Genomic DNA, 72,089 nt, shown 5'->3' with positions numbered 1-72,089 from the left:
GTGAGTCCTTGAGTTCAAACCCCAGTACCATAAACTAAAAAAAATAGAGCCAAGAAAAAAAATCAATTTGCAGAGGTACAAGATGATAAAGACCTAGTTTGAAAAGGCTTTGCATTGAAGATGAGTCCACAGTGTGAAATAATGAATAAAATAGAGCCTGGATTCTTAGGGTCATTAAAAGCAGTGAAATTGTCCAGAGCAGGGGAAATGATAGCTACACAGTGTTGGGCATATCAGGTCTAAAAATCGTATTAATTATATATAAATTGACATTGAGAGCCAGAGGAATATGGACAAAGTGAGTAGGATTGTGGGTGTTGAGAAAACTGAAAAATGAAGAATAATTTGGGAAACTTGAGGTAGTTGGAGAAGGGCCCAGATAAGAGAAACCTTGATCACAGCTAAGTTGCAGGTTCACCCTTGTGTATCCCTGGAAATTCTGAGTGTCTCACCTAGCAGCAGGAATTGGTGGAGAATCCTGGAGTTAAGGAAATAGTCCACCTGACTCTTTCTTTCTTTTTTTTTTTTTGTTTTCATCCCTAGTAATCTTTTTAAAAATTTTTTTCTTTTATTCATATGGGCATATAATGTTTGGGTCATTTCTCCCCCCTTCCCCCCAACCCTTCCCTTACCCCCCTGCCCCCTCTCTCTCCCCCTCACCCCCTTATCAGAAACTATTTTGCCCTTATCTCTAATTTTGTTGAAGAGATAGTATAAGCAATACTAGGAAGGACCAAGGGTATTTGCTAGTTGAGATAAAGACAGCTATACAGGGAGTTGACTCGCATTGCTTAAGTGAACATGGCATGCTGCCTGCCATTTCAACTCTGTTGGAAGCACCCACAAATCTTGGGATAGTGAAGCATTCACACCCCTGGGTTCAAATGAGAAGGGACACCCAAGCTCCTTTTGCTTTCAGATTCCCCCTTAGTCCATCCAGCGTTTGAATTCTCTTCCCATATGTCTGCTCCAATCTGAGGTTAAGGCTTGGATAGGCCCTGGATTCCTAAGGTCTTGTAGCAGACTGTCCAGATGCTTCTGTGGCCTGCCCACAAAGACTTCTTGTGATCCTCTATGATCTGAGATGATCACATGTGGAGCTTTCAGAATTTAGAGATGTTCTTTTGTCTTTCAACAGTCTATTGTCCAGTTGAAAACCCAAGAAAGTCATGTTTGATATTCATTGTTGAAAACAGCAACTTTGTTTGGTTGGATACCTGACAACTGCTGGTTTTATAGCTGGAAAAGTTAAGAGTAGCAAGAATATATCGAGCAAACAATTACAGGGAAATGACTGGCTTCAGAGTCTCTAAAGGGTCCCCATTGCTATGGTTTAGATGTGGTCCTGAGTGTGGCAGAGCTGGGAGGTGCTATGGACCTTTAAGAGTGAGGCCTAGTGGGAGGTTCTTAGGAGAGTGAAGGAACTGCCCTCAGAAGGCATTAATGAGACCTTTGGTTAGTTTTCTTTTTTCTAATTTAGAGGCATTCAGTCATCATCCCACAGATGATAGCTTTGCTCCTCTGGCTCCTCAGCCAAGCACCTGCACCAGATGTCTGAAATTGTGGTCTTTGGTTAGTTCTTGAGAGGGGGTTGTTATGGAAGGAGCAACCTCCCTTCTTCTACTTCTACTGGCTTCCTCTCTGGCAATGTGATTTCTTTCCTCTCTGGCAATGTGATTTCTTTCCTCTCTGGCAATGTAATTTCTTGCTCCTGCATCTGTGTTCTCACCATGACGTCATCTACCATTAGGCCTTCATCAATGGCCTAACCAATAGGACTGCTTGACATCTGACTTTCAGCTCTAAAATGTGAACTAAATAAACCTCTTTTCTTTGTAAAGTTATCTAGTTTCAGGTGTTTTGTTATAGTAGCAAAAGTGGACACATATACCAATCATCAATCTATCTTATTCAGGTCTTTTTTTATACAATGTTACTGAGTATTTACTACCTTGGCTACACTGTCTTTTTACACACTAATAAATCCCTAGCATGATTGGGGCATACATGATTCTTCTTTGGCACTGTGAACACTATGCAGTCTCCATTTCTTGTTTATAGGAATTTGTAGAGAGCTTTTGATGTACAAATCCACTCTCCCAAACTTTTGCACTCAGCACAGTGCCTGGCAGACACTGGCAATTACAATATATACAGTGGTATCTTCCTTATTGATCACCATGTGGGGACACTGATGTGTAGGGCTGAGACAAGGAATTCCTCATGAAGTTCAGACAAACCTTTAGGTGTGTCTTTGCCCACTTCCTTCCTGGTTATCTTGGCTTTGTGTTTTTAGAATATTTTTTCTTGCTCCTTTTATCTCTAATTTCTACCTCCTTCATTTTGCCTTGAGAGCCCCCTCTGCACTCTGTCTCCCCCCAATCCCAGCCACCCACAAATCTCTCTTTTCCTTTTATTGACTTAAAATAAGAAAGTGGTCTGTATTCACAGACCGTCAGTCTGCACAGTTTATGTGTTCTTCACGCACCTCTGCCCTGCACCCGTGTATTCTGCTGAAATTGTCCTGGTCTGCCACTGATTGACTTCTATACACTTAACTCAGTTCAGGATTCTTTTTGGTACCAGTTTTCCTGGAATTCTGATGTGTGTATCCTCTCTACCCCTTCCTTTCCAAAGTTTCCATTCTTTTGTCTTTTGTCCCATACGTCTGATCATCCCTTCTCCTCCCTGACACGTTGTCCTCTGACTTTCCCTTCCATATCGGTGCTTCTTGGGTTCTCTTCCTGGACCAGCTTGTCTTTTCAAGAAACACTCTCCCCAGGTGACTTTGTCCAGCTGTAATGTCTTTCTTTATTTTTGTATTTTTTGAGGTACTGGGGACTGAACCCTGTAGCTTATATCTGCTAGACAAGCACTCTACCATTGAGCTAAACCCCCAGCCATCTTTCTTAGACAAAGTCTCACTAAGTTTCCTGTGCTGGCTTGGAACTCATTATTCTCCTGACTGAGCCTCCTGAGTAGCTGGAATTACAGGTGTGCACTGCCACATTGGCTTTTCTATAAGGTCTTAACTATACCTTGTATGTGGGTGACTCTCAAGTCTAAATTTCCAGTCCATGCTTCTCTTCTGAGCTTCAAACTCTGCATATCCTAAAGGGGTTTTCTCTTCCTCTTCTAAAATACACCTGGAACTCTCCATTTCTTTTGATGGAACAACCATCCCTATAGTTTCCCAAAATAGCAGTCTTGTGTTCTTTTTGGCTATTTCTCCCTCTGACTTAGTTTTCTTACTGAATTTCTACTGTTTTTTTCTTTTCCTGGTATTTCTTGAATAATCCACTCTTGTTCATCCCTACAGCTATAGTTTTATTTCAGATAATTATTTTTTTCTCTTCTTTGCCCAGATGATAGAAACAGACTTGGGGTTAAGACTTGTGCTTCCTGCCTTCCCCACCTTTGCACTTCATTGTCTCCAAGCCATCAGTGATCTCTCTTAACTTAAATCAAGCACATCACTTCCTATCTCCCTGTGATTTCTCCTTTGACACAGCTCCAAACTGGCCAATGTGTCTCTCCATTACCAACCTCTCAACTCTCATCCAGAAAGTCAATTATAGAAACATTAATAGTGGAAATACCATGTCATACCCTTTCTATGTGTGTATATGCATACACATTTTTATATAATGTAGTATCATAAATCATTATTTTAAAATATATTGAATATTTAACATATGCTTAACATGAGTCCTTCCTTCATTTAGCTACAGTCAGACATAAATCAAGACTCACACAGATAATTTCTTTTTTAAAAAATTATTTTATTAGCATATAATAGTTGTATAGGAGATACATTGTGATATTTACATATGTGCTTAAATATATATCAGATCTACCCCCCCATTGTTCTCCCTCTTCTCTTCTTTCTCCCTTCTTAGAATAATTTCAACAGGTTCCACTCTTTTATTTTCATATGTGGATACGAAATACACCCACCATATACACCTTCCTTCCCCCTTTCTTTGTGCCCTCCCTCCTCCCACTCGTACCCACCCCGCAGAAAAGATCTATTTTTCCCTCCTGACCTGCATTTTTTTTAAAGTGTATATCAATAGTCCAAGGGGGGTTTGCCTTGGTACTTCAGGCCTGTATTTATTGTACTTTAATATACTCCCCCCATTACTTGCTCATTCTCTAATGCCTGTTCCTCTCTACTGTAAGTAGTTGAATATTACAGTTCAGTGCCTTATGTTATATTCATACATCGATAGGTTGTTTCAATATTTTTCATTCTCCAAACTTCCCTCTTCCATTTCCTGTAATCCCCTCAGACAGACTCATAATACAATTTTGTCTACTCTCTCACTATATATATGTGTGTGTACCTACACAAATATATGATCATATATGTATCTACATATATACATTCAACTTACAGGTCTATCTTCCACATATGAGGGAAAACGTGACGTGTGACTTTTTTGAGCCTGGTTTACTTGGCTTAACATGAAGTTCTCCAGTTCCATTCATTTACCTGCAAACAACGTAATTTCATTTTTCTTTATGGCTGAATAAAACTCTATCATGTATATATACCACATTTTCTTAATTCATTCATCAGTTGTGAGACATCTGAGTGCTTTCACAGCTTTGCTATTGTAAATAGTGCTGCAATAAACATGGGTGTGCAAATGGCTGTCATATCCCTGAACACATTCCTTAGGATATATGCCTAGGAACACACAGATAACTTTATAGAGTTGACAAGTGACAAGAAGGAGAGGCACATGGAGCTATGCAGTGTAAAATAAAGGGAACTGACTGCTCAGGAGATGAAGATTAATTAGTTAAGATCTAAAAGAAGCTAGGAATTAACTAGCTGAGTATTGTTGAGTTACCACATTGAAAGCCTTTGTTCTTAAGTTTTTGCACTGAGCAATAAACCGAAAACATTTTTCTTATAAAAATTTGTTGATGGCATAGAGGTACTGCAGGTGTAGCATTCAATCATATGGATCTTTTGCAGTCTGATAAATTCCCCCACATAAGATACTTAAATGTTTCCTACTTTTTGTTTTGAACTATGCCACAATGAATATTTTTGAATAAATATCTTTGTATATGTTCTAATAGTTTCTTGAAGATGTGTTTCTTCAAGTGGGAGGGCTACGTCAAAGGGTATATATATTAAAGTTTTTGCAGTTGGCTGACAAATTGCTCTCTGGAAAGGTTCCATTGCTCTGTTTTTCCTTTTGACAGCCACACAGGAGAAACACGACTCTATGATGGCTGGCACTGCATCCTGGCTTCCTTTGAATCTTCACAAATTGTAATTGTTCAAAAAATGATATCTCACTGAAGTTCTAGTTTTCATGTCTTTACTTATCATTGAACTTATAAATAAATTTTTGACCATGCATGTTTTTCTTGCTAGTTGTCTATGTTGTAACCATACCATTTTGAAATTGTTGTTTCAATTCTAATTTTCAAATATCAAATCTGTTTGTTTCACATTGCCTCATTGTAGGCAGAAGCTCTTTTAGCCTTGTAAGCATATTATGTAAAATATAGTAGGGACTAGTAAAAGGATTTTTTTCCAGGTGATCAGTTTCTAGAGCTTCACTAATTCCCTGACCACAGTGAAAGGGACACAGTCAAAAATCTCTCATCTTCTTATGTTAGACAATCACCATGATCAGAGAATCAAAAATCTCCCATCTGAATCATGATAGGGTCAAATGTATGGTTCTCACTTCTACTATTACACAGCCCTGAGTACTTAACCCTAAAGACCCTTTAAATGCAAGGAAAAATTAAGCTTACTGTTCTGAAATTCCTCTTTAATGCAGATGGTCCTGACTTAATGATTGTTTAACTTTTGAGCTTTTGGCTTCATGGTGGTGCAAAAGTGACACATATTCATTAAAATCTATAATTTGAATTTGTACCCACAAATTCTTGTTGTTTACTTTCAGTGCACTCTTCAATAAATTACATGTTATTCAACATCTATTCTGAGTGATGCTTTTGCACACTTACAGGTTAATGTGAGTGTCCTGAGCTTGTAAGGTACATGAAGCAGAGTTATCTCTGTAGGTCAGGTGTAGTGACTCAATATTTATGTGCAGCTCATGATGGATTTATCAGAATGCTACCCACATTAAGTGGAGAAGCAACTATATTATTTTCTATTTTAAATTTCTGACTCTCAAAAGGTGAGACTGGAACCTCCAACTCAGAACCCACTGGCTTCTCCAGAGAAGAATGGCAGTGGGAAGACACTGGCTGGCTGGCTAAGGATTCAAACCAAGGACCTCAAATCCGCATACCAGAAAACATCAATCTTCAATATCTAGAATAGAAGAATGAGAATGGATGAAAGGATGTAAAGGAAGATAATAAAAGGAATGACTTAAAGATGTGGGTGTTTGTTCAATAAAAATAAGTGGCTTCAGGAACAAGAAAATATAAAATTTGTCCTCAAATGCATTTATAAGGCAAATTTTTACAATTTAATTGTATATTACTTTATGGATTAATAAAGGACAAAGATTTACTTTGTACAAGTTACTATTACTTAGAAGTTCATTCATTAATTTGTTATTCACCTTCCTTCATTTAACAAGTATCTATTAAGTTCCTAGCAGGACCCTAGACCCTGTGGTAGGTGCTGGAACTCAAAGGAGAATAAGACAGCCATTGTCCCTGCCCTGTGGAGTTTACAACTAGAGGGTCAGGAACAGAAACTAGCTCTGCTCTGGGAAGACATAAACTGTCATGTGTAACACACTGACTTTGAGTGGCTTCCTTTATCATAAGAGTGCGAGATAAGGGGTTGGAAGAATTTGTAAAAAACACTGCGTTACTGATAGTGTTGGTAGTAATAGGAACCACTGGCAAAAATCTTTTGGGTAAAAGCTAAACGTATCTGGGCCCTGGATTTGTTCAGTGATGTTTAAGTTTTAAAGTCATTCATTTAAAGCTATAAACAAAGACCTTATTGTAAAAATGTCTTTCTGAAACAAACACACAAAGAACTCACTTTGCTTTCTTAAGTTAAAGCTATCTAGTTTTAATTTTCCTTTTCCCTTAGAAAGATTGCTCCTATAATGCATTATTTTGGAGTGCAGCTTTTACTGGTGTGCTATTATTGAATGATGGGACAGATTGCATTTGAACTCTACCTCTTGCTCTGCCTGATCAAGTGTCATTGAAGACCAATGATTGGAAGCTGTGGAGAGCAGATTTAGGTCATGCTGTGTAGCCCAGGCTGTCCTCAAACTTGTGATCCTCCTGTTTCAGCCTCCCTCAGTACTGGGAGAAAGTATTTTTTTCATAATAGCAATGAGCTGTCTTCAATGATAATGATAGTGATGAATATGGTGATGAGATGATGGCCATAGCAATGACTATTGTGTTGTACTATATCACTTGTGCCATGCTAAGAAGTTTGCATACATTATTTCATTCGATCTTCTTAAAAATACCTAAGGGATATTATAACCCATACATAGAGAGGATGAACCTAAGAATGAGAAAGACTTTAATACTGGCCCAAAGTCATACAGTTAGTGGCAGGACCAGGGTTCAAGTATACCTGCTCCAAGTCCTCTGTTTTCAATTATTGGGTTATTCTGTCAGGCTTTCATCCCTGAGAGTGTTCAAACATAAACTGGATTATTGCATGGATGAAACCATAAAGAAAGAATTCAAACTTCATCTGAGAATGGGGATCATAGAGCTGGTTAGCAGCTAAGTCAGTAATTCCAGGCATTTTTGGTAACAGGGCTTGTTGAGAATTTGACAACAATCTGTGGACTTTCTCCCTGGAAAAATACATGTGTGCACATAGATGTGCTCCAATTTGTGGGATACTCATACAGTCTTGGGACTCTCTGTTGAGAGAACTTGCTCAAAAGACATTTCTGCTCTAAGAGTCTGTGTTCAGGTACATACATGCCTATGGAGGTGAATGTCCCTCCAAATTATGACTACAGGTGTTGAGATGATGCCACTAGCATATGGCACTTATAGTAAGAAACTAAATACTGAAGTATTTTGTCTGTCCCAGAGGAAAAAGATGCCCTCCTTCCACATTTCTCAAAGCAGCCTTTGTGTACCATTGACAATCTCTCCAGTGGTTGTTACAACTTCAGGTGCAAGCAGAATGACTCAGAAATAGAGACACAAACCATATGCACAGCCTCCACTCATATTATTATTTATGGGTCGCAAGAGCCTGTCCCTCCACAGCAAGCCCCATGGCCAATAAAGAAGTGAAGGGAGACTGGGGAGGAGGGCGAGATCATGGAGGGAAAGTGTCTGTGCAAGGCAGTATTTTTATATGTTGTTGATTTCTGGTTCCTGCCTTGCCTGACAGCGCATGTGTTTCCAATCCAAAAAGAGCACATGAGCTCAGTATCTAGAGAGTGACTTATCTGGCCAACAACACACCTCTCTCTGCCTGCCTCCCACTCCTGCCTGCACTCTTGCACCTGGGAGCTTGGGTACTGTGGTTCTGGAGAACATTCCACAGCTGGCCTGGCCCTCAGTCTGGCACCCATCTCAGAAAAATGTATGAATACATCTGTGAGCACATATGCACTGTATGGGGTTTTATTCTTATTTAAACTTTCTCATTTGGACATTTGGGTTGCAGAAGTTTTAGGACATTATGATGCATGTTAGGGTTTTCTGGGTCCCCCAGGAAGGCTGCAGTGCTTTTCTTTCCTCCAGCCTGCCCTTCCATTTTAATGCATTGTTACATGCTGAATTGCGTTGGCTCTGGTCCTTGGAGCAGGGCTCTCTGAACAGGTTCCTGGCCATTCCTGTGGAGAGGCTCTGTGGGGAGATGGGTTTCAGAGTACCAGCTAGAAGCCAAAGGAAGCACAGAACGTCGCTTTCCACTCCACAGCCATTGCTTCTGCTCTACTCTAGGCTCTCACATCTGTCACCTAGAGCCCTTGCTAATAAATAGTCTCCCAATTCTTTTTTCTGCCTCTGCTCACTTCATTTTCCACGGCTCTGCCAGAGTAATCTTTCTGCAATGCAAAGCTAACTTAAGAAGTTTAATGTGCTCCCCGGATATCTCGTTATGAACAATAGTCGTGATAACTTCGGCCAGTTTTGGAACCTTACTCTGTCAGGCACCTCGCAAAGTGCCTTTCATGCATTATTGCCGCTCTGCCAAGTACCTCTACAGTTGCAGTTTATTTTTCTCTGCACTCTACTGATGAAAAAGCTAAGGCTGAGAATATTTAACTTGACCAAGGTCACACAGTTAGAGAGCAAAGATACCACCTAATGTTGTGCAATCTGTACTCTGCACAGGAGCATCCAGTTGAGGAGCAGATGAGAGCTTAAATCCAGCCAGGTCTCCACTGCTAAGCCATTTATCTATGAGAGAGTCCCCTTCCTCTAATTTGCTCTGAGTTCAGGGGGAAACACTAATTCTTTGCGTCTTAAGTTTCTGAGCTAGTCCACTTGGTTCAGGTAGTTGCTGCTAGGAATACAGAGATAAAAAATATGGCTCTAACCTCAGAAACCTCAGATGGTCAATGGATAGCACTGCTTCTGTGGATTATGTTTAACCCATTACATGCATGGAGTATGGGAGCACAGAGACAAACCATTGCTCACATAGGATGCCGAGTAGAAAAATGAGCAGGGGCCCAGGAAGGCTTCGTGGAGGAAAATGATGTCTGGCAAGTCTTAATAATGAGGCCTAGATGGTCAGATGAAAATGGAGGTAGGCAACAAAGGGAGTGTCTAAGCCGTAAGAATGACAAGAAAGAGGCATGAGGGCCTGAAGAGCATGGATGGCCAAGGCCCCATTTTGAAAAAAAACATCTCTTTGAAAGTAAAATTGCAGTGGGGAAAATTTTAGTCTTATGACAAAATTTACTAAACCTAGGAAGCCCCATTATTCAAATTTCACATTCACTAAAGACAGGTTGCTGAAGGCCAATGACATTTGTAGGACTTACCTCTGAGTAGCAATCACCGCTATGCAGCTTGAGGATCTCTATTGTGGTCTTAACGGAATATGTGAATTCACTTTGCTATGTGAAAAATGAGGCACACATTCACAGATTATTGTCTGTGTTTGCTCTTCCATCCAATGTTTTCTGCTTCTCTCCTTTAAAAAACCTGGTCCCTGTGATGTGGAGAGAGTTGGATGCTTCAGATGAAAGCATCTTGTGGCCACTTGTGTTAAACAGTGCATCATTTCTGGACAAGTATTTCTTAGATTTCTTCTTCAGTGCTAACTAAAATTTGTGGGAGGTCATGGATTTGGACTGGGCATCTGTACTAGGACAACAGACCAAGTTAAATTATAATAATCAGTTTTGGTTGATTTCTGGGCACTGTTTTCAACTAAGTACTAACCAATTGGCTGATGGACTAAATAGCAAGTAGCCAATTAACTTGTTTTCTATGCTTCATTTCAATTTTTCTGTACATGTTGTCAGAATACATTGTTGGCTGTAGTTCTCAGAACAAGCTCTGGTTCTTAGAGCTGTCTGGTTCTCAAATCATGTTTTGGTTTTTGCTCAAATAAACACTACTTGACGTAATTAGAATTTTCCTTTTTAAATTTTGGCATAATCAGCAGGATTTGAAGCAGAGTCCCAGCAACCTCCCTTCCCCACTGGGCCATCAGGTAACTAGACATAGATACCTACTGAGACGATGGTGCTATTATCTTGCACCATGGGGGTCATGGGTAAGTTCTCTCTGAAGCTGCATGGATTTGTATTTTGAACTGAGTTTGTTTGAGACAATTTTTTATTCAGATTGGGTTAAGAAGTTTTGACATATAGGACTGGGTCCTGTAGGGAAATCTTAGGTGTTGACTGAGTCCGACAGAAACAGAGCCAGGTTCAGTAGGTAGGTAAGGTTACTAGAAGACAGAGAGTCATGGATTTGCCTGGATTGGAGTCTTAAATTTGGCTTTCTGGAATTCCATCCAGAGTTAGTTTATACTGTGAGAAAGTACATAATCTTAGGGTGGTACCAAGGTCAACTTGTGCTAGGAGAGGGCTTATGCCCTTCTTGGGCTTTGTGGTGGTAAAGTGAGCAGATAGTGATTGAACTCTTCCCCTTGGAACTTCAGCATCGTGCTAAGAATTTCAGAATCTGCACTTTTTTAAAAAAGAGAAATGAGTGAAGCTTAGCAGAAGTGATTTAGAATTAATGGCTATACTGAGGGGGTTATCATTTGGATAAAATTGTTCTTTGTAGGGTACATTTAAAAATGGAGGAATGTGTTTAAAAAATTACCACACCAGGCTTTTCAAAAAACTAAACTGAGAAAAAAAAAAACCAAGTTGAGTTCTTAGATCACTATATTAATTGAATCTTCTCTTTATGTACCTTTATTTCTTGGTGAAAATCTTAAGCTTTGACTAATAATGAAAGGTATCTCAGTCATAGTCACAGAAAATGCTTTGTCTACTCTGCTCATTAAAGCACTGAACTCAGTGCTGTAGGTAAAGGACACAAGCTGGTTTAGAAGCTGCCTATTTTTAATTATTTAATTATTTTGAGACCTAAAGGAAATTTATATCTATAGAAGAAATTTCCATTTGCTCTCTTTGCCCCTGGAGGAGAGGGAAGGCTGAACCACTTTTTGCAATGGAGGGAGGCAAAGATTTAAATCTGTTTTGTCTTAACTAAGCTTCCTACTTATAGTTTTCTTTTTTTTTGGTAAGTAATAGTATTTAGGCTCCAGATTGGATTTAAAGCAATCAACCAAAAAAAGGCAAGATCAATCAAGAAAAGGGCAAGAGTACCTTGACTCAGTTCCCTTTCTGAAATAAGTAAAATGGATATGGGGTAGAAAATATTCTCAGAGTGAATGGTTTTGAAGAGAGATGAATGAGCCCTTAGAAGAATAAACCATCGTTTGCAGCAGGGCTGTCTGGGTACAGAGAAATCTTTTTGGAGGAGACAGTTAGTCTTCAGAGGGTTGATAGCAATTAAGTTCCTTTGAAGGATCCCAACTCAGAAAGCCTTGTGTTTTGCAAGTGCCTTCAACTTAAAGTAATTGACATACTAAGGCAGAATATTTTGGGGCGGTCTTTCCTAAAGGCCTTCAATGGCTAACTATGTTTAGTGAACAGTTCAAGCATTTTGTTGAGAACTGTCGCTGTGACCAAGGTGGGCCAAAGAGGTCTCCAGAGGGGGAGGACCTCAATTTGTGGTTACTGGATTTGTGCCCAGGACATGAGATAGTAAAGCAAAACAAAGCAAAGGAAAGGACAGTACACACCCAGACATGGGTGCAGGAACTTGAAAAATGGCTTGCCTAGTGTTTTAACATTAGGGGGTATTTATAGCAGGTAAAATAGGGCAGGGATGAGAGGTGTGCATAATTAAGCAGTCCCTGGTGAAGTGTGGCCTGGTGATGATCATTTCACTTCTGGTTCTGCTAGGGATTCTGGAGAAATTGTTAGGGCTGTCATCACTTGAAGGGAGGAGTCTGCTCCCCATGAGATGATTATTTTTGCTTCAGCCTTCTCATTATAGGTGATTACTTTCATTTTTTTTTTTTTTGGAGGTTGGAGGGGTGTCTGTCCTGTGAGACTCCTCTGCTGTTCCTTTAGGGTAGTTTTGGTCCCTTGTCATAGAGATGTTATTGGCCAGTCTTCTTGTTCCTGGTATCCAAGGTAACTGGAAGAGAAAGAGAGACTCAAAGCAAAAGAGACAGATGCAAAAGGGAAGCAAGCATGTCAGGTGTTTATACTGTTTTAGTTAACTCATGGGCCCAAGTGAGGAGTCAGTGCTTTTTAGCAAAAGCAGTTTCTAAGTACCTGTTACAGAATGAGTAAACTAAATGAAGAGACTGGGTTGGAAACTTGTAAATGGGCTTGTCATAGTTCCAGAACCTCTTTCAAAACTTGAAGAGTTTTCAACTTAATGTTGAATTAAGTGGTAAATGTTTATGAAATGTTTGTGTCATTTTTAAGTAAGTTAATATACTAAAACTACTCCCTTAATATTCTGACATTATTGTGTGTTGGAAGAGGAGTAGAGCCTGAGGTCAGAGCAAATATGATTCTGACCAGTGAGAAACTTTCCAATTACTTATGTTGATTAGAGTAGGTTACTAGAAATTGTTTTGAGAGAAGATAGCTGTTCACTGCTTTCATTGAGAAAATCAGTGGACTGTCTTGAGTAATTAGAGAACACTGAGCAATGAAATGACAAGTTGGTTGTGGCTGGTCATTATGTGTTTATGTAACAAGTACTTGTCCATCCACTATGTGTGACACATTTTCCTAGGGCCAGGAAATAAAGTAGATGGAGTTCCTTACTGTGTGTATGACATGGACTGTCATAGGAGAAAGAGATGCCTACACACAGTACAAGTAAGAAAGTGCAGAAAATTAGCATTAAGTACTCTGAGGAAAAAAAGGATTTTTGGCATATGGTTATTTGAGTTACTATCCACAAATGGATAAATGGTTGAATTGACTCCTCATTCAGCTATTTTGTTGCCATTTATTTAATAGTGAATATACTGCATACTTTAATGTTTGATATAAATACATTCTGCTATTGGACCATCTTTTCTTTATGTGATGTAGGTGTATTTGGGTCTGTTATTAGACACAAAAAATGTTATATTATAAGGAAAAATGTTTCTAAAAATTATGAAATGGTATTCAACTGTAAAATGCTAATATATTGGGCTGGAGGTGTGGCTCAAGTGATAGAACACTTGCCCAGCAAGTGCAAGGCCCTGAGTTCAAACGCAAGTACCACCACAAAAATAAATAAATAAATAAATAAATAAAACGCTAATGTAAAAGAGTTCAATATTGCTGTCTTCCTAGGTTGTCACTAGATTAAGATTATTAGGAGTTTGAAAGCATCTAATTAGTAAATGGTAACTAAAACCAGAAATACTTTCTAAAGGTGAGGAATATAAGCTACATTTTTGATAAGTGAAACTAAAGTATAACTATGCAAATGTGGAATTTGGTTCCCGCTGTTAAAGTAAGGTTTTCCTAGAGAAATTAATCTACCCTTAAAAGGACATAAAGATTATATCCCCCCTGCTTTGCAATGTTCTGGATCAAACCTAGGGCCTTATGCATGCAAGGCAAGCACTCTATCGCTAAGCTACATCCTAGCTCTTGTTTTTTTTGAGACAGTCTTACTATGTAGATTGGACTGGCTTTGAACTCACTATGTAGCTCAGGCTAGCCTCAAACTCAAGATCCTCCTCCCTTCATTTCCCATGTGCTGTTACTACAGGTGTGCACCACCATACTTGACTTTATTAAGTCTTTTCATTTCTTATGAAAAGTGAGTTCTCTCTATTGAAGAGCTGTGGTTTTCCTATGGATGTGTGACTTTTGTATTTGCTTTTTTGCAGTTTGAAAGTGGAACCAAATAAAATGGCCTTTGTTTGCCTGTTTAGTGGACAGTGCTATACAGCTAAGTTGGAGAGACAAAACTGGTATTTGAAAGGAAGTAAATTCAGCTGGACTCACAGAAGTCCTTGGCAGCCACCTGGTCTTTCCTGAGTCTGTTTCCTTTCCATGTTGACAATTCTACATGACATAAGTCAAGAAGTAGACAAAAATGATACAAATTACAGGAAAATAATGGTGTGGTGACAGTTCTAAAATTCCTAAAATGGCTTATGGTCGATACCTGGTCTGTCAAATCCATAATCCTGGGATGGCATTGAGAACTTTTAGTGGACATTACTGTTGTCTGAGGGAATCATTCAAATATTTACAGGGGTATTTCACTCAATTGCTATCTTTAATGTGATATATACATGCTCATGTACTAATCTATGTTCTGTGGTTGAATAGAAAATTTCTAAGCAGGGAGATCAATGTTGTAACAGTACTTGGAAAGTCACTGTAAACTGTGTTTTCCTTACATTGGTCATCTTTAGAAAGACATTCAGCAACTGAGAAAGCATTTTATTGCACAAATGATGAGATAGTTAAATGGGGTATTCCAAACACAGTAGTATTGTTGTTGCAACTGTTATACATAGTCTTTTAGAAAGGCTGAGAGAATAAATGGCATTTGAAAATAGATATTCATGGAATCAATCGGATTGCCTTAACCAAAAGTACTATCATTGGTTTTAACGGATGAAATAATTGCTGGAAGGTGGTAATAGAACTGTATCTAGCTTCTAGTCTCCTAAATTCTAATGTGACTAAATATTGGAGGGCTTTAATGTATTGTGTCACGGCATGTTTCCATTTGGTAAAGGAAGCTCTTTGTGACCCATGAACTGACGGCAACTAGATCTTTTTCACAGTCAAGAACTGTAAGACTAGCAGAATATGGTGGCTTATACCTGCAACCCTACTTACTTGGAGGCAGAGATCAGGAAGATCAAGCTTGGAGAACAATTAGGGCAAAAAGTTCATGAGATTCCATCTTTTTTTTAATGATATTCCATCTTAACCAATAAAAGCTGGGTGTGGTGGTGTGTGCCTGTCATCCCAGCTATACAAGAAGCAAAAATAGGAAGATTAAGGTCCAGGTCATTCTGGGAATAAACAGTGAGACCCTATTCAAAAAATAATTAAAGCAAAATGGCGTGAGGGTGAGGCTTAAGTGGTAGAGCACCTGCTTAGCAAGAGCAAGGCCCTAAACTCAAACCCCAATACTATTAAAACCCACAACAACAACAAAAGAACTGAAAGGCTGAGTCTTCTGGAAATGAAATCACAGACTGCTCTTGAATACCACTGGAAGAGACAATACCAAGTTCTTCTTACCTCCATACCACAGGAGAGCTTCAGGGCCTTGGGGTGTGGTATCTAACAACTTAAGGGAGCACTTCTGGACTCCTACAACTGTATATCTGTTGGAGACTTTCAGGTAAAGCTGACCAGAAATAAATAAAATTTTACCTGTGGATGGCCTATTCCCCATAATTATGTTTTTCTTATTTATGCCTATCTCTTTTGCTTGGCAGAATAATGCTGTAACCAGATTTCTAGATCCTTTTAGACACTTGTTCTCACTCTTAGTTCTAATTTAACCTCCCTGTAGGGTGCTAGATTACTTATGAGCTGAATAGGGAGGAGTTTGTGCAGTTGTTGATAATTTTTATTGCATATGAACAAATACTTTGGGTAATGTAGGAACTTAGTTACAAGAAAATGAATATATAGATTATTAGATTAAAATGGATAAAGTCCTCATCCTGTCATTTCTTTGATCATTCAATTTTAGTTGGTTTTGTTCATGGGTCCCTGGCTGAGGAACATATTCCAAAGCCTTGGTATTGTCCTCATAATAGTCATAATAGAAGTTTCTCTGGTATGCTGTATTCTTGCAAAGTCTTAAATGTCTACATGCAATCATCTGCAGAATGGTAGATGGTCTGCCTTTGGCTGGGATGATAAGAACTTAAGGAAATATGTGATCACAAGGATAATGTAGTCAATAGGTGATGGATCAAGACTGGAATCCCAGGATGATGGTGATGGAGAATGGTACCAGTGCTCTAACTTTTGGTCAAACTCTTACTCAGTGAAACCCAACCAAAAAGGGAAAGTGTTAAATAAAATTGGTGGGAGTCTATGAATTTGGACTGCACTGGTCCCAGAAAAACACACCAAGGTAGTGTTTAATCATTTAATATACAGAAATCAACTTTAGTTGGTTTCTATATATCCTGTGGCCTATTAACTAATCATGCTGTAGCCAGTTGACTGGCTGGTGGACTAAGCTATAGCCAATTAAATTGTTTTCTATGCTTTTCTTCTGGTTTTCTACAAATATCTGCAGATCAGCTTGTTGGTTGGAGTTCTCAGAACCTGTTCTGAGAGCTGCTGGATTACTGAGTCGTGTTTTGTTTCACTCTTCTTTGATTGAATAAACAACTTGACATAATTGGTCTCAGGGATTTTTTTCCTTTAAACACCAATATTTTGGACTTTATAGTCTTCACTGTACTCACTGTACTCACTATCCACTTGGGGCCAAAACCTACCCTTTCTTAGCTGTTTCACTAGCTGATAATCCTATTGAAAGAATGTCTCATTTCTGATTTTATGCTTTTTATTTCTAACATTTTGAATGGAATGGACTCTATGAATGCTTCACATTTCTCTGCTGAAGTTTTCCATCTGTTCATACATATTCACTTTTTCTCCTAGAGCTTTTAACATATTAATCATAGGTATATTAAAGTTACTATCTGATATCTGGGTTATCTCTGTGTCTGGTTCTGGTGGCTGCTTTATCTTGTGAAAATGAATTTTTTTATCTTTGTGATTTTAATATTTTTTAACCAAATGAATGATGGATATTGTGTTAGAAGAAGAGTAGAAATTGAAGTAAATAGATTTTGTGCTGCAAGTGGTTATACTTTTTCTGTTAGGCCTCTCATGTTGAAAGGTAGAGACAATTTAGTCAAAAGTTGAGCTGAATTTGTGGGTGTTTCCTTTTGTTGTTGTTATTGTTGCTATTTTTACCTTCGGTATGCCACAGACCTCAAAGCCTTTAGCAATGGGCTTCTGCTACATGGAACTTAATATAGTCTGGGTTGCCACAAGGTTTTTCTTGGCTGTCTTCCTTTACATTTCAGCAGGTCCTGCACACCTGTGCTATTGGAGGTCTCTCCATGCTGTTGTAGACTGCTGGTTGCTTGTTACTGGGTGTCTGCTCATGGTGTCAGAATGGGGAGCAGGGTCTCAGCTTTTCCAGTCTGGTCTCAGTCCTGCGTAGACTGATGCACATGGGCTTCTCCAGCACTTTTGCCACTCCTCCTGTGACAGCAAACTGCCATGTAATTGTGGGCATCTTGGATGTTGCAAAGTTCCTTTTCTCCAGTGGTAACAGACCTTCAGTTTGTTACCAGTTTAAATGCATCCAGAAAAAGATCATTTTTGCTTCTACCCTTCCTTCAGTGGCAGGATGCTTTCACTTATGACTGGAGCTGGAAGTGGTTCCTGTCCCTCATTCTGAGGTTGAATGCCATTGCTCCTACTCGATGCCAGGCTCATGGTAGAGGGAGGGAGTTTCCTGCCTCCTTTTTGCTTCTCTACCTCCGTTAGTGGCCATTTCCCTTTGCTGGATCTGAGAGCAAGAAGATTTCCAACCCCTTCCCATCAGAAGATGGCTTTTGCTTCTTATGAGAGAGTGTTCTAGCAGTTTTGTGCCTGGGCACCACAGAAGGGTTCTTCTAGGTTTCTTGTCAGCATCCAGTAGAGACCATGGTAAAGAGAAGCTTGTCAGATCCCCTGTGGTGATGGTTCTAAATTATTACCGCGGCCAGACTCAGCTTTTAAGAATTCCTTGAACTTTTAGCTCTTCTCTGTTACTTTTATAGCAAATGCCTATTCTTCTGATGTTCCAAAGAAGGTGGAACAGTTTATGTGTCTTGAAATTCAGTCCACATGGTTGCCTCATTGTCTGAAGGGTTATTGTTTTATAAATTACCTACCTTTCCTAATCTTTAGAGTGAAAGCAATTTTGGGTTTTTCTGCATTCTGAATAGAAACTTAACGCCTAGGAGAACTGCTTTCTCTTACATATATCACAGAGTGAAAGTCACAGACCAGCTCCATTTCTACTGCACATTCTGCTTTGGTTTCTCAAGAAGTCACTTTTCTTTCAAGTTTAGCTACCATGACTCCTATTTTTAGCTCTCACTTTCCCATGTACTCTCAGTGGATCCCTTTCTTAGTGTGCTTAAGTAATTTTGGAGCCATTCAAATAGACAAATCTGTGTTGCTGCTCAGCCTGGAGTAGACCACAGAGTTGCCTTTGTAAGAAGCAGCTCAACTGCAAATCATGTCTATACTCAGAGCCTCTGTCTTCACCAGCAATGTTTGGGGGCTCAAATTTGAACTCATTGTTTTTTCTTCCATGTCTTAAAATTCACAATATGTATCACAGGATGCCACCAATCTTCTATCACACCCATTTCGGAGGGTAAATGTTGATTCTGTGCATTACTCCTGGGGGCCTCCTACCCTCCCTTCAAATTAGCACTTGTATGTCAGAAGTCTATTATCAAACATACTCTTTGTATTTGGTGACAGTTGAGCATCTTATATGTATGTGACACATCAATAGGCATTGACAAGGACACAGAGTTAAACTGTATTCATATAGATTATATATATATGTATATCTCAAGATGGGAAGCAGACACAGAGAATCTAAGTCATTTGGCCAAGATCACTCAGTTTGTAAGAGGTGAATCAGGATCCAAACTCAGGCTGACTAACTCCAGAGCCTATGTGTTCTGGGAGATGTCATTAATTGTAGTCACTCAGCTAGAAGGTTGAGAAAAACGTGACCCTTCAGTTCTGAGGTGTTTTCTATCTTGTTAGACTGGAAATTTCAGCCTGGATGAGGGAGAACTCAGGAGGATCTGTGGTGCTTTTTGGTCATGGGGCTGGGTTGTGAAAGGATACTTTTCCAGTCTCACTGGCCACTGCTAGATTCTACTGAGCAGTGCTTACTGGCATGGATATGTGGCTTATTTGAGTGTTCCCTTGTAGAGGTCTCTTTATGGGAGCAAAAGTCTCTTCCTTAGCTATTTTACTAGCCTCAACTGGGTGAAGGGAGTATAACTGGCTGAAAGCCCCTGTGACTTTAATATCCCCTTCCTGAGAAAAGACACAAGTCCTTGCCACATGTGCAGGTCATGAAGGTTTGTTCAACCCTTAGAGTGCTGACAAAGGCAGATGATTCTGAAAGGCAACATTTTTTTAGAGGCAGATGTTTCTAGGGAAGAGGAGCCCAAGAAAAACAACTGGGGTGTCTCATGGCTCTGTATTGACTCACTCTCAAGATCAGGGGGTCTTGAATCCATAGACACTGCTGGTCTTTGGAATCTTTGGTAAGTAGTATTCTTAAAGGTTTAAACTCTTCAAATCCCAGGAAATGAAGACGAGAAAGAATCACAAATGTATAGGTTGTCCTTGGCATAACATACTAAGCTGTTGGGGGGGAAATAGAGGAAATTCTAGGGTAGAAATGGGCTCCAGTAATTCAGTTCAACTGTCTAGCCACATTTCTACTAGGACAGGTGTGAATATAAGAGAACCATAAAGTTGAATAAATGTAATTAAAAAATAATATAATGTACAGAACATATTTTGTCACAGACATATTTACCAAGTACTTACTATAGAAAAGATCTGATTATAGTCATTTTGTTAGCTAAGAGATATGTTAGTTATCATCGTTGGTTCTAATATATTTGGGTCTAACTGGTAGGAAAAGCTAGTTATATGGGATGGTGTATGGGAGAGGCAGCATGAGGCAGTTAACTTAGCAGGGCATGCTTTGTTTCAAATCTTTTAGTCATCTTGAGATCTTAATTAACCACACAAGCCACATTCTCCTTACCTGTAAAGTCTGTTAAGTAATAAATGAGAGGGGGAGGAGTCATGTAAAGCACCAAGATCCATGTTAGGACACAATAAGACCCAGCCAGGCTCGTGCCTTTCCCAGTTACTTGGGAAGCAGAGAGTTGACTGATCATGGTTTGAGGCCAGCCCAGGCAAAAAAGTTCATGAGACACCATTTCAACCAATGGCTTGGTGTGGTGGAATAAGCTTGTCATCCTAGCTACCAGGAGAAACACAAACAGGAGGATTGTAGTCTAAACTGGCTAGGACATAAAGTAAGATCCAACCTCAAACATAACCAGTGCAAAAAGTTCTGGGGGTATAGTTCAAGTGGTAGCGCATCTGCCTACAAAGTGCAGGGCTCTGAGTTCAACCCTCTGTTCTGCCAAAAAAAAGGTTGCAATTGTTGTGTTAGTCACTATTCCATATTTGTAACAGAATACCTGAGGCAATCAACTTATAAAAAGTTTATTTTGGTTCACAGTTTTTAGAGGTCACAGTCTGAAATTGGGTGGAGTCAGTGCTTTTAGACCTCTATTGAGGATGCCAGTGGCAATGGCAGACAGCATGTGTCAGAGTGAGTTGTTCATCTTATGGCTAGGAATCAAAAGAGGAAGAAGGGGTCAGTGACCCACAATCTTCTTCAAAGGCATGCTCTTTATGAACTAAAAACCTCCCACTAGGCCCCTTCTAAAGATTCAACCATTTTCCAATCGCACCAATCTGGGTTCTATTTTGAGCCCTTTAACACATGGGCCTATAGGAGACATTCAATATTCAAACTGTAACAATGGTCATTGAACCTAAATTTAATAAATAACAAGGGGCTGTATTCATTTCCTAGGGCTCCCATTACAAATTACAAACTGGGTGACTTAAAACACAGAACTTACTGTCTCATAGTTCTGGAGCTACAAGTCTGAGGACAAGGTATCAGTAGGGCTGCTTCCTTGGGAGGGCTGTGACAGAGAGTCTTTTCTGTGCTTGCCTCCTAGTTTCTCATAGTTTGTTGACAGTCTTTGATATTCCTTGGTTTCTGATGCATTGCCTTAATCTCTGCCTTTGTCTTCATATGGTGTTCCCCCTGTGTGTGTATTTGTGTTCTAATTTCCTGTTTTTATAAGGACATCAGTTATATTGGATTAGGGGCCCACCCAACTCCAATATGACCTCGTCTTATTTACATTTGCAATGACCTATTTCCAAATAAGGTTATATTTAGAGGTATGGGAGGGTGACTAGGAATTCAACATATGAATTTTGAGGCACACAAACCAAGTGGTAATGGTTACCACTAAGGAAGAAAAACCTAGAAAAAGACATGGCACTGATCACTGGTACTTAGGGTAATCAATGAAACTTTCTTAGATCTCAGGACACTTGATCTAGGACTGGCAGGTGGTGGGAACTTGGTGGTGGTGAGGCATGGGGCCTCATAGTGGGAGGATGTGACAAGCAAAGATATGGATTGTGTTGAAGGGCCATGAGGAAACCAGCCAACTGGGTTTGAGGGGATCCGGCCCGGAGGCTTCTAAGGCCCTTGATGGCTGGAGGAAGGAGTTTGCACTTCATACTCTTGGCAGGAAGAAGCCATTGAAGGATTATGACTCATACCACTGAGACAAATAAGCAGTTCAAATAAGAAGTGAAGTATGTAAACATTTGCTCCAGTTATTGAAAATGACACTAGAGACTCACTCTGGTGCATTCCGCCTAAATCACTTTGCAGTAGTGAATGGATGGAGTGGACTCATTTTTCTAACCACTCTGGTGCTCTTTGCATGCCTTTGGCCTCTTGGCAGGCTGGACAAAGGGCTACAGTCTATAATCACATGCAAGCTTGTCTTTGGGCCAAGTGATCTTTATTTATGGGGATCAGACCAAATTAGCGGAACACACAATGTTCTCATGACTGAAGGGATACACAACAGATCTGGCAGACTGTGTGTCGGGAATGGGGAGGCTGAGAGGAACAGGTGGCCCATGGAATGGAGACATGATAGAAAACAAACAGTAGTTTCAAGAAACTCAAGTTTTGGGAGTTGTCAGAGCTCACTGCCCAGAGTGTTCATCCTTGATCCAGTAGGATCTCAACACCCAGTTCACAAAAGAACCAAAACTTCATGGAAAAGTAGAAACTTATTCAACCAATAAAATTGTTTGGTCTATGTGATGCCAGCCAATTTCAAAGGAAACCACTGTTTAATCTTAGAGGTTGGTTGCTGTGGCAGCAGTTCAGCACCGTCCGGTGTCTGACACTTCTGGCATGTCACTCAGTGCAGCAGCAACATCTGGCACCATGCAATTTGTGTGGGCAACCCCACAGTCACCGCAGACCTTGCAGTCTTATAATTAACTTGTCAACACCCCCACCAGAAATTTCCACCAGTCCTGGAGGGCTTAGCTCAGGGTGGGAGCCACAGTACAGAAAGGGTTTCTGCTTCTCACTCCTGCTACCAACCCTGGCTTTTCAAGTGGGTGAGTTTGGTGAGACCAGAACTGTGTGTCCTCTGCTTGTCTGTGTACTTCCAATTCTGCTGATTTCTGCTGAGAAAATCTCTAAACTGTTGTTTAGAGGGTGGTACTATGGCCCTACTAAATACATAGCAAATGCAAGTCAACAGCACCCATCTAAGATATACCAAGTGTGCTGGTATGCAACTAAAATGCTATTCACTGCCTGTTGAAGTATACTGGGCTCTTCCCACCTGGACGTCTTTCTCTAAGATCTTCTTCCCACTTGTGAACTGCGTAAACCAATTTATTTTCTACAATGCCTTGATCATCCTCCAGCATTGAGATAATACATGAAAGTACATTTACTACTTAGCACTTGATATAGGAAGTTCTGAGTAAATGATGAATAAAAACAATTATGACTACTCCTACAATGTGGCAATGACTGTATCTAGGCTTCCCCAGTCTAGAAATCACCTTCTATTGGATTTCTTATAAACAGTCATGTCCAAACTGCAGCACTGACCAGAGTTAACAGGGAAAGAAGAGGTGTTGGCTGCTGTGATGTGACCAGTAGTCATGATACCATCTTTCAGATAGTTTTCCAGGAAGGGAGTCTGTGCTCCTAGATGGTACAAGGCCCCCTGTGTTCTTTGTTGATTCTAAGTAATGCAATTGAAAAATCAATGATAGAAGAGTTGGGAGTAGTAATTGATTATCTCTACTTTTTACTATTTAAAGAAACCTCTAGTTAGAGAAATAATCATTCAGACTTTTTTGATGGCTAGTGCCTTCAGTATTGTCCGATGAGAGAATGGAAAAGTAGAAGACATAGCTGCTATGGTCAGAAGTTTATAATTTAGTTGAATAAGGAAGGAATTCATATATAGAAAAATAGTAAGCCGTGCTATAGTTTGGATCTAAAATGTCCCCCGAAGGCTTGGTTGGGCTTTTGGGAAGTGATTGGATCATGAAGGCTCTGAAATCATCAATTAATCTGACTTCATCATTAATCCATTGATGGATCCATAATTTTATGGGCCATTGTAAGGTGAAAGAATCTTAGGAGGTGGGACCTAGTTGAGGGGAGTAGGTCTTTGGGACTGTGCCGTTGGGGGCTATATCTTGTCCCCAGCCCTCCCTATCCCTTCTCTGAGCTGCCATACCCTCACTGCAATGATGCCCTGCCTTGTCACAGACCCATAGCAATGGGGCCAAGTAGCCAGGGACCAAAATCTCTGAAGCCTTGACCAAAATAAATCTCTAGTACTTTTCTATCATTTCTGTCAAGTGCTTTGTTACAGTGACTGGAAACTGACTAACACAGTAGCCTTAGGGAAAGGTTCTTAAAACTTCCCAGGCATTTCTCAATGTGATCTACATATGTAATGTTGTTCTTATCGAAAGGCCAATCATGCCTTTTGCAGAAATAGAAAAAAATCCACCCTAAAGTTCACATGGAATCTCTAGGGATACTGAATAGCTAAAATAATATTGAAAAAGAATGAAGTTGGAGGACTCACACTTTCTGATTTCAAAACTTACTATACAGCTACATTAAACAAAACAATGTGCTATTGGCATAAGTACAGATGTAGAAAATGGAAGAGAGAGTCTAGAAATAAAGAATTTCCCAGGGTGAATGATTTCAAACAAGGGTGCCAAGGCCACGTAACGGGGAAGGGTCAAGTTTTTCAACAAATAGAGCTGGGAAACCTGGATATCTACATGCAGAATAATGTTGCACCCTTGCCTTACATTATAGATAAAAGGTAACTCGAAATGGATCAAAGACTTAAAGTGAGATCTGTAACTATAAAACTTTTAGAAGACATAAAGGCTGAAAGCTTCATGACATGACTTTTTGGAATATCATACCAAAAGCACAGGCAACAAAGGAAATCAATAAATAGGATATAGTCAAAATTTAAAACTTTTGTGCATCAGAGCTGGGGGTGTAGCTCAGTGGGTATAGCACTTGATTAACAAGTGCAAAGTCCCTGAGTACAAGTCTTAACTGCAAACGTGACAAAACAAAACCAAAAAACAGTTTTTGCCTCAAAGAACACTATCAGCAGAGAATATCTGATAAAGGATCATCATCTAGAATATATAAAGAATATGATATGTATATATATAATATATATGTACAGTAGTTGTACAACTCAATGTGTAAGAGCAGAGTTTATATAGGTCATGACTATTGTTGCAGCAAAATAAAGGTAGCAATGAATCGCCAAGCAAAGAGATTTATTTGGGAGTAATACCAAAAAAGAGATTTATTTGGGAGCACAGAATTGTAATCTGGGACACATGTGGAGACCAGGAAACTCTGGTATATCTGAAGAACAAAGGAAAGCTGGAGAACTTGTTGGGATGGGGAAACTGTACAAGAAAGAAAGCTTATCAGCACTGGTGGTGCTTTGCGTCACTTGGCGTGTGGGCAGCATTGATTGGCTGTGGTGACTACTGAGTATGGCACATAGCGGGTGGTTTCATTGTCATTTGCTGGGTCAAGACAGTTTTCTTAAAAGTTGTAGCAGGCCATTTTGTGGGAATGTCCTAGTGAGGCAGTTCCTAGAAAAAATATTTGTGACCTGAGTTTTTCCCCTGGACCTCTAGGCTCAATTTTAGATTGGTATGACAAAAATTTTCCTTCCTCCCTTCATCCCTTCCTCCATTCCTTCCTTCCTTCCTTCCCTCCCTTCCTCCCTCTCTTTCTTCCTCCCTTTTTCTTCCACACTGCTGATTAGCAGATATGAGACTGAAGCATGCTTGCAAAGCCACCGTTGCATTTGGGTCTAGTTTGGCTGTGTACGGGAGGTGCAAAGAGACCTGGCAGGGACAGTAGGCAGCAAAGTCACTGTGGAAGCTGGGGCTGGATGAGCATGGGTAGTGGGGGTAAGCCTCTACTAGGAGAGCTGGTTGGTGTCTGGAAAACAGCCCAAGCAGGCTCTTGGAAAGGAGCTATGAGCCAAAAAGAGGACTGCTGCTGCTATGTCTTCAGAATGTCTGAGAGAGAAACCACAGGAGAAAGAAGCAGGGAGAACAGCTAGGATCCTGCTGAAGCAACCCAGGCCCAGGTCTCAGCACAGGGAGTGGTGGGAACGAGAAGCTCTGGCAAATCTCTGCAGTCAGACATGATTCCCACCTTCTCTTCTTGGCCACTGGTGGAAGTTTGAGTCCTCTGCAGTGGGAAGGAGAGACTTGGAACGTTCCCACCTTCCTCTATGTGCAACTTTTCTGGGTGAGTCTGGTGGGCTCCTTTTAAAACATGAATCAGACACTTATGAGGGGTAGACAGAGTATGTTTATCTTTGAGAATTTCTCCAAATGATCTTCATGTGTTGTAAATCAGAGAGCTGGGCTAGATGATAGCTGCACCTCTTTCCTGCTCTTAAACATAGTAATTCATAGAGTTCACTTCTCACCATGTGCCAGGCATTAGGTAAGGTGAACTCGATAGTGAACAGGATGACAGTCATCTGCTCTCATGTAGCTGCCGCTCCTTAATGTATGTCATTCCTGTATAAACAAACTTGTGGATGCCAAAGCACCTGACCTAATACCTGGCACAGAACCGATGCTAAAATTGGTACCTATTGTTGTTATTTCTCATGACTCTAGGTCCCCATTAATGTCATCCATCATCACAATATCTCTTCTCATGTGTGCTGTTTGTGCCCCCACCTTTTTTCTCCTCCTCTTTTTTTGGTTGTTATAGACCTAATCCAGATCACCCACAGACAGCGCCACAGCACAGCCATGAGCTCACCAGGCGTGAAGCACGATTGACATTGCTTAGCAACCGTGGAAACAGCTCAGCAGGCCCCACGGTGGGGCTGGAGAACCTCATCTCTGGGGCATGTGGGAACGGAAGAGCTTCATTTGAAATACAGATACAAACAAATTGAATTGGTCCCCAAACATCACGCTTCTTGTTTCCCAACACTCAAGGGAATTATTGTATTTGCATCCTGCTTCCTCACTCTCTCAAGCACCAGCATGTATCTAGAAGGGTCAGATAAGGGAGAAGAAGTAATCAGGGCTGGAAGAGCTATAATCCCTCTCTTAGAAGATACACACAAAGGTTTACACAGACACACAGTGATGTACAAACCCAGATGCACACGCACAGGCAGTTTTAGAGAACTTCTTGTTCTATCATTTTGCATTGAATTAGAGTTGCTGTTTGCATGCCAGAGCCCATCGGGGCCATCCTGGGTGTTTAGAATGAGGACAAAAGTTGCTCTGGTCAGATATGTTATGCAACCAATGTGATGGATGCCTGCTCTTTTTCCTTGTCCTCCTCCATCCCCCACTTTGTAATAAGAGGAAGGTTCAATTAAAAAAGTGCTGCTGCCTAGAGAGATGATTCAGGTGCTTAGTTCCTGCAGAGGATGATTTCTGAGGTAGTGGAAAGAGAGTTTTTAGTAGGAGAGCTCTGAGGAAGCATTTTCTGCTAGATCCAGTGTAGGGGTAGGGATAGGGGTAAGGGCTGAGTGACTCAGTAACTATACTTATCTTGCCCATACTCCAAATTGTGGGTGATGATATGATCAGAAGAGTAGAACACTGCACGACTTAGGGGCCTTGGGAGATCAAATCTCTCATGATAGTCTGTCACACCAGGAAGGGAGTAAGATTGTGCTCACATATTGTAGAATAACATCATGGACCCTAAATCACATAGCCTGGGGCAGACTGTGACCCAAAGAAAGATGTCTTATGGAAGATGAGAATAACAATACTTCCTAAGGGTGGTTCAGAAATATTGAGGCTGTGTGCCCATGCGCAAAAGCTTAGAATTCACTCACTGTGGCTTCTCTCACTATTATATTGGATTCCTGGCAGTTTCTTTAATTTATCATCCTTACTTCCCCTTGGTTGTTCCCCAGATCTCTTGGCATCAAAAAAAATCTCTATTTTATGACCCAGTAGTCAACTTCTAGCATGTTAGAAAATTATTATTCCCCAAGCTTACATACAATACTCATAACTTAATATTGCAAGTTTTTTTTTTTTAAGTCCTAACCCAATTCCCAAAATCTTAGCCATAGGGCTTTGTTGACTTCTTCATTCATTATTGTAGTCTTGGGACTGAATTAGAGCCAGAATTTTTTGGTTCTGATATTTCCTCCCAGGGTATAGAGGTAAGAATAAGGGTGACCCTCAATGGACCATGAACCAAAGCCATGCCAGGATAAGTCTGCAATGAAAAGGGGTGTGTATAAATGGTTATCTCCACATCCTTATCTCCAGTTCACTGCGTATGTCACTCCAGTTTGGTACCCACTCTCACCATTTTATTGAAATGGCTTTTGCTGAAGTCAGTAATATGCTGCTCTAGCTATCTTTTTTTGCTGTTTTATTTTTAATACAAATGTATGTTTTCAAAATAGAGGGCATATCTAATTATTAAAGTCTCAGTGGGTGATTCATTCAGTAGAAAAAGAACACATAGTAATACAAATTGAACTTAGGAAATTCTCACATTATTTCATCTTCAGGAAAACTCAAATCTCTAGAAATCATTAAAATTATATTTAAGTCAAAATTTTTTGTTGAGGTAGGAACACTTAACATGAGATCTACTCTATCAATAAATTTTTACATACACCATGCAAAATTGTTAACTATAATCATGATGCTGTATAAAGGTCTCTAAAACTTTTCTCACATACTTACACTCATTGAACAGCAGCTCCCATTTTTGCTAAGTGTAACCACATTAAAATGCTTGACCTAGTTTTGATCATGAAGCATAAATATCTAATGGTAGAACTATTTTAATCCTTACTCAAAGGTGTATTTAAGCAAAGCTTTTACTCAGTAAGACACCCATCACTGTACATGAGGAAAATAACATTCTAAATTTTATAGTGCATTTTCAGGTAATATTAACCAGATTTAAAAAATAAGGAGAACCAATGCTATTATATATTTGCTTCAGTAGGGAATTTCTCAAGAATGGAGTCATATTCAAGAAATAGTTTTCAAAAAATATAAATTCTTATATAATAGTACTTAAAAATCTTTATGTTTATACTCTTAGCTTGTAACATTTTGATTTTTCCCTGAAATCTGAAATTTTAAACTGCCATTAAATATATTATCTTACTTAAACCTTACTTATTATCTTAAATAAATTAAATATGATATATTCTGCTTTTTAATGAATGAATGAAAGGATGAGGAAAGGATCATCATTATCCTCTTCCCTGATTTGAAATTAGCATGTTAAGCTATTTGGCTGTGGGCTTTTGACTTATTCCATGTCCAATTCATCCACTGCATCTACCTCTGAATAATTATTAGCAGAAACATTTGGGGAGGCCTCCAGTCTCGGAGATTCAACAGCATCTATAATAGGTGTATTTCTAGATGATGTTGACAGTGCCCTTTGAATAAAAGTCTCTAGACCAGTGTCTGGTTTGTTGGTTGGTTTTATGATCAGAAACAGCCAAGTGAACATAAAGAGATGCAAAGAGCAAGGAGCAGCTACCATGTCCTCTCCTGTCACACCACCTTTCCTGCATCTCCGTGTGCTTACTGGCCTGGAAACTTCACACCATTCTTCATTCATCTTCTTTGTGCATAATTCCATTCTTAACACCATGACGGCTCCCTCCTCCTTGAACACTCTTGCTTTCTGTGATACCACATTCTCCTGTTTTCTTCCCCCAGTCTACTTTGATGGATCCTTCCCTTCTGCCCAGTCTTTAATTTTGGGATTCCTCGGTTTTGATCTTAGACCACCTTTCTTCTTTACTTCCCTCTGGGAGATCTTGCTCATTTCCATGCCTTCAATACTATCTCAGGGTGACAACTCCCAAACTTATGTCTCTGGTTGAGTCTATATAAGTGAAATGCTAGATAAGGCTAAACAAAAGAACACGTTTGAGCTTTGTGCTCCCGTATGCAGCTCTGTCCATTCTACCTTCTGTCCAAATTCCATCCACTTTCCTCTCTTCCCAGTCTCATTTCTTTGTCCACCCTTGCTGTCCCTTACCTGGACAACAGCGATGGCCTCTGAGAGGCTTCTCTGCCTTCATTCTGATGTCTTCTGCACTCAGCACTATTTATCAACACAAGTAACACTCTGTCGTTAACCTGTGTAAAGCTTGTGAGTGATGTACCACTGTTCTTAAGATCAAGTCCAGAATTATCCTAGGATAACTTGAATGACCTGACTCCTACTCATTTCTTCAGCATTCTGGCTTTCTTTTAGTTTCTTGAATCAACCAACTTTCCTTCCATCTGAGAGCCTTCTTACCTCCCATCTCTTTAGCAGGTATGCCCTTTTTATACACTCTTATGGTGTCATAGATTTTTCCTTTGTGGCACTAAACACCATTGCCACCAAAAAATTATTTGTTTGTTGCTCATCTTTCCTATGAAATACATCTTAAAATCAGGCATCCTATAGTTTTATTCAACTCATTATCCCTAATATTAGGCACTGTGTGATTTTATTCAACAAATACTTATGAGTAACTGAATAAACTTGTGTGGGATTAGGGATGGGAACATTGTGACATTGAGTTTCAGCTTGAACCTTGACAGTGGTTGTTTAGGTTGGTGTCTGGGGATAGATGTGAAGCTTGACATCCTTATGCCCATGTTAGACTCCCACAGAGAGAACATTGTGCCAAGATCTTTGGGTGGCTCTGAGGACAAGTGAATAAGCTTGATGACAAGAAGTCTGTGAGATTTGGGACTGTCCAGATTGGCTCAGTTGTGAGGAAGGGAAATTCTGACATTTTCTTGCTTTGACAAGAAATGAACTGGTAGTACAATGTTATAAAAAAGCAGTGTTCAGGCTCAAGCAACAGAAAGACTTGGGTTTGAATCTTGACTCAACAACATATTAGCTTGTAAAGTCAGGCAAGTTACTTAATCTCTTTGAGCTATCTCATATGGTTGTGGGGGTTAGATGGTATGATCCATGTTAAATGCTCAGCCAGGGATTGGCACATAAAAGAGCTGCTTAACCATTGCTGTTGTCATGATTATTAGTGCCCCTACTTCTCTAACAACAGACTATTCAGTTTTGGCTAAGTTACTTCTTTTAGCTGTAAGATCATTATCTTTCTTTGGATAAACTGACATCTATAGTTTTTCCTGATCTAGGATTCAATGACCAGGAGACTTTTAGGTTTCATCTACTCTGGAACTCATTGAAGCATTTCCATGGAAAGGATAAGACTCACTTCTCTTTGTAGCCATGCTCAATTGGACTTGTCCTGGAAGATAAGCAAAGATGACACACAGGAGGGGGAAAGTCCAGTTCAGTCTGGCTTGGTCTTTCCTGGAATCTGGTACTTTTGGGTGGGACTGGAGACAGATGTTCCATGACAGCCATATCACGTACATCAGACTTTCTGAGAATGTGGCAGGAGAGGATCCAGAGAAGCAGAATGACTGGAACTTATTTTCTTGGAAAGACAGTTTTGTTGGCAGGACTCATGCTTTGCCTCATAGTGGACAGGGAGACTAACTGGGCAGGGACAACTGGGGTTGAGCCACTCCCTCTCTTCAGGTCAGGCCTAAGAACATTGCCTTCAAGAGTATGGCCCTTGGCCGAGCCCACACTTGCCTTCTCCTGAGGTCCCAGCTTGTCCTTGTGCTGCTTGGAGCGCATTAATCCAATACATGTGTAAACGGAATCCATTTGGATGAAATTATGTGGGAGGAAAAGACAAGAATGTATAAAAGGACAATGTCTTAAAGAAGGAAAGATGAGGGCACCCAATGGATGTGTCATGTGCAATAGGTAGGATTCTATCCAGTGGAGTATCAGAAAACCCAAAGAATAGTGGCTTAAGTAAGGTGAAGATTTATTTATCTCTCACAGGAAAGTCTAGGTAGTCAGTGAAGAGTTGTGATGATGGCACCACAATTGTCACTGACCACATCCTTTTGTAGTACATCTCTACCATCTTTAATATTACTCTCTTGTGGTTCATGATGATGACTCAAATTTTTGTTATCTCATCTGCATTTTAGTCAGCTAGTAAAAGAGAGAAAGGAGGAGGAGGGTATAAGCCTTTTCTTTAGCAAAACTTCCCAGAAATTGAGCATATTAGTTCAACTTATATATCATGGACCAGTACTTGGGGTAGGTATGGCAATATCTAGCTAGAGAGATTGGAAAATGTGTCTTTATTCTGAGTGACCACATGTCAGCTAAATTTTACCGGGAAAAAGGATGAAGAAGGTGACAGCAGCTACTGGAGGACAGCCAATAGTTTCTGCCACACCCTGAAAATGAGGAAGGACACCAGAGTGATGTTCTATGCATAGCCATGGGTGTAGGCTGGATCCAGCTAGCCAGACCTGCTTGGAATCTTAAGCCTACCAGGTGCTGGCTGTGCACTGCTGGCGAATTGCATAATCTCTTGAAACATCATTCTTTTCTTTTGTAAATAATAATAATAACTTTTTCAGAGAATTATCAACAGAAACAAATCAGGTGGTGTTCGTGAAGCACTTAGTATCTTTCCTGCACATAAGCTCATGATAAACATTAACAATTACTCTGTTAGTTTTGGATGTAGAACCTCCCTGAGGATGTCTTTTTTCCTTTGGCCCAACTGGAAATGAGATTTCTAGCTATCAACATTCTTGTGGCCATTACTCACACCCTTCAGAAAGGCCATCATTTTCTCTTTAGATTAATCTCTTACTTGAATTTTGATTTCTTCTGAAAGCCAAAATTTCCTGGACAGAAAAGAGCCCTGATGATTCTAAAGAAATAATGTGTAACTAGAAAATATCAGTGAGATCCCTTTTCAATATTGTTGAATTCTCTCAAATGTGCACTTAATAAAGCAGTTATTGTCCATTTACTAATAACTGATTGTTAAAAACAAGCTTGTGACCCACAGTCAGAGAACACCAAGACCAGTTCCAACTTCCATTCCCACTTTCTCCTCCACCTACTACCTACTGACCAAGGTTTGTGATTCTGCAAAAGGATTGTATCAACTGCTATTTCTTGCAGAAAAGAAGCATGCCTAAGGCTACTCCATCCAACTCCCTCCCAAGGATGAACTTACCGCAACCTTCCACTAAAATAAAAGCATGTAAATAATTCAGATATGAACGGCTTTCTTCTATGGACTGTAGATCCTTCCAATAGGCAATTCTTGCAACCGGACAGAGCAGGGCCAAATCCTTATGTGTGCTTTGCAGTGTGCCAGGAATGGTGTGTCCAGCTTCTGACAAAATTGAAGGATAGCTACTGATATTTTACATTTATTCAGTTTTGCAATCATGAAGCATTTTATATGTCAAGAAAAATAATAAGGATAATATAAAAATACTATGTTGTATATATTATCTCTTAATTTTACCATCTAGCACTATTGACACTATTATATACCAATTTTGCAGGAGAGCAAATCGAGGCTGAGAAAGTGGTATTTCCAAGGATATGAGCTCAAAGGAGGAAACTTTCAAGAAGCAAAGTTGGAACATATGCACATTTTCCTAATTTCAATGTAATTTTTTAGCTTATAAGGAAGCTAAGTAGAAGAAAGAAGAGGAAGACAAATCTGTGTCATTAAATTCTACTGACAAAGAACCATGCCAGGACCACAGCCAAATGGTCCTTCAGGAAGACTCTCAGGATCTAGCACCTCAGGATCCTCAAATTTTCTTGCCTTCTTGCAGGCCCCTTTCAAGCAGAGTTAGGAGGACAGCTGTTTTGGAGGGTGGTGAAGAGGAGATGGATGGAGAAATGCTCCCTTCGGACAGGAAAATCCTGAGCTCAGTGATTGGCAGACTGTGCTGGGTACTTGAATTAAGAGCTTTATAAACACCATCTCATTGAATTTGTGTGGCAAAATCAATATTCTACATTTTACAATTGAAGAAACTGAGGCTCTGAGTGGTCAATGCCTGAGGAGTACAGTTGATTAGTAGTGGATCCAGGATTTGCCTCTTTGCAAGTTAGTCATTTTTGTGATGTATTTAAATTACTATGGTAATTTCAAGCAAAGTACTTCTTACAGTGAATTACTTAGTGAAATGCTGAAGGACTGGATTGTAGCAAGGACTCAGTAACTGCCAAATATTATCAAGATCAGTGGCATTTGTGCTCGTTGGGGTCAGGGCATAATCATCTCATACATATCTTTCTATGTCTTCAGTGCAGGACTAAATTGAACATACTTGATACTCACTGGCTGATGATGACTGCAGAAGAGCATCAGTGGAGAAGTGTGCCTGGGGCCAGCTCAGCGCAGCTCATTGCTTGAGATGTGGATATATTAGGTGACCAATAATCAACAGCTGGGCTTTACCCAGAGGAGCCTGCCTGGCTGGGCTTAGAGTCTCAGGCTCTTCTGGAGGTGAAAAAGCCTGGGAAAGGCTGCTACAAGGACCAAAAAGGTCATTTCCAGCTGTAAAAGTGCTAAGATTTGGTTTCCAAAGAAAAAAAGAGGGTATGGGTTAAATAAGTCTTCTGACTTCAAAGTAACCAAAGGAATTTTCCTAACCAGTGGCAACTGGTTAGCCACTTGTAGTGGTGAGTCAAAGAAATGGTGAAGAAGCAGGAGAGGAGAAAGAAGGGTTTTATGCTACTTTTGGGAAGGGGTCTTCAAAAATTATTCTGGCCTAACTTTCAATCTTTGTAGAAAACAACTCTGGGAACGCAAAAAGAGAAAACCCTGCATGTCCAGAGCCAACATTCTTTACCACTGGTGGTAGCTTCCTCCCCTGGGCACATTGTCTCCTCTTTTTGCAGTGTGACCCCAATACCAGCTAGTGGGGCTGGGTCCAGAACCCAACCTTGTGCCATCTGCCTCTATCCCTGTTGAGTGTACTCTCTAATGGAGGAGGACTCCTAAGAAGACATCACTAGCAGTTTGCCAAATATTCACAAGGTCAAACACCATTTTTTTCATGGAGTATGTGTACATTACGTCAATACAGAAAACTTGGGTAAGCTTGACCCATCCACTGTAGCAAAACAGGAATAATGGGAAGCATCCAAGGCAAACTCTGGGGTGCAGGCCCACAGTCCTACTGAGAAAGGATTTATTTACTTTTGTTAATGGCCTCCTCCTGTCCTTAAACGCTAGCAGATAGAGAGTTAAAAGGATCTCAGAAAGGTTTGTTTGGGGTAGGTTTGAAAGCTTCGCTCTCTTGCTCTGTTCTTTTTAGACAGCTTTGCACAAGGGGCAAGCCTCCTGCCAACAGGCCTCGTAATGCCCCTCTTTGGGGACTGAATTTATCCACTCAGCTGTCCCCTGTAAATTTATTCCTGTGTGAGATTTTTCCCAAACCATTCATTCCTCCGCTTAGCTCAGGCAGCAGGAATGCAGAAAAAAAATACATTTTTTTCTGTTTTTCAAGAATGTGCCTTTTGTGTGCTGGGAGGGGCTGGACCAAAGAGAAAAGAAAACAATCAAACATGCACACACACACACACACACACACACACCCTACCATGAACAGCCCCACTGAGGCACGCGTGGGGAGAGGCTGCCCTGGGCTGGTAAGGGATGGCAAGGGGATCCTGATATGCCAGCAACAAACATGTATGCAGTGTGGGGCTGTGGGTCCTCAGCCTGGGATGCAGCCAGAGAAACACCTCACTGGTTGTTTCCATGGCAACATCACAGTTTCCCTGGAATGGAAAGCCGCTGTGGTGGGTTAGAGCCAGGACCGGCTTTCCGTTGCACGTGTGTGGCTTGTGGGGAGGAGGGTGGCTCTGGGAACTTTGACTTGATTTTTCCTTCAGTGATTATGGCCTCAAAAAGACAGGTGAAGGTTGGGGAGGGGACTTGGAGGTGACATACGTACCTAAAGAATTTGGGTTGCCTGCCTTAGGGACTGGGAGAGCTTCCTTGTGGGGCATGATGGTCCTGAGTAAACAGGAGAAGAGATGTTGGTGTAGTGGCCTAGTGCACACGTCATGCACCACCGTGGTGTTTCTCCTGCCACCGTGTCCTAGCACCTAGAGAGCGTGGGAGTTTCAGCAGTAATGGCAAAAGAGTCAAGGACTATAGTTTGCTTCATTTCCTGAAAAGGACCCATGTGCCATGGAGCAAGGAGAGTCTCAAGAAGGGCTTTTGTGGTGATGGCAGAATGGGGTATGCTTTGCTCACCTCTGTGAGACGAATAGAGCAACAAAGGAACTATGTTCTGAGGAGAGGAGGGGAAGAGCTCCAGGAATCAAGAAAGGGGACAGGAAAGCTAGGCTGTAGAGAGAGTCTCTGGAAGGTATAATGACGAGATCAGAAGTCTGGTGGCCCGCTATCCGACTTGCCAGTAGTAGTCAGAGGAGAATGGGTGGATGCAGGACCCTTGTTCCTGGGCTCATGTCTATGCCCACAGCATTTTGTGAAGGTTTCTGCCAAGAGTGGAGGTGGAGAGCACTGAGGCCCCAGCCCTGCCAAGAACCTCTGTCTTCTCTTATCAAGTTTTAGAACCAATGAGTTAAATCTCACTGTATTTTGTCTGCGAGACAGATACATTTTGGGGGAGCAAGTGAAACTTTTATCCCTATGGTATAAGAAGATTTGAGGAACTTGCAATGTTGATTTTTCTCACATTTTTAGGGGCCGCAACTGGTCTGGTAGCCCAGGCTAATGTGCAAAGCTAAGGTTTTAGGAAAGGATCCCTTACCATGTGAACTGGGTTGGTGGGGCCCAGGTGAATGTATATTATATCTAGATAGGGGCAAAAAAGGAAATGGCAGATGAAACCTGGCCGTTTAGGAAGCTGGCTATCTAATGGGGAAGATGATTCTGGAGCTGGAAGGTAACAGCAGATTGGAGCACAAGTCAGAGAGGAGACACCAGTTAACGTTTCTCAGGCTTCTATGGAACTAGAATCCGAAGGCCATCTAGGTAAGAGGTCCATTCAGGAAATGTAGGCTTCCTTCCTTCCTTCTTTCCTTCTTTCCTTCCTTCCTTCCTTCTTTTCCTTCCTTCCTTCCTTCCTTCTTCTTTTCCTTCCTTCTTTTTCTTCCTTCCTTCCTTCCTTCTCTCTCTTTCTCCTTTTCATTTCTTCCTTCTTCTTTTCCTTCTTTCTTTCCTTCTCTCTCTTTCTCCTTCTTCTTTTCCTTCCTTCTACTTTTCCTTCCTTCCTTCCTTCTCTCTCTTTCTCTCCCTCCCTTCTCCTTTTTTCTCTCCCTCCTCCCTCCTTCCTTCCTTCCTTCATTCCTTCCTCATAGTTTCCCTATGTAGTCCAGGCTGGCCTCAAACTCACAGTGCTCCTGCCTCAGCCTCCTGAATGCTGGGTTTATAGACATGCACTATTATGCTTGAAGTTCTTTCTAATGAACTCTTTGGATGAGGTCAATGTTGCTGATCCATTGACACCCTTTTGAGTAGCAAAGAATTTTTTTTTTACACCATGGAGAATGGAAGTATATTCTCAGTATTAATCTTCCTGCCATTGTTTTTGGGCAGCTTCTCTTTGGTAAGCTTGTCTCATCCTCAAACAAACACTAAGAAATTCAAACACCAATTATCAATGTCATTGTACCATTCCTTGGAAGGAGTAGGTTTAAGGGCAACAATTATGTATTTCTGAAATTATAATGGCTAAGATTCCTTGACACTAATGAGACCTGGATTGAATCCTGGCTTGCTCACTATAGAGGTATGCAAACTCAGAGGAGTCACCTGTTCTCTATAAATCTAATTTCCTCAACTGTACAGGCTAAAGGTAATAGCATGTTAACTAGTTAATATTAGTTATTATCATTATAGGTTATGAAATAATTGATACATATCAGAATTCATAAGCTGGAAGCTGATAAACTAGATCTGGCCTCCCCCTGGTGGGTTTTGTTTGGCCTGTGCAGTGTTTTAAATAACACCAAGTTAGTTGCCAATATTTTAAAATTGGGAAATTTCACATAAAAATCTGAATTGGGGGCTTATATTGAAAAATCATCAGCTCTGGCAAACTTGGCCTGCATTGCATGCTTGGTAACAGTGGTGGGGCTGAGTGAGGCTGGCAACTTTCCATGGGGTCTACACCCCCAGTGCACTGTCATCCAGTCTTTTCTTTCTGGTACCTCTTCTTGTGGACACCATATTCTTGAGTTCCCACACTTAGAGGGTTCTTCTGACTCTAGGATTCTAGTTTTGGCACACTTATGTGTACTAAGGGTTTCTGGAACTCAGTAAGTAAATTTAAAGATTACCTTGCCAACAATGCTTCTACTGCCTAAATGAAAAAAGTCTGGTAGCCTCTTCTTTGAGACCCAACACAGCAGTTGCCTTTGTTGTTCTCAGCAGTTCCTCTGGGGACCAAAACCTGCTGGCTCTAGAAAGTCTCCATCATTTATAGGTCATCTCAGTAGTGTGGTGTCTCCCTGAAGTATAAGATGCTCAGGACCTTGGCCTTGCAGTTTGGGTAGGTGTTTCCCGTGCCCTGTGCTGACATCTGGGTGATTTATGAATCTCATTACCCTTTGTTGGACTCTAGCTTTTTTAAGTCTCCCGTGCTGCCTGGGCCTATCGCCCAAGAACTTTGCTCCTTGAGTCAATAGTGATGCTAGACATATGCTACTGGCTGTTGCCCAAAGGTGCTCCTGGAGTCTGTGTGGGAAGGGCCACAGTGGGAAAGACGCGCCTTTCTCTTCTATTCCCCACCCTTTCTCTCAGCTTTTAATTTTTTATGTGCTCGAGGTAGAAGCACAAATGCGGGGAGAAGACACAGCATGAAAACAAAAGCCCTGATCCCTAGTTCTCTTCTTCCCAGGATCTCCTGGACCCATGGCTTCATAGATGTCCTGTGAGTTTACCCCAGCAGGTGAGTAAGCTCTGGGCCCTGGATCTAGGTGTGTGGAGAGTTCTCAGGGTAGGGGTCTGAGAGGGAACCCCAGGTTTTTCTTGTAGATAGATCAGTTTCTTGGACACATGGTGAACAACCCTGCATGAATACTGTTCCAACCGCCACCTTCTCCTCTTGGGGTGGAGGTTTTCCTGCAGGTTGCTGGTTGTCTGGACAGTGAGAGAAGTGGGGAGGCTGTTATTGAGAGATTTAACTCTAATGGTTGTTCACATATGCATCAAATCCTCCAACTTTGCAGACAAATGAATGCATTTTGCTTTTATAGGTTTGTGTGTGGAAGTGGATAAGAGACTTGTTAAAGAAGTTTTGAAATTTCTGCTCTCCCTTCTAGACAGTGGGAATAGAGCAATGGAGAATTCTTAGAAGACCCAAGGAAAATACCCTTTTATGCAGAATCAAGCTTAAATTTAAGTTTCCTTAAATTCCCTCAGTCAGCCCAACAGAGGAGCAAAAGGAAGTCTAAACTTTCTGAAAGCTTCTTTGACATAAGACAACCCTCCCATGTGCTCATTGATCTACAGACAAAGAATGTGCTGTACTAGAAGTTGGGTTTACTGATCCTGTATGTCTGGATAGGAGTGGTCTTGTTCTCTTTAAGTATCCAGGTGTTTGGCATGATGTAGCTTCAGCTGGCTGACAGGGTCATTGAACTCAGAAGCTCAAGGCTGACACATGAAAAGTCTGCCTAGATTCTCCTGTATCTCTTGCAGACACTATAAGCTGGAGCGGGAAGGCCCTGGAGCCTCCTTGTGAACCCACGTCCCTGTAAGCCCAGGCTTCTTCATGCCAGAAACTATACCAAAGTCATCTGGGACTTCTGTCACTACAGAGTCTCAGGTGCCATCCAGATCCACTCAGCCAGAGCTCTGGAAGGAAGCCAGAGGTGACACTTTTAGCAGGCATCCAGGTGACTGTGCACTTAAGAACCAGCCGTCTCACACGTGGACTTTAAAAACTCATGCAGAGAATGTTTCTCACTGCTCAGTTTAAAACATTCTTTAATAGTATCTTTGCTCAGAGTGGAAACATTCCAGAGAGAGCAAACTAAGTACCAGGAACCTACAGGCTAAGCCCTGGAGGGGGCAGGTATGGGTCTCATAATCTCCTCATGCTGTTTCATACCTGTCAGGGCAGGTGAGTGAGAGCCTCATTACCTGGGCGCCTGCTGTGAGGGAGCCACTGTAACTGTCCCTAGATGGCCCAGCTAAGCATGAATAATTTTTTTTAAAGGCTTGACCTGGACATGCCTTGATTCCAGGTGGAACCCATTTTCACTTAAAACCATCAAATATTGGCTCTGAAGGGAATTTAAAGATCTATTCCAGAACCCCAACTTTTTTAATATATATAAATGAGGAATTATAGGTTAGAAACAGACAGAAAAGTGCTATGATGATAAATTCCTGAGTCTACATTCAAGGAAATTCATGAAGGGAGGAACTTGGGCGGAGAGCAATTATTATGAACAAAACCATTTTTACCAAATCCAGGAATGACTGGGAAGAAATGACCTCTAGTTTCCTGAGAATCCTTTCAAGGGAGGGGTGTACACCAGGCAGGGGCTGTGAAATTCCCTGTCTTCCCAGTCTTCTTTGCCAGCTGTGAGTGAACAACTTGTCCTGCTGTACTCTCTGCCTGAGCAGGAAACTTCTGGACTCTTCCCCTCAGAGATGCATTAATCCCTAGTTTGCATGTGTTATGATTTGTTTTGTAAATATTCAGTGCCAATTATGTACCAAGCTCTCCTCTAAGCTCTGGAATACATCATTAACAGTAGAAATGGGAGCAACACTCACAGATCACTATCAAATTCTAAACTTACTAAATTCTGTTTCTGAGTTTTTGTTGGCCCAGTTGCTGCCATGAGAAAAAACACTGGTGCTTTGGGAGTGGTGGGTGAAGGACTTACATCTGACATGAGGACTGAAGGCTCAAAGGAGCCTCTTGAAAGAAGTGGGACAGGGACTAGAGCATACAAAAGTCCTGAGCCTGAAGCAAACTTGGTCCTGTCTCAGGACCCAGAGAATTTGAAGGTGGAGAAGAAGACAGGAATGGACTATGGAATGTGGAAGGCACGAGTGGTGAAGGCAGTCTAAACTGTGGGGAAGTTATCTGGTTCACATTTCTGAAAGTGTTTTCTGGTTGTATGAAAGAGAATGAATATGGTGAGGTGAGAAAGGGTGCAGGAACAGCATTTAGGAGGCTACTGCAGTTATATAAGCGAGAACTGACAAGGGCTGGAGACTGGAGGAAGGATGGAGTAGAGAGAAGTGGTCAGGGACAGGATGCATTGGGGAGGAACAGCTGAAGGAGGTTGAGGACTGAGGGCTGTTTCCATGAAAACCCTTTGAAAAGTACAAAATGTGCAAGGGAAGATCAGTATTTTCTAGGCACATTTCATCATAAGCTTCATTTAGGGCAAGAACCATGAATATTGTATATACCACTGTATACTATTTGTGAGAAGAAGCTCACAATAGATGCACAGTGTACAGTGACTGCATGCATTCATGAGAGGAATGATGATCGATGTGGTGTTTCCTTTCCTAGACTAAGTTTTCAAAAACTGAGATTAATGCATAAAAATTAGCATAAAATTAAATGCTCATATCTTAAGTATTCAGTTGGATGAATTTCACCCTGGCTTTTTATGATCAGTCTAGACTAGACTAACCTATGACCTCCCATGCCTTGGCGGGGGGTGGGTGGTTTACAGTACACTTACAATCCAAGTTAGTGTCACAGCTTGTGGTGGGAGCTATTGGAGCCTTTCTGCCACTTACCATCAAGGCAGCATTGCTGATGTTATAGCATCTTCTCAAGTTCCTGCCATGCGGGCATTCCATGCAATGAAGGAGACAAGAGCGACAAGGAGTTGCTGAATTAGCAGTTCAAATTCATTCAATTTGGATTGAAGATTTATACAAGATAAAGGTTAGGGTGTCTTGAATGGTCTGGACTGGGCAAAGGAACAAGGGGGAGGTTGTAGCATGCTGGAGATACTTAGAACTTGGCTGTGGGCAAGCAATGCCTGGGTGTTCTTTTAGTCAGTGCCCGTTTGCTCCTTTCCATTGACTTGGCTGTTTTAGTTCTGTAGAGACGGGAGACAGGTAACAGATTTTTGTTCTGTAGGAATATAAATAATTTCTGTCTTATGAAAAAATTAAATAACCACAAAGCTTATGATGTATAACCCTGGAAAAATACTAACTAGTTTAGATTTTTAAGCTACTAATATTATTCTAACTTTTTTGATTAAATTGCCATAAAAACAAGCTTCTTCAAATTCTCATTGGAAGTGATTTTAGCATCTCATTGTTTCTTTTATTAATTAATGTATTGCATCAGGTCTATGACGAGTGGGTTCACTTTACACAGTGCATGTATACTGCACAATGATATTTCAATCAACCATGTAGCAAACATACTATAGTATGTACCAGAAACTCTAGCATGTAGTAGGAGGCCATCTAGGTTGGTGTGTGTACACTCAAAGACTTTTGCACAACAATGGAATTGCCTAATGATACATTTCTTCAAAATGTTCCCCTCTGCTAAGCAACTGTGGCTTATTATTTGTGACTTATTTGCATAAGAGCCAAGATTTGACTTTTTTTTGAACATGGCTTTTGTGTGACTCCTTCTTCTGAAAATATATACAGTAGACCCTTGGTATCTGCAGGTACATGGCTCCAAGGAGGCCGGCCGCGCTGGAGGAAAAACCGCGCATGCTCGGGGTGCATAGCACTCAGTGATGTTCTGCGGATGCTTAACTTAATTTCCCATACATCACCGAACCTCTGCTAAAGATATGCCACCTTTCAACAAATTGTCACCTTGTCACTTAAGCACATTCCATTTTACCTTGCTTTTTGGGCACCATTAGCTTTTGGGGAGGCAGGTTTTCACAAAATTCAGGTCAGGGAAACACTCAGCAGATCGCATAAGATTTAAACACAACTGATGATAATGTGGGACTGACTGAGAGCTTCCCTACATCCACTGAGCTGCAGAATGCTCACATGGGAAGTTAAATTTTTGTTTTTGAGATTTCTTTAAAAATTTATTATTTATTTTGACTGTGGCCAAAACTGTAATAAATCTGCAAATAAGGTGGGTGGGTTTACTATAATCTCCTGCCCTAAGTACCTCTTCTCAGAACTCCAGGTACATGAGAAGGCTGGTGCTGGCCTTTGGCCAGTCTGTCCAGCTCTGCAGAGAAGCACATCCTTTGTGGCTGCCCCTAGGGGTCCTGTCCTACCCTGCAGTCAGATCCCTGGGCAAGCTGGTGTTGGATCAGTATGTGAACCTATGCACACAGCAGGCATGTGGAGGGAGGTGGTGTTTGAAGCATGGTAGTGGGGGCACAACTGTCTGGCAGGAACAATTCCTTTAGTTTTCCATTTGACAAAGCTCTTCCAAGGGCCAGGACTGCTAGCTTCTGAGCCAGTGACTCACGCTGAATGGAAACACTTGTACAGCAGGCCCAGTTCCTATTCACCCCTGACTGGGCTGCAGTGACCCAACCAACTTGGCACTCTCTTTTACCCCTTTAATGTCAGCATGGGAACCTGAAGCGCTCTCCTCAGGGGTTTCCTGAAACATTACCCATGTGGGCCTTGCAGAGTTGCCAGGTGGGATGGAAGGAAAACAAAGGTGGCTCTTGAGGCCCCAGGAGTTGACCTTAAATCCTGACACTCCTGGGTGTGAAAAGGTCTGAGGGGACAGCCAAGCTGAGGTGAAGCCGTAAAAATCTGTGGCTTGTTAGGAAAGTAGCAAGAGTCTAGTTCTACATAAGCAATTTACTGGCCTTGGTCAGCCTGCAGCTGTATAACAAACGGCCCTTTAAAGTGCCAGAGACGTGCGGTGTCTATGAAGTAGTTGATAGAGGGGGAAATAGGAGTCATCCACATCTGGCTGAGTCCTTTAAGAGTGGAGGCAGCGGGTGGTTTGGAAGGTGTAGCAGCCAAATTCTTCTTCCTGTTGGCTGCAGGGAGTAGGAGGGGCCTAACCTACATCCCTAGAGTCTGTGGCCCATCTGTGCCATTTTGGATTGGCCTCAATTTGCTCTGTTGGGATAGGAATGAAAACTCAAATCTTTAATCTAGATTAAGTACTAAGTGCTTCATGTACATACCTCGTTTAATCTTCACAATAACCTTATAAAGTTAACATTTCTATTATTGTCATAGATAAGAGCCTTACAGGGGTTAAGCTATGAGCCAAAGGTCACACAGTTGACAAGGGGCAGACATGTACTTGGACTCTGGTCTGTGTGGCTCCCAAGCACCTTACTACTATGTTATATTTACTGCTCTGGGTAAGATTTTGAACCCAGTTGTGGAAAGATTTTAATAATACGATGGAAGGTCTGCCAAGCTTTCCTCTCCGACAGGATCGATTTTGTGAGCTTAATGAGAGCAAAAGCCCGGGCCTTACACTCCTTTACATGTACTATAGACCCCAAAAGTGCTAGGTGTGTAGGAGGTGGACAAAGAATGGTATTACTGCTGTGAACTTTCATTAGGATGTATGGAGTTCTGTTATGTGTTTGGAACAAATCCGTCATCTCAAGAGGCTACATAATGCTCAAAACAGCTTTAGAAATTCTCCTTGGAAATTGCTTTCTGAGCTCCAGGCACACAAATGTATATATTATATATTTCCCTCAATCATGGCAGGCATTACTCCTTTGAGGGTACCTTGGAATGCTATTGAAATCCAAAGGTAATTCAGAGCATGGTGAAGAGGTGAAATGTCAAATTTTTCAGTTTTGTTCAAAACCAAGTTAGTGTTTGTGTAAGGCAACAAGACTGGCAGCCTTGAATAGCTCATGAACTAACATGGCAGACATTTGTACACTAGAGGGATTTTTAACAAGGTTTTGAGAAAAGATCTTGCCTTTTCTGATCTCTGCCAACCTCACCTGCCTCACCTCAAACTTCTTTTGGATGCCTTCTCCCTGTTCCTTGTCACCTGGGGAACACATGCATGATTGCTTGCCTCTGCCTCCTTTTGTCTACCGCATCTGTCAAGCCTAAGCTAAATGCCATCTCCATGACATGATCATCTCAACTATTACTGCCCTCATGGCAGCCTAGTCTTTTCCTTCACAGCTGTCCTGACATATCCTCGACTAGTCCAGCCCCCAGCCCCAGGACCACCATACAAGTTCCATAGCTTCATCTCCCTTTTGATCACTGCTCTGCCCTCCACATTTAGCACAGTGGATACTACAGTTTGAATATGTCCCCCAAAAGTTCATATTTTGTAAATAATCTCCAAATTCATGCATTGATGGTATTTGGAGTTGGGCCTTTGGGAAATAATTGAGATTAGATAAGGTCATGAGGGTGGGGCCCTTTAAGATGGCATTGGTGACTTGATGAGAAGAAGAGAGACATGAGCTAGTAGGCTCACTCTGCCTTGCCAAGTCATGCTCTCTGCCATCTTATGATGCAACAAGAAGGCCCTCAACAGATGCCAGTGCTATGCTCTTGGATTTCCAGCCTCTGGAACCATGAGCAAAATAAACTTCTTTATAATTTATTCAGTTTCAGGTATTTTGTTAACGGTGACAGAGAGTGGACTAAGTTCATGGCTTATTTTTGCACTCACTAAATATTTTTAGAAGAAAAAATAAACAGCATCATCTAAGTTATCAGTAACCAAACCAAACTGATCTGTGTCCTCTTCTTGGGAACTGTCTTACTCTTCCAAGTCTCTTCTGGCTTCCCAGAAGCCTTCACTCTCACCTCGACCTCTGTACCCTGCCTCACCGATGTCTTCCTTCAGTCCACTTCAGTGGTTCCCCTTACCCTTCTTTGTTTTTCTAAGGTTCTGTTTTAACTTGTTTCTTTTCACATCAAATTTCATCTTCAGCTGCTCTTCAGAGCTTTAGCAGATGCATCCAGTGACTAGCTGCTCATTTCTACACCAAAGTCCATATCAAGGACCCAAGCCATTGTTTCCTTCCTGTTCTTCCTGAGTTTTTTTTTTTCCTGACATGTTTCAAAATCCATTCAGTCCCCTAAGAAACAACTAGAAATTGATTTTTGCATTCTTCTATGTTCAACTTGCCTCCAGGAGAAATTAATTCCACTTCTGGAATGTCACTTGAATCTTTAGTGTCCTATATATGCTGAGGAGAAAATTCCAAGGGAGGTCCTCATTCTTCTTAGTTGATAATTAGAACAACCTCAGAACCAACTGTCAGACTTTCCCTCAACCTTACAAGAAACCCTTCAAACTGTTAAGTGCATGATGACATTACCTGTATTGCTCTAACTTTATCTATCCCTACATCCCTGGCCATTTTTAGTCCACTTATTCTCAGTGTGTGGTCCTTGGAGCAACACTGTCAGTGTCAATACTATCAGTATCACCCGGGAGCTTGTTAAAAATGTGAATTCTTTGGTTCTACCCTGGATCTCTTGCATCAGGAACTCTGGAGTGAGGCCCAGTCACCTGTGTGTTAACCAGTCTTCCAGATGGCATGAACCCCGTGGATTAGTGGTGGCAGATTACTCATTTATCTCTGAAAATTACAATTATATCTATGTTTTGATGGCTTTGCTCATGTTTTTCATCTGAGTCGAGTAACTTTCCTCTTTTACATCCTCTCCCCCTCCACCCCCTACTGTCTCACACTCTATCCTTTCCACCATGAGGTGGCCCTGATTCTCTCAATCCAAAAGAATTGCTCTCACCTTTGAGTTTTCACTAACAATCCTCTTTGGCTATTTAGATGTGTTTTCTGTTTTATTGAGTGTTTTTCTGTCTTCCACACTGGGCTGTGAGCTCTGTGGAAACAGCATCTAAGATGTTCTTATTGCAGTAACCAAGATATAATGAGAATTTGCGGAATCAACTTGGGTAAATGTACTATTTCAGGTGAATTAGCAGACATGGGTGAGTCTTTGGGAACCTGGCCAAAGACACTGGGCATACCCCCCTGCAGAAACTTGATGTCCATATCAGATGTCCTCTGGCTTCTCTCCAGCAATTGGGTCATCCAACATTGGGAAACTTGATTTAGGAGACATACCTAGAATAACTAAACTCTCAATCTCTGAAAGTAGGATATTAGGGAAGAACAGAAGGCCGACCATTGGAAAGGTGATGAGAAGAAAGACTCAGGACCCAAGCCCATACACCCCAAACTGGCAAACTAAATAGAAACCATCTCCTCAAACCCTCAATAAAGAAAAGAAACAAAGAGCTATGGCTTTCTGATCTGCCAGGTTGGCCAATGTGGTACTGATATGGAAATGGAAATGCACTTGCAGTTATGACTCCCTTAACTAACATTCGACCCTTTATTTCTTTCTGTTGTGGACTGAACTTTATCCCCTGAAAATCCTTCTGTCGAAGGTCAACCCTCAGGGTGACAGTATCTAGAGATAGGACCTTTAAATTGGTTTTATAATAAAGAAGTTAAATAAGGTTAAATAATATCATACAGGAGGGACCCTAATCCAATATGACAGGTGTCCTTGTTAGAAGAGGACAAGACATCGGGGATGCCTGTGTACACAGGAAAGGCCATGTGAGGACAGCAAGAAGGTGAACACCTGCAAGCCAGGAAGAAAGGCCTCACCAGTCAGACTGCTTTCACTTTTTTCCCCATCCTTTTTTTTCCCACATTCCCACCTGTTCAATCTCCATCTTTCATTCTTTATAACAACAACAAAATGTTAACAGAGTAAACACTGATTTGGGGACTGAGGTTTAGAATTCTATTAGATAGCTTAGAATCAGCAAACTGGAAGGTTTGGTTTCTATGGTAACAAATCTTCCATTAGAAATCATATTTCCCAGACTTGTGCTCCATTAGCATTCTTTAGAAATACATACACGCCTATAAATATACATATATACTCACGATTACATGCCATTTGGTCAGTTTAAGAGTCTGCCCTTCCTGATCTAATTCTGGATTAGTCACTCAGTTCTTATGTGACTGGAGACTAAATGATTAAAGAATTTAAATGCATTCAACACTCCCTAACTCGATTTAGGGTCATATTTCCACTCTGCCTCTTGTGTCCTCCCTCCACCCTTGAACTTCAAGTCCCAAAAAATAGTCTCAAAAGAGAAGTCTTTTCTTGTGCCTTTAACTCAGCTATTTCAGTGATTTCCAGAATAGATACTGCTGCTTAAAGAAATAGGAAAAATATGAGAACACATGCAGTACAAATAGAAAACTTTTAGAATGAAGAGGAAATACAACCAAAATGAAATCTAATTTTCATTTTGTCGATTGATAATTTTATCCTGGTGTGTGCTAGGGTAAAGAATGCACATTGATCTACCAGAGTAACATAACGAAAAAGTAACAGTGAAGAAACTGGTGATAATTTTTTAAATGCATCTTATATAGTTTTAGTATATGTACATGATATCCATGACTGTTCTGAGATATTAATGTTACTAACTCGAATTTACAGATGCATTAAAAGATCAGAGAAGATAAAGGATATTCTCAGCATCACACTTAACCCGTAAATGGAATGGCCAGAATATGGACACCTTGCTCCACGTTAGCGAGTCTCTCTCTGGGATCGGTGAGGACTTTGATGGCTTCGTTCTCTATTTCCTTGCCAAAGGAGTACTAATTGCATGATTGTTAGATCATTTGTGTTCTGTGTCTTTGCTATTATTTCTGCAATCTGCTGTCCTGTATTATTTTTATTTTATTTTATTTTATTATTCATATGTGCATACAAGGCTTGGGTCATTTCTCCCCCCTGCCCCCACCCCCTCCCTTACCACCCACTCCGCCCCCTTCCTCTCCCCCCACCCCCTCAATACCCAGCAGAAACTATTTTGCCCTTATTTCTAATTTTGTTGTAGAGAGAGTATAAGCCATAATAGGAAGGAACAAGGGTTTTTGCTGGCTGAGATAAGGATAGCTATACAGGGAGTTGACTCACTTTAATTTCCTGTGCGTGTGTGTTACCTTCTAGGTTAATTCTTTTTGATCTCACCTTTTCTCTAGTTCCTGGTCCCCTTTTCCTATTGGCCTCAGTTGCTTTTAAGGTATCTGCTTTAGTTTCTCTGCGTTAAGGGCAACAAATGCTAACTAATTTTTTAGGTGTCTTACCTATCCTCACCCCTCCCTTGTGTGCTCTCGCTTTTATCATATGCTCAAAGTCCAATCCCCTTGTTGTGTTTGCCCTTGATCTAATATCCACATATGAGGAAGAACATATGATTTTTGGTCTTTTGGGCCAGGCTAACCTCACTCAGAATGATGTTCTCCAATTCCATCTATTTACCAGCGAATGATAACATTTCGTTCTTCTTCATGGCTGCATAAAATTCCATTGTGTATAGATACCACATTTTCTTAATCCATTTGTCGGTGGTGGGGCATCTTGGCTGTTTCCATAACTTGGCTATTGTGAATAGTGCCGCAATAAACATGGGTGTGCAGGTGCCTCTGGAGTAACCTGTGTCACAGTCTTTTGGGTATATCCCCAAGAGTGGTATTGCTGGATCAAATGGTAGATCAATGTCTAGCTTTTTAAATAGCCTCCAAATTTTTTTCCAGAGTGGTTGTACTAGCTTACATTCCCACCAACAGTATAAGAGGGTTCCTTTTTCCCCACATCCTGGCCAACACCTGTTGGTGGTGGTGTTGCTGATGCTGGCTATTCTAACAGGGGTGAGGTAGAATCTTAGTGTGGTTTTAATTTGCATTTCCTTTATTGCTAGAGATGGTGAGCATTTTTTCATGTGTTTTCTGGCCATTTGAATTTCTTCTTTTGAGAAAGTTCTGTTTAGTTCACTTGCCCATTTCTTTATTGGTTCATTAGTTTTGGGAGAATTTAGTTTTTTAAGTTCCCTGTATATGATGGTTATCAGTCCTTTGTCTGATGTATAGTTGGCAAATATTTTCTCCCACTCTGTGGGTGTTCTCTTCAGTTTAGAGACCATTTCTTTTGATGAACAGAAGTTTTTTAGTTTTATGAGGTCCCATTTATCTATGCTATCTCTTAGTTGCTGTGCTGCTGGGGTTTCATTGAGAAAGTTCTTACCTATACCTACTAACTCCAGAGTATTTCCTACTCTTTCCTGTACCAACTTTAGAGTTTGGGGTCTGATATTAAGATCCTTGATCCATTTTGAGTTAATATTGGTATTGGGTGATATACATGGATCTAGTTTCAGTGTTTTACAGACTGCTAACCAGTTTTCCCAGCAGTTTTTGTTGAAGAGGCTGCTATTTCTCCATCGTATATTTTTAGCTCCTTTGTCAAAGACAAGTTGGTTATAGTTGTTTGGCTTCATATCTGGGTCCTCTATTCTGTTCCACTGGTCTTCATGTCTGTTTTTGTGCCAGTACCATGCTGTTTTTATTATTATTGCTTTGTAATATAGTTTGAAGTCAGGTATTGTGATACTTCCTGCATTGTTCTTTTGACTGAGTATTGCCTTGGCTATTCGTGGCCTCTTGTGTTTCCATATAAATTTAACAGTAGATTTTTCAATCTCTTTAATGAATGTCATTGGAATTTTGATGGGAATTGCATTGAACATGTAGATTACTTTTGGGAGTATCGACATTTTTACTATGTTGATTCTACCAATCCATGAGCATGGGAGATCTCTCCACTTTCTATAGTCTTCCTTAATCTCTTTCTTCAGAAGTGTATAGTTTTCCTTGTAGAGGTCTTTCACATCTTTTGTTAGGTTTACACCTAGGTATTTGATTTTGTTTGACGCTATTGTAAATGGAATTGTTTTCATACATTCTTTTTCCGTTTGCTCATTGTTAGTGTATAGAAATGCTAATGATTTTTCTATGTTGATTTTATATCCTGCTACCTTGCTATAGCTATTGATGATGTCTAGAAGCTTCTGAGTAGAGTTTTTTGGGTCTTTAAGGTATAGGATCATGTCGTCTGCAAATAGGGATATTTTGACAGTTTCTTTACCTATTTGTATTCCTTTTATTCCTTCTTCTTGCCTAATTGCTCTGGCTAGGAATTCCAGTACTATGTTGAATAGGAGTGGAGATAGTGGGCATCCTTGTCTGGTTCCTGATTTTAGAGGGAACGGTTTTAATTTTTCTCCATTAAGTATAATGCTGGCTGTAGGTTTGTCATATATAGCTTTTATAATGTTGAGGAACTTTTCTTCTATTCCTAGTTTTCTTAGAGCTTTTATCATGAAATGGTGTTGGATCTTATCAAAGGCTTTTTTTCTGCATCTATTGAGATGATCAAGTGGTTTTTGTCTTTGCTTCTGTTAATGTGGTTTATTACGTTTATTGATTTTCATATGTTGAACCACCCCTGCATCCCTGGGATGAAGCCTACTTGGTCGTGGTGAATAATCTTTTTGATGTGTTGTTGAATTCGGTTTGCCATTATTTTGTTGAGGATTTTTGCGTCAATGTTCATTAAGGAGATTGGCCTATAGTTCTCCTTTTTGGAGGTGTCTTTGCCTGGTTTTGGGATAAGTGTAATATGGGCTTCATAAAATGTGTTTGGCAGTTTTCCTTCCCTTTCTATTTCATGGAACAGTTTAAGGAGGGTTGGTATCAGTTCTTCTTTAAAGGTCTGATAGAATTCAGCAGAGAATCCATCAGGTCCTGGACTTTTCTTTTTGGGGAGACTCTTGATTGCTGCTTCAATTTCATTTTGTGTTATAGGTCTATTCAGGTGATTAATGTCCTCTTGGTTCAGTTTTGGATGGTCATATATATCTAGAAATCTGTCCATTTCTTTAAGATTTTCAAATTTATTTGAATATAGGTTCTCAAAGTAGTCTCTGATGATTTCCTGGACTTCCATGGTGTTTGTTGTTATCTCCCCTTTTGCATTCCTGATTGTACTAATTTGGGTTTTTTCTTTGCCAGGGGTCTATCGATCTTGTTTATTTTTTCATTAATTCTTTGTATGTTTTTTTGGTTTCTATTTCATTGATTTCAGCTCTTATTTTTATTATTTCTCTCCTTCTATTTGTTTTGGGATTTGCTTGTTCTTGTTTTTCTAGGAGTTTGAAATGTATCATTAGGTCATTGATTTGGGATCTTTCAGTCTTTTTAATATATGCACTCATGGCTATAAACTTTCCTCTCAGGACTGCCTTAGCTGTGTCCCATAGGTTCCGGTAGGTTGTGTTTTCATTTTCATTGACTTCTAGGAACTTTTTAATTTCCTCTTTTATTTCATTGATGATCCATTCTTCATTAAGTAATGAGTTATTTAGTTTCCAGCTGTTTGCATATTTTTTGTCTTTACTTTTGTTGTTGAGTTCTACTTTTACTGCATTGTGATCAGATAGTATGCACAGTATAATTTCTATTTTCTTATATTTGCTGAGACTTGCTTTGTGCCCTAGGATATGATCTATTTTGGAGAAGGTTCCATGGGCTGCTGAGAAGAATGTATATTGTGTAGAAGCTGGATGAAATGTTCTGTAGACATCAACTAGGTCCATTTGATCTATAGCATATTTTAGATCTTGGATTTCTTTATTGATTTTTTGTTTGGATGACCTATCTATTGATGATAATGGGGTGTTAAAGTCTCCCATAACCACTGTGTTGGCATTTATATATGCTTTTAGGTCTTTCAGGGTATGTTTGATGAAATTGGGTGCGTTGACATTGGGTGCATACAGGTTGATGATTATTATTTCTTTTGGTCTATTTCCCTTTTCATTAGTATGGAATGTCCTTCTTTATCTTGTTTGATCAATGTAGGTTTGAAGTCTACTTTGTCAGAGATAAGTATTGCTACTCCTGCCTGTTTTCAGGGGCCATTGGCTTGGTAAATCTTCTTCCAGCTCTTCATCCTTAGCCTATGCTTATTTCTGTCTGTGAGATGGGTCTCCTGTAAGCAACAAATTGTTGGATCTTCCTTTTTAATCCATTTCATCAAGCAGTGCCTTTTGATGGGTGAATGAAGTCCTTTAACATTAAGCGTTAGTACTGATAGGTATGTGGTGATTCCTGTCATTTAGTTGTCTTAGTTGTTTGAAGGTTTGATTGTGTGTATCTAAGTTGAGGTTACTCTCTACCGTCTTGCTTTTTCTTTTCCTGTGGTTTGGTGCTGCCTGTCTTTTCATGGTTAAGTTGGGTTTCACTTTCTGTGTGCAGAATCCCCTGCAGAATCTTTTGTAGTGGTGGCTTTGTGGTCACATATTGTTTTAGTTTCTGCTTATCATGGAAGACTGCTGTCCTGTATTTTTTTTTTAATTGCCTGTCTTAAGTTCAGTAACTTGACCTCTGTTATGAGCAATCCACTCTTAAACTTAGCCAGTGAGTTCTTTCTTTCAGGTATTATAGTTCTAGAATATTATTTGCTTTAAAAAACAGCTTTGAATTCACTGTTGAAATTCTTCATCTCTCTATCCACATTTTAATCCATCTGTTTCACTATTTTCTTTGAAATATTTACATTGAAAAATATAGTTATAATTTTTAAAGTTTTTCTTTAATAATGCTAACCCCAGAATATTTTGTGGCTCTGCTTTACTGTGTATATTTTATCTTGATTATTGGTCACATTTTTCCTTGCCTTCTTTTTGTTTGTTTGGTTTTGGTGGTACTGGGGTTTGAACTCAGGGCTTTTGCTTGCTAGGCAGGTGCTCTATAGGAGTCCAGCCCTTCCTACATCTTTTTGCATCTCCTTACTTATGGGTTGTTTGCCAGACATTATTTATTTTTTTAAATTTTATTTTATTTTAATTTATTTTTTTATTATTCATATGTGCATACAATGCTTGGGTCATTTCTCCCCCTTGCCCCCTAACCAGACATTATTTATACAAAAACTGTAGAGACTGAAGTAGACGCTCTCTCTCCCACAGAGAGTTTGCCCTTTTCTCAGTTAGGCAGTTGTAAGGAACCATGAGACACCACAAGAAAGCAAATTAGGCCCTGGGCCCAGGTTGGATTTGCAACTGGACTCAGCTCACTTTGGTTTCGACTGTCTCTAGGGCAAGACCTGATCCTTGTGTGTTATAGGCCCCTTTCTCTAGTGGGACTTAAACTATGGCTCAAAAGAGTGAAAAAATAGTTGTCAGTAGTTGTCTCCTTAAAAGGAGAAAAGATTTATTTTGGCTCACAGTTTGAGAGGTTTCTGACCCCGTTGCTTTGGGCCTGTGGAGACACAGTGTATCAGGTGGGAACACATGCTAGAGAAGTCCATTCACTTCATGGCAGCTGGGGAGAAAAGAGAGGGACAGGAAAGGGCTGGGGTCCCAGTAATCCCCTGCAAGGGCACATCCCAGTGGCTTAACTTCCTTTGGCCTCACCTCCTAAAAGTTCCACAGAGCCATGGGTTGGGGACCAAGTCTTCAAAACATGAGCCTTTGGGGGACATTCAAGTTCCAAACTACCATGGGGAAATTTGACTCTGCCTGTTGGCTCAGTCCCCTTTCTGGCCAAGTCTCCTGGGCTTTGATGGAAATCCTGTCCTATCTCCGTCATCTCTGCCCTAGAAGTTGAACTTCTTAGCCTCCACATCATTTGATCCAAAACCTGCCAAATGTTCCACTGGGGGGCCTGCTGGGTGTGAGTGTAAGCCCCTCCTTCTAGTGTGACTTTGGCTCCCAGGAACTCTGAGGCTATGGGAGCTACAACTCTTTTGTGCTTGCTCAGACATCCAGTGTCCTATGCCACCCCAGATGCAAAAACCTTTTCCCTGCAGAAAGCTGGTCATGCATCAGGACCTTCTAGATCCTATTCTGATCCAGCCTGCAGGGCTTGTGAAGTCTTCACATTTCCCTTTTCTTCTACTATAGGCCCACTTCTCAGACAGGGCCTCAGAGAATGCCCCTTGGGGTGGAAACTATCAACACCCTCCTTCACTGCATGTGCATTCTCCCCCATTTTCTGCCCCCCATGGAGTGTCCTCTCTTCTAGTCCCCTTTGCCTTCCTCACTCTCCACACTGTGTTTGAAAACATGATTTTATGACGTCTTTCTCCCCTCAGCTGCTGCAGAGGGAAGAATGCTTTTGCCCTTGGAAAAAAAGTCTAAAAACTGACAACTACTCTGTTTTTTCATCAGTAAAAGCACACTGAGTCAACATGTTATTGTGAAGATTTGTAAACATACAAGGAAATTTGAAAGATATTTATAATGAATAACCCACATTCTCAGTGGGGACTTGGTAAGCTGGTGTGTGTGTGTGTATGTGTGTGTGTGTGTGTGTGTGTGAGAGAGAGAGAGAGAGAGAGAGAGAGCGAGCTCTTATGCCATTTACTGATTTCTTTGGTGTGTGTTTCTAGCAACACTGACTTCTTTTCATTCCTTTTAAAAACTGCTTATGTATGATTGACATATACAAAGCTGTAGATATTTAATGTATCCAACTTGATGTGTTTGGAGATATGTATACATCCTTGGGATCATCTCTACAATCAATGTAATAAACATCCACCAGCTCCAAAAAATTCCTCCTGCCTTTTCCCCCTTATTTTAAGAGCACTTAATATACTAGGCAACATCTTAACAAAATTTTAAGTAAACCATACATTAATCATAACCCCTTTGTGGTATATAATTGATTTCTAGAGTTTACTTACATAGCTGAAACTTTGTAACCTTTGATTAACACCTTCTCATTTCATACTCCATCTACCCTGGTAAGCACCATTCTACTCTCTGCTTATATGATTTTTCACTTTTTCAGATTCCTCATAAAAGTGAGATCATGTACTATTTATCTTTCATGTCTGACTTATGTCATTTACTACAATGTTCTCTACATCCATCCTACTGAATGGCAGGATTTCTTTCTTTCTTTCTTTCTTTCTTTTTTTTTATTATTCATATGTGCATACAAGGCTTGGGTCATTTCTCCCCCCTGCCCCCACCCCCTCCCTTACCACCCACTCCGCCCCCTCCCGCTCCCCCCCTCAATACCCAGCAGAAACTATTTTGCCCTTATCTCTAATTTTGTTGTACAGAGAGTATAAGCAATAATAGGAAGGAACAAGGGTTTTTGCTGGTTGAGATAAGGATAGCTATACAGGGCATTGACTCACATTGATTTCCTGTGCGTGGGTGTTACCTTCTAGGTTAATTCTTTTTGATCTCACCTTTTCTCTAGTACCTGTTCCCCTTTTCCTATTGGCCTCAGTTGCTTTTAAGGTATCTGCTTTAGTTTCTCTGCGTTAAGGGCAACAAATGCTAGCTAGTTTTTTAGGTGTCTTACCTATCCTCACCCCTCCCTTGTGTGCTCTCGCTTTTATCATGTGCTCATAGTCCAATCCCCTTGTTGTGTTTGCCCTTGATCTAATGTCCACATATGAGGGAGAACATACGATTTTTGGTCTTTTGGGCCAGGCTAACCTCACTCAGAATGATGTTCTCCAATTCCATCCATTTACCAGCGAATGATAACATTTCGTTCTTCTTCATGGCTGCATAAAATTCCATTGTGTATAGATACCACATTTCCTTGATCCATTCATCAGTGGTGGGGCATCTTGGCTGTTTCCATAACTTGGCTATTGTGAATAGTGCCGCAATAAACATGGGTGTGCAGGTGCCTCTGGAGTAACCTGTGTCACAGTCTTTTGGGTATATCCCCAAGAGTGGTATTGCTGGATCAAATGGCAGATCGATGTCCAGCTTTTTAAGTAGCCTCCAAATTTTTTTCCAGAGCTGAATAATATTCCATAGTGAATTTTCTTCATCCATTTGTCTGTTGATAGACATTCAGATGGTTTCCATATTTTGGCTGTTGTGAACAATGCTCAAATGACCATGAGGGTACAGATGTTTCCAACTATCATCTGTTGGTGTAACAAAATACCTAAGACTGGATGATTTGTAAAGGAAAGAAGGTAGGGGGTGTCACTAATTTGCATTCCTATCAACAGTGGAATATAAGGGCTCCTTTTCTCCCACATTTATACCTACATTTGTTTGTTTTCTAGTTGATACCCATTCTGAATGGGGTGAGATGGAATCTCAGTGTCATTTTGATTTGCATTTCTTTTATATCTATGGATGTTGAACATTCCTTTATGTATTTATTAGCCATTTGTATTTCTTCTTTTGAGAAATGTCTGTTGAATTCATTTGTTCTTTTGTTAATATGATTATTTGTTCTTTTGTGATTTAATTTTTGGGGTTGTTTATATATTCTGGATATTAATCCCTTGTCCAACAAATAGCCAGCAGAGATTTTTGGCCCAATTTGTCGGCTATCTCTTTGATCCAGGAATTATAAGTAAATACTTTTTTCTTTTGTTATGAAGAAGCTTTTTAATTTGGTGTGATCATATTTGTCAATCTCTGCCATTATTTCCTGAGCAGTTTGAGTCCTATACCTATATCATCAAGTATTTTCCATATGTTTCCCTAAAGTAGTCTCAGATTTTACATTAAGGTTTTTGGTCCATTTTTGAATTGACTTTTGTACAAAGTGAGAGATAGGGATCTACTTTTAGTCTTCTACATGTAGATACCCTGTTTTCCTAACACCATTTGTTAATAAGGCTATCTTTTTCCAAAAATGTGGTGACTGTAGCTGTATAGGATTATTTTGGGGTCTTCTATTTTATTCCATTGGTCTATGTGTCTGTTTTTGTGCCAGTACCATGCTATTTTTGTTGCTATAGTTCTGTAGTATAATTTGAGATCAGGTATTATAATACCTCCACCATTGTTCTTTTTGTTCAGGATTGTTTTGAATATTCAGGGTCTTTTGTATTTCCATGTGAATTTTCAGATTGATTTTTCTATTTCTGTGAAGGATGATACTGGAATTTTGATTAGAATTTAGATTCAATCAGTACATTGCTTTGGTAATATGGTCATTCTCACACCGTTGATTCTGACAATCCATGAACCTGGAAAGTCTTTCCATCTTCTAGCATCTTCTTTTATTTCTTTTCTCAGTGTTTTATAGTTTTTTCATTGCCTTAGTTAAGTATATTCCCAGGTAATTTTTTTAAGTTATTATGAATGGGATCATTTTCCTGATTTCTTTCTCAGCCTGTTTGTTACTGGTATATAGAAAAGCTACTTATTTTTGCAGATTGGTTTTGCATTCTGCTGGTTTGTCAGATCTAAGAGGTTTTTTGGTGGAGTCTTTGAAGTATAGGATCATATTACCCACAAGTTGGGATATTTTAACTTTTACCTTCCTTTTTGTGTCTAGTTTCTTTCTTTCTCTTCCTTTCTTGCTCTAGCTAAGAATTCGAGTACTATGTTGAGTAAAAGTAGAGAGAGTAGACACCCTTGTCTTGGTCTTGATTTCAGAGGAAATACTTTCAGTTTTTCCCCCATTTATTACAATGTTGGCTACTGTTTGTCATATACAGTTTTTATTTTATGTTGAGGTACATTCCTTCTATTCCTTGTTCCTTCAGGAATTTTATTATGAAGGATTGTTGAATTTTTCCAAAGGCTGTATCTATTGAGGTGACTGTGTGATTTTGTCCTTGATTCTGTTTATGTTTTGTATTACATTGCTTTGCATATGTTGAACCATCCTTATATCACTGGAATGAAATAAACTTGATCATGACATATGATCTTTTTAATGTGTTGGTGGATTTAATTTGCAAGTATTTTATTGAAAAATTTTGTATCTATGTTCACCAAGGAAAATTTACTTATTATGGTTTCTTTTTTTGTTGTGTCCCTTGCTGGTTTTGGTATCAGGGTAATACTGGTTTCATAAAATGAGATTGGTAGTGTTCTTTCCCTCTTTATTTTATGGAGTAGTTTGAGGAGCATTCGTGTTAGGTCCAGTAGAAATCACCAGGAAATTTCTGCAGTCCTTGACTTTGTTTTGTTGGAAGACTATTATTGCTTCAACTTCACTGCTCATTTTAGACCTGTTTAAGTTGTTTATATACTGTTTGTTCAATTTTGGTAGGCCCCAGGTGTCTAGAAATTTATCCATTATGTCTAGATTTTCCAGTTTATTGAAATGTAAATTTTTGAAACATTCTGTAATTATCCTTGGAATTTCATTGTTTTTCTTGTGATATACCCCTTTCAGCTCCAATTTTATTAATTTGCATCTTCTCCCTCTTTCTTTTGGTTAGTTTGACTAAGAGTCTGTTAATCTTGCTTATCTTTTAAAGAGCCAACTCAGCGATATCTTTCATTGATTTTTTTATGTTGTATTAGTCTCCATTTCATTAACTTCTGCCCTGACCTTTATTATTTATTTCTGTATAATGATTTTGGATTTGCTTGTTCTTGTTTTTACAAGAGATTGAGGTGCACCTTTAGGTTATTTGTTTGAGATATATCTGATTTTTAATGTAGGTATTCATAAGCTTTCCTCTTAGAACCTACTTTGCTGTGTCCCAAAATTTCTTATAATTTGTGTTTTCATTTTATTTCAGGATATTCTGATCTCCCCATTATTTTAATGATCCACTGATCATTTAATATATTGCTCAATCCTCATGTGTTAGCATATTTTCTGTAATTTCACTTGCCATTGGTTTCTAGTTTTATTCCATTGTGGTCTGATAAAATATAGAAAGTTATTTCAATTTTTTGCACTTATTAAGACACACTTCACATCCAAAAATGTGATCTATTTTGGAGAAAGTTTCATGGGCTACTGAAAAGAATGTATATTCTTTGGCTGTTTGGTGGGATATTATGTGGTTGTCTGTTGCTCTTTAGTGCAGTTTAATTCTGAGGTTTCTTTGTTGATTTTGTCTGGATGATCTATCTGTTGTTGAGAGTAAGAGACTAAAGTCATAAACTGATTGTGTTTGGGGTCTATTTGTGCTTTTATGTCCAGTAGTGTTTGCTTTATATGTTGGTAGGTATAGGCTTATATGTTTGGTATTTATATTTTTGGTGGGTATATCTCCTGCTGGATTGTTCCTTTTATCAATATGAAGTAACCTTCTTTGTCTCTTCTGACTAAGTTTTGTTTGATGTCTGCTTTTCACATGTAAGTATATGTACTTCTGCTTGCTTTGGGGCTGCATTTGCTTAGAATCTTTTTCCATCCTTTCACATTAAGATAGTATTTGTCTTTGCCAGTAAGGGGCATTTCTTATAGACAACAAATGGTTGGGTCTTGATTTTTATTGCATTCTACCAATCTGTATCTTTTGATTGGAAAATTGAAACCATTAACATTCAGAGTTGTTATTGAAAGATGTATAGTAATTCCTATCATTTTGTTGGTTTTGCAGTGTTTAATTCTTTTGTAGTGTACATCTTTCTTTGCTTATCTACTTATCCAGTGAAATTTATTATTTCCTGTATTTTCATTGTTGCATTTATCTTCCTTTTCTATGTATAGGATTCATTTGAGTAACTTCTGCAGTGTTGGCTTAGTGGTCATAAATTCCTTTAGTTTTTGTTTATCATAGAGGGTTTTTATTTCTCCTTCAATTATGAAGGATAGCTTTGCTGGATTCAGAAATCTAGGTCGGAAGTTGTTTTCTTTTGGGGCTTGATATACATCATTCCCTGCCCTTCTTTCTTTTAGAGTTTCTTTGACAAATCTGCTGTTATTCTAATGTATTTACCTGTAGAAGTGACTTGGTGCTTCTCTCTTACAGCTTTCAATATTATTTGCTTATTCTGTATATTAAACATTTTAACTATAACATTGTGAGGAGAGGTTCTTTTCTGGTCCATTCTACTTGGTTTTCTAAAAGCCTCCTGTACCTAGATGTTAGTTTCTTTCCCATGATTTGGGAAATTTTCTGTGATGATTTTACTGAATATGTTTTTTATGCCTTTATGTTTCACCTCTTCTCTTTCTACTATGCTCATGATTCACAGGTGTGGTCTTTTAGTGGTGTCCAAGAGGTGTTTTGTATGTCTCATTCATATTTTCTTTTTTTTTTCCTTATCATTGCCTGAATGTTCTAATTAATCTATCTTGTCTTCAAGCTCCAATATTTTGTCTTCTACTTGATCCAGTCTATTTGCAAGACTTTCAACTGAGTTTTTAAATTTGACTTACTAAGCTTTGCATTTCCAGAATTTCAATTTGGTTTTTTTAGGATTTCTATATTTTTATTGAATTCCATTTTCATATCCTGCATTCTTCCTTATTTCATTCAACTATTTATTCTCTTGGGATTCATTCAGGTGTTTATTCATGTTCTCTTTAATTTCATTATTTGTGCTTAAATAATTCTTTTTAATTCTTTGAGATTTCATCCACTTCATGGTCATTAGAGTCTATTATTATGGAACTGTTGATTTTTGGAGGTATCATGCTGCTTTATTTCTTGAGAGCTTGTTTGGAGGTTCTAGCAGGGGAGCGCAGCTACTCGTATACCCTTGACCGAAGAACGGTCCTCCTCTATCGGGGATGGTCGTCCTCTTCGACCGAGCGCGCAGCTTCGGGAGGGACGCACATGGAGCGGTGAGGGAGGAAGGGGACACCCGCCTAGCCAGCCAGATCAGCCGAATCAACCCTGGCGATCAATGGGGTGACAGATGTCGCAGCCAGATCGCCCTCACATCCGCTGCTTTATTTCTTAATGTTTCTTTGGCTTCTGTGTTGGGTTTTGCACATCTGAGGCCAAGTCATTAGTTAGAGGTTTTAATCACCTGTTGTCTTTCAGTTGGAAGTATTCTCAGTGTTCAGGCAGGGTTGCTCTGCAGTTTCTCACTACTGGACTTAGGGTATAGCTCAGTAAACAAACATTTGCCAAGATGCTCAGGAAACCAGGTCCAATCCCTCAGCACCACTCAGAGAGAGGAAAAGTATCTGGAGCTGTTGTAGTTCCTAGTGTACAGGTTCTTAATGGACAGAGGGTGGGGACTGTCGAGGGTCAGTTGTTCACTTCAGGACTCTTTTCACTTCTTTGTGTACTAGGAGCTGCTGATGGTCACAAGGAATTTTGAAGCCAATGGAACAGGCAGGTTTCCCTTGTTTGTGGCTCCCAGGGGCAGCAGTGTCCACGCCTAGGGGTATTCTCCCCAGTGCATTGGGAAGTGAGGGGAGCAAACAGAACACTGAGTTCTGGATTGGAGGTAGAAAAATTGGAGATTCAGGAACTCTACCTGCATTTTAAGACTCTACCCAACAGTTAACCACCCTGTTAGAGGAGGAGGCTGAGGAAATCATGTAGTCCATGGGGATCTGGGTCACAGTTATCTGTCCTGCCAGATAAGAACCCCCACACAGCTGGAAGGTGGAGTCCACACACTATCATCACCAATTTCCAGGTACCAATATGACTTAGAGAAGGTCAGCACAACAGCAACTCTTTTGTTCCTATGCGAGCAAGCTCAGGCACATTACTATATAGAATTAGCACTTAAAATCTGCCGTAACATTTTAGTATACTTGTGAGTTGAATGTGTATCCAGTTCTATACCCATGAGCATCCCATCTCATTCCATACATGTAAATATAAATTGAAGACATAGGCATAATTCTCTGTACTTCAGCATGCATATTAACTAGATTTTCATTATTTTCTTTGATGCAAAATGAAATTTCAGTCTTAGTTGGAGTTTTGACAAATCCATATGCCTATGTATTCTAGCCCCTGTCAAGATATAGAAGAAATTTCTCTGTCTTCTATAGAAGATAACACCAGAAATTTCCCTTAAAGCTTGGCCAATGAAGATGTCCAGCTTTTTTGTACACTAAACCAAGACTCCTTCATTATATTTGATTAAGTGATTATTCTATTCACCAGAATGAATGATCATAAATTTGTTGACATATAGCTTTGGAAGTAGATGCAGAACAATAGCCTGAGAGCTTCAGTACCCAAAGTATACACCCATTGAGTCATGCCTCAAAGCATCACAGCCATCAAGCACAGACCAAGCCCACAGTCCCCAGGAAACAAGGGGATGAAAAAGCAACTTAAGTCTCATTCCCTGATTCCCTATTGCTACAGCTTCCACACAAAATATATGTGAATCATTCTGATAATAATCCTATGACATAGTTGTCCCAAAGAACACGTGTTTCTTTCCTAACCCCCACCCCTGGCTGATTCTGACCACAGTTCATTTGGCAATATATGCATTTGGCTTCCACCTGTCATAAGTCAAGGAAAAATATCAGTCAACAGTGAAAAACAAAATCCAGAAAGACATCAAGAAAAAGGAGAAAATAATCATTTGCCTTTAATTATGAGGAAGGATATTTTAGCCTCAAATGGTGAGAAACACTGGAACAGTGTTTCAAGTTCTAAACCACAAAACTATATTCCAGATGAAGAAAAGTAAATAAAAATCTCTTGCATAAAGGGCCAAAATTGAAAACATTTTCACAAATAATTTGATGTATCTGTGATATTAACCACATCAGGGACAGGGCATGATGGCTGCATTTTATTATTTGAGAATTTCTCAGGTCATAATATCTTGCACATGTATCATAGTTTATGAAGTTTTTGTTCTGGTCACCTCACTTTCCAGACCTGGTAAGAGTGGTTGGAGGTTACAAGAAGGCAGATTTCTTTAAGCATTAGGGCTGGGTAATGATTAAGTGGGTGGTTGCTAGAAGGCTCCAGATTTCATGATTTCATGACCGTATGACTTTCTAGTGACCATATTTTCCAAACTGATTCTGGGTCATTCCTTTGTCAAGTAAAAATATGATATCAAGGGATAAAAGAGTGTTCAGGAGTTTGTCATTGTTATTCAGGTCATCTGCCAAATGTATATATTTGCTACCAGTCCTTTTTTTTTTGCACATCTACAAAATAATGCCTTCTAGAATAATAACTCATTTAACAATTTTCCTATTTTCAGTTTTTCCGTATGATAAGTATTGCCACAAGCAATATCATAGCATAGAAAATTTTCTCTGAATGTTGGGTTATTACTTACACATAGGTAGAGGGGTGTAAACCTTTTCAATACTCTTGAGAAATGTAATAAAATCCCCTTCCAAAAAGTTTGTATCAACTTACGAACCTATAAAGAAAAGTATCAGGGTGTCTATTTCACTGCATCTTTACCAACACTAAGTGACAGTAATATATTGAGCACTTCAAATTGGAATAGAGCATGAAGATCCAGGTTGGAAAATTATCATACCAACTTGGAAAGGTTATAAAACAAATCCTGTTTGTAGATTTAGCTGGATGTACTTAAAGGTTCTATCTAACTTTATATTTACAACTGACTTTAATTATTATACAGCTAGTTATACTGTGATTGGTCATATGTAAAAGCAATTACTTTCCTCAAATTATTACTATAAATATATAAGAAAAGTCTAAATTAGTTCAAATGGTGCTAGTTTGATCTTTTGTCTTTCAAGATTTTTGGAATCTAAAGTCATTGTGCTTGCAATTAATTCATTTTAAGATGCAAATTATTGTTTATTATTATATATGTATATACACATTTAATCTGTGTGTGTGTGTGTGTGTGTGTGTATGTGTATGTGTGTGTAGTTAGTTAGTTAGCTATAGTTGGATAGTTAGCTTGGTCTTCCATAACAAAATACTATAGACTGGATAGTAACAGGAATTTATTTCTTAGCATTCTGGAGGCTAGGAGTCCAAGATCAGGGTACAACCTAGTTCATTTCTGGTGAGGGCTCTCCTCCTGGCTTACACATAGCCACATTTTCACTAACTTGAAAGAAAGGGAGAGGGGGAGAAAGAGAAAAAGTCCTTTTCTTTTTATAAGTCTACAGTCCTTCTGAGTTAGGGCTTCATCCTCATGACCTCACTAACCCTAAAAAGCCTTGTCACTAGATCCAGTTACATTGGAGGTTAGAGCTTTAACATGAATCTTTGGGGGATAATTCAACCCATAGGAATATTTATCTATAGTAAAATTTATTATTGGGATGATATTGAATAATAATAAATATTTTTAAGTATAAACTATCAGATTGACTTTGTTTTCAGTCTCAAGCTGTGGTCTAAGAGTCTTTCTCTGACTTCTCATCCAATCTTTCTCTAGAGCACTGGGTGAGACAGGCATTAACTCTCTAATAAAAAGAGATTAATGGTGCTAGAATTCTCTGAGAGGTTGACTTCAGACTTTTTCCCCTTTAGATTAAGTATCCATGCTAAGACCCATTATGATTATCTACTGCTGTCAGTTTTTACTGGCTGAAAACACCAACATTTATTTTATTATCTGTCATGTTTTTCATGAATTAGATATTCAGGAAGAGTTTGGCTAGGTGATTTTGGCTTTGGATCTTTCGTATAACTGTATCAAATGGTGGTTGACACTGGAACAAAGAAGTAGCTGGGGCAGGTGGGAGCTGGCCTAGAACCTCTTTCTCTCTGGATATAGCCTCAGAGCTCTCAGTGTGGTCTTTCTGCATGAGCTGATTTGTGCTTCTTCACAGCATGGCAGCCCCAAGGCAGACGAATGATGCTCTTGTAGCTCTGTGCTTTGGCACAGTGTTCCAGCTCTGAAGGTGGAAGCAGAATCCCCTGCCTTTGAAGTCATAAAGGACCACTTCCTCACTGTTCGTCATTTGCAAGGGAGGCCCAAAAGTACTTGCTTCAAGGAAGGGAGAGTTAGACTCTACCATTTAGTGAAAGCATGACAAGGCTTTTGAAGCGCAAATGGATGAAAGCTGTTGTTTCATCCATCTTTGGAAAAACAATCTGCTAAAAGCCCCTTTGTAGAGCACCTAGAATGAGAAATGAGTGCCTCCTATCAAAGTCTTTGTGGACAGTTCCAATCCTGAAATACTGTAAACAGTTTGGAGTACCTCTTTCCATCTGTGTATGGGAGAACGTGAAAATCCATCTCATGGGTGATGTAAGAGGAGACATGGTCATTGTCCTGGCACATTTGAAGGATAACATGTCATGTAGAAAGAAGCTGGTTTGTCCTGAGCTATTTCAGAAGGTTTTCAAGGACCTCCAGTATCTCAATGCTGAAACTCAGAGCTTTCTTGACTGATCATCCTCACCCATTTCCAACTTTATTAAGAAATAATTGACAAATAAAAGTTGTATATATTCAAAGTGTACATGATAATATGTATGTGCTATAAAGTGATTGCTCCAATCAAGCTAATTAACAGTCCTGCTATTTTTGTATATGTGCATAGTGAGAATACTTAGAGTCCACTCTTAACAAATTTTAAAGTAAATTAATACTTTATTAACTATAGACACCATACTGTAGATCTCCTTTCTCATCACTTTTTTATCTGTTTCATATATTTTGCATACAACTTTTTAAAAAAGTGTTGTGTTGGTTAAAAAAATGTATATGTGTAAAGCACCTCCCCTTAATTTTTCAAACCATTAGACTTGCTCAGATAAATGATAAACAAATGTCAGACTGGCAAAACTGAATGTAGTAAAAGTTGGCTTATTTAAACAAACTAGAATTCTGTGTCTTAAAATAGGAGTGGCCATATTCCAGAGGACACATAGCAGTAGACAATAGAAGGTGTAGGATAAATACACTATAACAATAAGAAATTTGTAACTTTTTGCAGTAAAATAACCGATATTAATATGAAATTGGATGTAATATTCCTGTGTTTTTAAATTAGAAGTTCTAAGAGAATTTCTTAGGTGGCAATAGCTAACCAGCTGATCCCTCTACATTACTATGGTACTGTGTAGAAAAGTTTATCCTGGCTTTGTCAGTTACCAGTTACATAACCTTGGACAACTTTCTTAACTTTTCTGTGCCTTGGTTTCCACATCTGTGAAATGGAGATAAGAGTAACACCCCACAAAATTGTTGTAAGGAAAAAGTGAGTAAATTAGATACAGACTCCCTGACTTACAATGGTGCAACTTACGATTTTTTTTTTTTTTGCAATAGTATAAAAGCAATACTCATTCAGTGGTGGCAGCAAGCCACAGCTCCCAGTGAACCACACAGTCACGAGGGAAAACGACCCACATTCTGCAGTGTTCTGTGTAGCCAGTCTTCTCTGGTATTGTGTTTTATATCTTCATATCCCATCCCTGTTTGTACGTGAGATATTTAATACTTTATTAGAAAATACACTTTGTGTTGGGTGATTTTGCCCAACTATAGGCTGATGTGAGTGTTCTGAGCATGTTTAAGGGAAGCAAGGCTAATCTATGATATTCAGTAGATTGAGTGTATTAAAATACTTGTGTGTTTTTTCTTTTCTTTTTCTTTCTTTCTTTTTTTGTTTTTTGCAGTGCTGGAGATTGAACCGGGGCCTTGCACATGCTAGGTAAGTGCTGAACCACTGAGCTATATCCCTAACTCTTTAAATAATTTTGCCTTACATTTTCAATTTTCAGTGGGTTTATTAGGACATAACTCCACTTAAGTCAAGGTGTGTCTGAACATATGATGTTTAGAGTATTGACTGGTGCATAGTAAGTACCATGTATGTTTTTAATAAATAAATAAAGATTTGAGAGCTATGAATGAACCTCTATGGAAAGTGATAAATAGGCACTTAGTGATTGAGCAATCCTGAGCAGCTGGAGGTGATACATTTTGTTGAAGGGATTGCTCATGTGGTACCAGTGGTCCACTGCTCCACTGAATTTGGATATAACAAGAGGGAAGTTGGAGTTACCTTTAGTTGGGGTGGCTTTAGTGGTCTAGATGAAGGACCAACAAACTTTTCCTGCAAAGGTCTGAATAGTGCTTTACTTTTGTTTTTAAATTTTTATTTATTTATTTTGTATTAGCATATGTTAATTGTACAAAGGGATTTCATTGTAATATTTCCATACATAAATATACTTAGATCAACTGTATAGTACTTTAGAATTTGAGGCCATTCTTTGTCATGTCTATTCAGCTCTGCCATTGTAGCATAAAAGTACCCATGGATGAGACATTCCTGAATTAAATGAACTGTTGGGCTGGACTGGGGCCACAATCCATAGTTTGCTGGCTCTTGTCTAGATTATACTGGGCCTGAGCAAGTGAGCTGGAAATACAATGGCTGTTGAGGAAGATAAAGAGCAGCAAGAAGTCAGACGTGAAGACAGATGGACAGCCCTGCCACAAAGCCATGTTGTGAAGTCCTGCAGTGAAGTCACCTGAACTCCCAACAGGTTCTCTGCTACATGACAGTGGAACCTGGGGCTAGGCATCCACAGAGATGCAGAGGAGACTATATCAGAAGTGGCAGTACATAAGTCATTCATTTTTCATCACTACGTGCTTCATTATTGCATTGCAATTTCTTTGAAAAGAGAGCTGAGACTTATTTTCCTTCAAATCAGGTCCAAACCCTTTGAACAATGCTGTCCATTCTGTGCATGCTTAGTGAGCATTTGCTGGCTGTCTTTATTTCTTCACCTGCAACTAGATCTCCCCAGGCCCATATGGAAATGTAAAAGTTCATGAGGGACTAATTCAGCGAGACTCTTCCAGGGGAAGCTCAGTCCCTGAGGGAAGTGATTACACACTGATGGAATTTTTGCACACTGAATGGAAAGATGATCTTTGCCTCTTGGCTGTGTCACAGTAATAAGTGGGAGACTGATTATTTCTAAGACTGTAGCTCTTCCCGGCACTGATAAGAATGGAATGTAGGCTACCATGGAGATTCAGGTCACTAATTAGTCCCAGAAGCCTTTATGTCTTGAATCACTGTTATATTAATTATGAATCAAATTAGAATGTTTGCAAAGGCCCAGCGCCAACTGTACTGCAGAGCCTGGTGACGGCATGGAGAGATCAAGGAGTGTCCCACCCAGCCCACTGCAGGGACCAGCGGATGAAACCAGGAGGCCTGCCTGAGCATGCAGTGACCTGGCCTGATCTTTGCTCCAGCTGTTTGGAACCTCCTGCCAGAGAACTTGTTACCAGCACAGAGTGGACAGAAGAAGGGAAGGAAGAGAACGATGGCCTCTCTTCCATTCCACAATTGGAGCTCTGTTGCAGTACTGTCCAGCTGGGAAAAAATACAGGACAATCATTTGAGCACTTTATTCAAATAGAAGATGATTTCAGATGTTTTCTCTCATGGACATAGCACATCTGGACTGCTGTCTGACATTGCTTTTAGATTTGGATGGACAGAGATTTAGTTTTGGTTGAACTATCCCATCTCCTCTTCCTTCATCTCTTTTTACTTTCTTGGGTTCTCCCTGTGCATAAAATCAAAATATACTCGATGCTCGGTTGTAAAATAAGTAGATGATAAATAGCAGTCTCTCTGACTGTTGGGTTATAATTCCATCGAGGGCTTGGGTTAAAGTCATAAACTACAATAAGTGAAGCGTGACCCACAAATAGCCTTCAAGATGGAATTACAACCCCATAATTCAGAGTGGACATTTGAAAAAAATAATTCCTAAACCTAGCTTTAATTTAGTGAAGGGCCCAACTGTGACATCTTGTGATCAGTTCATCAGTACACAAATGATTCCTCTCTATTAATCTGCTGAGATGTACTAATGTTGGGGTAAGCACCTGGCCTGTTTCCTAAAAGGGGATACTGTTGAAACCAGGCAGCATTGACCCAAACAAAACCAAAGAAGGAGACACTGGGTCTGACAGTAAGAATGTTATTGTCACAGGTGAACCTAAATGAGCAGGAGCAGACCTTGGGACTTCTGGAAGAAAGATGATTTCTGATAAGGGGACAGGAATTGTTTTCCTTTGTTTTTCTCACCTTTGTTTTTTCACTTGTGATATAACACAGAGGCTTAGTTTGAATTTTGTGAGAAGTTATAGAATGTCATAAGTTCCACCACTGTTGTGTATCTTACCACTTCTCTAAATGTATTTGCTGTTTCCCAAATTGATTCTGCTTGATCTCATAACTCATTAAAGCGAGTTGATCTCAAACAACCCAAGAGTTATGAGAAGCTTGTTCATGACAGTTTCTTATATGATGAAATTAAATATTCACATATTACAGAGAAAATAAACCAATTCCAACAATTTTGTAAGGAGGTAGATGTTTGAATGCAGCTTCTCGTGGTCATAAATTAAAACATCAAAATCCCCCAAGGTTTCTCTGTAGCCTAGATATTAAATGAAATACAATATGGGCAAAGGCTGGCACATGGTAAGGTTAATACATGGTCACTTATTGCTGTAATTTGTACCATAAGATTCAGAAATTCTTGATGTTTGCCTTTGTCTGTTATCGCTTCCCTCAACAAGGCTCTAGGCATCAGGAAAATAAGGGTCTCATTTGACCCTTTCTTTATTCCTTTCACATAGAGAACGTAGAATATCATTTATAACAAAATCTATGGCATAAATAAAAGCTACAAAAAAGAGTAATTTCAGCCTATCAGTTCAAAATGGACACAAGATAATTGTTTATTAGACTCATTGAGGTGCAATTTACATTCAGGTTTTATGTTTGTTACTTTTCTTCTAGGTTTTGTGTGTATGTATGTGTGTGTGTGTGTGTGTGTGTGTGTGTGTGTGTGGTCCTGGGGATTGAACCCAGGGTCTCATCACTTGAGCCACACCTCCAGCCTTTTTGTTGTTTGTATTTCGTTTTTGAGGTAAGGTCTGGCTAACTTAGTTCCAACTGACCTAGACCTCAAGATCCTCCTGCCTCTGCTTCCCAAATAATTAAGATTACAGGTATGTACTGCCACACCTGGCTTCTAGTTTCCTTTTTGATTGCACTGGGATTTGAACGCAAGGCTTTGCATTTGCTAGACAGATACTCTACAGCTTGAGCCAGCCTCCAGATCTTTTTTCTCTGATTTTCTTCAAGATAGGGTTTTGCTTTTTTCCCAGGCTTGCCTGGATCACAATACTCCTATTTTCTGCTTCTCGCCATAGCAGGGATGACAGGTGCATGCCATTGTGCCCAGCTATTGGATGCGATGGGGGTCTTGGAAATTTCTTGCCTGGCCTGGCCTACAAATGTGATCCTCCCTTTTTAAGCTTTCTGAGTAGCTAGGATTACATGCGTGAGTGACTGGTGCCAGCTCCAGCTTCTAGTTTCTTAAAGTGGAAATATTGTTGATTTGAGACCAGTTTTCTGTTACAAATACAAATTTTAAAGTTTTGAATTTCACTCTAAATATTCCTTTTACTTCATTCTACACATTTTGGTATATCACATTTTTAATTTTTGCTTTGGTTCAAAATATTTTCTAGTTTTTCTTGTGATTAACTTTGGATCCTTGTTACTGACATCTGGCAAGTTCCCAGAAGTCTTTGCTATTGATTTGTATTTTAATTTTTATGATCAAAAAACATACTTTGTATGATGACTGAGACTTGTTTTATGATCTAAAAATATGAGCTTTCTTTGTGAATATTTTGTTTGCATTTGAAAAAAATTTTATTCTTCTCCTATTGAGTGGAGTATTCCATGATTAGGTTAGTTGACTGGTAGTTTTATTCAAATGTTATGCGCTTTTCTGTCTGCTTATATCAATTATTGAGAAAAATATATTGAAATTTCTAACTATCTCTGTGGATTCATCTGCTCCTCATTTTCATTCTATCATTTTTGCTTATTTTGATTGTTAGGTATTATTAGGTGTACATACACTTATAATTATTATACTTACATGATGAATCAATACCTTTTCTTTTCTTTCCTTTTTTTTTTTTTTTTGGCTATCCTGGTGTTTGGACACTGAAGTCTTATCCCCAGTCCTTTTTTGGCTTTAGTTATTTCAGGGTCTCACATTTTGCCCAAGGCCAGCCTCAGACTGGTTCCTCCTAACTGTGCTTCCTGTGTAGCTGGGATTACAGGTGCGTGCTACAGATTGTTGGTTGAGATGGGGTTTTACTAACTTTTTTGCCTAGGGTTGTCCTTTAACTACAATTCTCCTATCTCTTCCTCCTGAGTAACTGGATTACATGTGTAAGCCATCATGCCTGGCTCATGAGTCAACTTCTTTATCATAATCAAATGTTTCTCTTTATCCTGGATAATAATGCTTGCTCTGAAATCTACTTTTCCTGATATGAATTAGAGCCATGACAGTTTTCTTTTGATTGGTGTAATTTGTTTCATCCTCTTCATTTTAACATATGTATCTTTATGCATAGTATGGGTTTCTTATAGACATAATATAGGTATGTCTTGTTTTTTAAAATCTGACAATGTTTTTTAATTAGAATGTGGAAAATTTTCTTTAATATTTTTATACTGCAAGTCTACAGTTAATAGATCCCTCCAGCTTTTATTTTCATGAACTCTTTTTTTTTCTATTTCTAATTTATTCTCTATTTTGTCTTAATTCTGGAAAGACAATTTTCCTAGGAATACAATTCTAGATGACAGTTTTCAAGTATTTATCCATTTTTCTCTTGGTTTGTATATTTTCTCAAAAGAAGTCTGTTGTCATACCTGCCTTAATTACTCTGTAAGTAATGGCCCTTTATCTCTGGTTACTTTTAAGATTTTACTTTTTATCTGTGCTTTCAGCATGTGATTACATTGGTTTATGTTTATTCTGCTTAGATTTTACTGAGCTTTTATGACATCTGGGTTTATAATCTTCATTAAATTTGGATAAACTTTTAACTATTATTTCTTCATATGTCTCTCCTCTCCCTTTCTGGGATGCTAATTACACATGTTAGACAGCTTTCCTTCACATATTATTCCATGGATACTAGAAATTACTTTTGGTTTTGTTACTCTTCTTTCTCTGTATTTAATTTTGG

At 39.7% G+C, this 72,089-nt stretch overlaps 1 long non-coding RNA gene across 1 annotated transcript; it reads left to right on the top strand.

Annotated features, from left to right (window-relative positions):
• Positions 1-38,440: 38,440 nt before the first annotated feature.
• Positions 38,441-70,471, top strand: LOC141417533 (uncharacterized). The gene is made up of 4 exons (XR_012442173.1): positions 38,441-38,561; positions 48,053-48,169; positions 66,662-66,696; positions 67,279-70,471. It is a non-coding gene; the product is annotated as an uncharacterized lncRNA (long non-coding RNA).
• Positions 70,472-72,089: the final 1,618 nt, after the last annotated feature.

Source organism: Castor canadensis, chromosome 2, assembly GCF_047511655.1.
Source record: "Castor canadensis chromosome 2, mCasCan1.hap1v2, whole genome shotgun sequence".
In the NCBI taxonomy this organism is placed as follows: domain Eukaryota; kingdom Metazoa; phylum Chordata; class Mammalia; order Rodentia; family Castoridae; genus Castor; species Castor canadensis.
The sequence above is the reverse complement of the archived record's forward strand: the minus strand, read 5'-3'. Positions and strand labels throughout refer to the sequence as shown.